Consider the following 72,089-nt stretch of genomic DNA (forward strand, 5'->3'; position numbering starts at 1 on the left):
ATCGATACAGGCTTTCAACATTAATTTCCTTAACTATAGGTACAGTAGCTATTAACCGAGTTAAATTTTCTTTAGCCATTTCCATGTTTAACTTTCTCAAATCGGACCTATTGTATAATACTCATTCGTCTTCATCAGACGACGACAAACTTTTAATAGAAACACTGGATCTTAACCCCCACCCTCCTGGGAAGCAGATGGCAAGATCGAAGGGATGGGTAAGTGAAAGCTGAACCCAAACGTGACCATGAAGGCATGTAACTGCTTAGTTAACGCTGTGGGAAATAAACCATTCATTGCCAATTCTTGCTTGAAGATCGTGGTGGTAAGATAGGTGGATGTTTTCAACCCCCTGCCGCACTAATGCCTGGTCAGGTAGTTGCGGAGTTCTTGCAAAAGAGGGATGAAGGTCACTGTGAAATTAGCTTTATTTTATCTACGTTCAAGCGGGAAGGGGAATCAGCAATTTATGCATAACCTCTTCACTTCTGTCTTTCGTGTCACTGCCGGTATCGGCCAATGAGAGTTATTTATTTCCGCCAAAAGCCGGCCCCTGTGGCAGAGTGGTTAGCACATCGTGCTACGACGTCAGGGGTCCCGGGCTCGAATGCCGCTCTGAGCATGGATGTTTGGGAGTGTCCATTCATCAATTTTATCACTCATCCCCATCTCCCCAAATTAGCCAAAAGTGGCACAAAAAGCGAAGTAAAATATAGCAAATCAATCAATAATTTCCACCGAGATTAGATTGGAAACATACAGCTTTGAATGACAGTACTAAGGAAGATAAGCTAATCCGGACTGGACCTACATTTTAAAGTGGGACACGAACCACTATGTGCCTCCACTGAGTATCGAACCCGGGATCTATTGATTACAAGGCGAGGGCGACACCATCGTAGAGCCCCCTCTAAAGATTTATGTACACCACTACTTACAATAATGCACATACAATATTTAAAGGAACTTTACTTTTCATCTAATAGACATACCATCATTCCTTTTGTTATTCAATAAATATTCAATTTTTTACTTCTTGACATTAATTTCCTTGCCAGGACTGTTGTTTTTACCCAAATTTTAGCAGTCTTAGCTACACGTAAGCTAGATGATGAATATTTGTTGTTTTATCTCTGATTTTATAGTGTCTTTTTACTATTTATGTAATAACAATACGTACTTTTTATTCAAGAAATGAAGAACAAAATAAGTATTAGCGTTGTCTTTCCTCCGTTTCTTAGTCTGTGGTTACATACAACAATACTTCATACGCATCGGAGAAATTAAGTACTAATTAATTAATTTACATATTATTACGAAGCGACCAATAATTATGTTAACATATGAAATAGAAACACTTTTATTATTATATTTCTGAGACACTTGGCTCGGACTGGCTCCCCAAATTATATTTCTAGATACGTGCCTAGTGATGTGATGTGGTGTGTTAGTATGACTCCGTAACTAGCCTTTTTATTTTATACTGGAATTATACAAGTATCGGTACGGTGGGTATCGGTCATGGTATCGGCTCAGCTCTAGTATTTACACATACAACATATTGTTTATGGCAATGTTGCCAACCTAAAATTTATTTGAAGTTGACGCCACTGCTTACTAATCTACTTCTTCACACATACCAAGCAGATATATACATGATTGTGTGTAGCTACATAGACAAGTCATATATTTTATACAGATGTTCCACCAACCTTCATGACGCAGTTAGTACATCGCACTACAACGCCAGGGGTCCCAGGTTCGAATCACGGGTTGGACATTCTTTGTGAGTGTCCCTTTATCAATTTTATCATATCATTACTCATCCTCATCTTCGCGATTAGCCAAAAGTGGCAGAAGAGCGAAGTAAAATAAACTAAATCAATGAATCGATCAAACTGAAAATTAGTATTCTAGACTTCAGTGGGCACAAAATAGTTCTAATAGAGAATCTGCTTTCACTATTAAACTTGGTATCAATAACTACAAACAAAATCAGTAAATAGGTGGGATTATATGTTGACAGCAAAAATGAGGAGAAGTTTGAGTTTTAAGCATAGATAGGCTAATCGGGACTGGATCTACAGTTAAAAGTGGGATCCAAACCACTCTTCGCCTCCACCGGCTATCGAACCCGTTACCCCTTGCTTACATAAAATGAGGAGAAGATTAAGAAGTCTATACATCTACAATCCCGCCGCCCTTATAGCCGGCACGGGTACCGCTTTCATGGCAGTGACCCTCTGTTGCCACGTTTACCTATGAAGGAACTTGCGGTCAAACAGCCAATTAGACCTACTGCTGCCCCCTTCTTTGGGCAACAAGCAGCAACCTTTCAAACACTCCTCCCCGAAGCAGCCAGCAGGGAAACAGGATTTTGTCAAAATAGCAGTTCCACGCTGTGATTGGGGACCTGTGCTTTGAATCATAGCAGACTGGTGGTCATTTTAAAACAAGTTATTTTATGGGCATCTTCGATCAGGGGGGGGGGGAGGGTTATATAATTTGGGCTCCTAGGCTATCCTTTGTTTTGGACCCTGCCGACACATTCTTATTATTATTATTTACAGTTCTGTTATGATACTTCACTTCAACTAATTGCAAGCTCTGTATTAATAACACTTGTAAACTTTAAAATATAGGCAGATCTGATTAAAAATTATTCATTAAACTTCGATAAAATAATACACTTGGATTTAACACGAGAACACTCACCTAAAACTGTTTCCATCTGGCTTTCATGGCAGCAAACTGATGAATGAGAGGCTCAAAGTCAGTTTCTTGCAGGACATCAGCATTCGCTGTGAAGGATTCCAAACTAGAAAGTCTGCTATCCGAGGCTGAATTTCTGAGGGCAGTTTTAATTCTTTTTAGAACACTGAACGACCGCTCTCCACTAGCATTTGACAAAAATTCTCTGATCAATGTCAAGATTTGGGAAAATCACTGTAAAATATTTTTCACGAACAAGTTTTGAATAGTCACCCGACAAATTCACTTCATATTTTGCTTCAGTCAAGTGTGAATCGTTTAAAAATTCTTGAAAGTGTACACATTCTCCATTTAGCTCATGTGCAACACCGTCTACATACCCAAATTTTTCAACATTTTTCTTATGTTTTGCGAAGAAAGGAGAGGTTATCGAAGAAACCAGAGTTTCAAGTTCGTGATATAGGACTGTTCTTCTTGTCAATTCTGTAACTACTTTGTCAACTATTACTAGAAATGTATTATTTTCATGTCCGATTTTTCATCAAATTCTACATAACTGTCAATCAGCTTCTATTTTTTGTGCAGCCCCCCTGCGCTTGCGTCCCCTAGGCTATAGTCTGGGATAGCCTAGTGGTAAATCCCCCATCTGCTACTTATAACATTACTGTCAGAGACTACTCCAACCCTTCTTTCTCCTCATTTTCGTACAAGGCTTCTCTACAATACAAAAAAATTGGTGATATTTCAATGGGTTTATTGTTAAAATGTAAAGTTCTTTGTTGCCAGAAAATATTTTTGTTGCCATACCAATCAAGGCACAGCCACATCTAAATCAGACTAAATATGGCTGGAAGAAACTAAAGATAGTGGGTGAATAACTATATCAATAGGATTTCACATGGAGCGGATCCCGGCCTGGCTTCGTTGATTCTTGTTACACGCTGGATAAATTTTATCATGTTGTAGGTAAGTCGAGATAAATAAAGATTATGCAGGTTCGATTCGTGGTGGAGACACATTAGCCGTGCTCTGAGAGCCAGACAACTGCAAGGTATGTCTTGAGAGGAAGATGCCAGTAGACAGATAGTCTAGGTCGAATCACACGGAACTGGATTTCCAGTGGGAATGCTCTAGTTGATGCTGGACTGGCTACCCATCTGCTAGTTTTTGCCTCACATGATAATTGTTACCGTACTCGTCGGTATACTTTTGTTCCCATATGACATTGCGCAGGGCATACAATCTAAAAAGATGGAAGAGCAATTTGAAGAACGTTGCAGGAGAATTACTGCTGTTATTAAAAATTAAAAGAGAAAAGTATGGACTAGAAATTGGCTCGAAAGAAAATGTGGTAATCAATGCGTACTGAACAAGCTTTTTAATGAACTCGGATTAATACATGAGATTCGCAGGATTCATTCATTAAAAAAAATAGTTCGTTGAACTAAATACATCAAACATTTAATATGCTTGTAATAATGAGGATTTTCATCGCTTTTGCATAAATACCTAAATATTAATGAACTGAACACGAATGCTCATAATCTCTGTTACTTTTTTCTTTTATCGAGAAGCGAACAAAACAACCAACACTCGGAAACCACAGACAAAAAACTTTCCTTTTGCAAACTCCCAGATTATCTTCACGTGGCCAAACTTCGCTCTGATTGGCTGATCCACAGAATCCAGTTGAGGAAAACCAGTTGCAATTAGAATATGGTCGATTCCTCAAAACCAGTCAAGCATTCCACCCAGGTAGCCAGTTCAGGACCAACTAGGGCATTCCTACTGGATATCCAGTTCCGCGTGATTCGGGCTTTAGCTGAACTGCCGAAGATAAAAGAAGTCAGGTGTCGTCTGCAGAGGTAACTAGTCAATGCAACAAGTATCACACAAGCTGAAGAAATGAAACAATGGAAAATAAATATATTTAGGAAAGACTGAACGGCACCCTAGGCTTCAGACTCCTAGCCTACCACTCCAGCTCACCGAACGCCACTGTTGCAGTGGTTGGGATCCCACATCACACTGAAGCTCCTCCAGTTTCGATAAGTCTCTCTGTGCATAAAAGTAAACAAGTAGTCTTTTCCAGTTTGGATTATCTCGGCTTAGATGATATTTTTTCCAACAATGTCCGCGAGTAAAGCAGTTCTGGGGCTCAACCTGAATATATAGGGGTCTGGACATGATGTTGACATACGAACACAGTGAGACAGTTAAGTGATCGGTTGGTTCGTATGAACTTTCTAGCCTGATCATTACCTGTGCGTAATTAGAGGTCGGTTAGTTCATTGAACTCTCCAGCCTAATTATTGCCTATTTTTGTGGGAGCAGGAAAAGGTTTATTATCCATTTTGCCTTGACTCATGTCACTCAACAGGTCGCTAGGTGCCGTGGCTTACCGCGAGCTGATGGCTTTCTGGAGATGAGGCCTTGCTCGAAAAAGGTTTATTATCCGTTGATATCACACTACCTTGAGGGCCTCTCCGATGGCGTAGTGGTAACATCGTCGCCTTATAATCAAGGGGTCCCGGGTTCAATACCAAGTGGAGGCACATAGTACATAGTTCGGATCCCACTTTAAACTGTAGGGCCAGTCACAATTAGCCTACTGTGCATTTGAAACTCAAATAAAACCTTTTTACCTTGGTAACACTGTTAAGCCTTGTTTCCATGTTAATAAAACATTCAAATGCTGACGAAGGAAAAATTTATTGCATGGAAATATACACTAAAAATGTAATGTTTCCACCCTCTAACAGGGTCTAATCTTGTCTGAAGAAGACCGTTTGAATGTTTTACTTTTTACCTTGTGTGTGAAGTACAGTTTGATCTTCAATTCTGGTGTAATAGCTGGTTTACATGGTCGAGTGAGCGGGAGAGTTACTGCGAAGAGATACTGGCCTGTCTGCTCGACTCGGCCCTTCTATGGCGAGTAGCTGTTTACACACTTTCTACTAGACTCCAGCAAAGTGGGATAGTAGCCGCAGCTGTTTCGTGCTCCATGGACAGCCACTCCAGTAGTCTCCCCAGTTGTTTACACGGGGAGAGTAGCTCGCTTGACCCTACTCGTTCCAGCCAGTAGCGTACGCAGGATTTCATCAAGGGGGGTGTTATTTCGAAAACTTTCTACAAATTCACATTACCATTGTTTTATTATACTTTAATAATAATAATAATAATAATAATAATAAATTAGTTAATAATTCTTATAATTAATTAATTAGTTTAATTATCACTAATAATTACTATTAATGCAGTTGCTATTTATGGAAGAAATAGAACAAAATTACATTTCTTTTGTTTCTTTGTTACAAAATAATTGTCTAGTCAACTGTTATTTGTATATGATAAGTGAGACATTTTAAGTGTGAAGAAAATCCATAAAAACAAGCAAATATATTAAATTCATTGAAATAATCGAAATATGAAACTCATGCAAGGAGCCGCGCTGGTCTAGTCTGACAACTGCGTGGGATATCCGGGTTCAATTCCCGGAATTGGTTGGAATTTATCCAGCCTTGTCTCCGCACCCAGCCTCATAGCAATGGGTACCTGAGAGCAACCTTGAGGGATGAAGGCTGCCGGAGCATGGTGCTGATCACATCACCTGCAAAATAGATCGAGAATCTTTGGGGCCCACAACACCACTACGTGCGCCTTCATGGCACGGTGCTATATGCACGGGGGAATTTACATTACCTTTACCTATGGAACTCGCCCAGGATGATGATGAAGAGCGAGAATACATGTTGGTAAATTCCACTGAGTCTATGTTTTCGTTGAGAAGTAAGTTTATAAACATTCCAACACATTTATCACTTCTAGGTGATTCACAAAGCACTTCTTCAACATTATTTAATGATGTGGATGTAGACTCGGCATCACTTGAGAGTTCACAAGGGGATGTGAAATCGGGAATAACGTTTGCAATAACGTTGGCACACTGCGACGAAGCAAGGAATTTTCACAATTCTCGCGAGAGTCACTGCGCGACTTTTTGCAAAAAAAATTGCAAAATTGAACTTTGCGGCCGCTTAGATTGTGTTTGGAATGTTCTGTTTTTCTTCATGCTGCATGGGAATAATAATTCAAATTATTATTATTATTATTATTATTACTGTCGCAGATCTTTGACTGTGATAAATTAGCCATTTTTAATTTTTTTCTACATCATTTTCCATAATATTTCAAAAGCTCAAGCGGGGGGTTTAAACCCGGTAACCCCCCCCCCCCTTGCGTACACCATTGGTTCCAGCTACTCTCCCGTCTACTCAACGAATGTAAACCAGGCTTTAGTGAAGTTCCGTAGGATATCACATTATGGGGAATCCCCCCTTTTTTTAACTAGCTTCTTTATAGAGAACACCAGAAACATGGAAATATTGTACTGTTCAAGAAAAAAATTCCTATCCACCACACTTAATTCTGGGATACTATGACCCGATGAAATTTTAAACGCGAGAGAAGACAATCATTGGATATGACTGCTCATTTGTAAACAGTCGTATGCCCAATAGTATTTGGAGGGATTACGCCCTATTTTCAGTCAGGGTCGAATTTTTCCTTCTTTCAATGTGCTTTTACACTCGCGTATGTAGAAAGGCTGGACTTTGGCGAGCATTGATCCACTTTTGGTAGTTATCAATTTGATAAACTAATAGTACAAAATTGTATTTTTATTTTATCCTTGTAGAGATGAGTGAAAAGCTGGCACTAATTGTTTCTTGTTTTTACACATTTCAAACCATTACTAAACCGGGATGCATACTTATTATATTTTGCTTAAAACTTTTATCCGCCTCGTTCAAGGGAAATATTTTCAAACTAGAAATTTGAGTCATGAAGTTCACATTGTGTGGCCTCTCACATAAAAATCTCATTTTTTATAGTTTTTAAAAGGGTCTCCCTTATCGCACAACACTTGAGCAACCTTGCGTTCTGGTGTCAGACGAGGAATGCCTACGCTGTTAGGTTAGGTCTGTTACATTTGGTTCTATTAACATACACTGCTAATTTATTATTTATGCTAAGAGAACTCAACCTAGCTAGCCTAACCTAACAACTTATGCATTTAGCCTACAATTAAAAGCATTCTCCCGTGACATCAGAACGCAAGGTTGCTGAAGTGTTGTGCGATAAGGGAGACTTTTTTTTTTTTAACAACTAGTTTTTACACTGTTCTTTTCTTCGGTCTTCTGGTCCTCATTGGCTGTGTTGTGCTATGGGTTATTTTTCTTTTTGGTTGTTCTACTGGAGTAATATAATAAACTTTATTTCTGTTATCGACTTTCATGATAATATTTTTTCGTTTTACAACGAAATTATGTAAATTTCAAGGATGGGTTGACTGAATTACATGACCCCCCCCCCCCCTTTGCACTCTACCAGTTCCCTTTGGTCAGGCCAAGGGCAGGAAGAAAAATACCAGAAAAATGGTGATTTGGAAACCTAATGCAAAAACATTATTTTCCTGTAAGCTATGGCCATGATCCACACTTTAAAAAATATGTAAATGAAGGATAGTGGATCTTTATATCAACTTCAGATTGTTTCCAAACAATAGCTTATGATCTTACATGTCACATTCTTACAGCATACCTAATCAATCTTCAAAATTAGGAATCAGCACCAGGAACTGGAATGTGCAGTAGGAAAATAGTCTCAGACTATAATAATGGAACTGAAAACTGTATTGTATCCCGTTATACTCCTCCTGGGTGCAACAATTGTCCGCCGTCTAGCAGCACTGCTCTATGCACTTATACACCTCATTGTAACCATTCTGCAACATCCGATTGTCTCCCTGAGTACATACTTCCTGGTACGTTCGACCCTTCGTTCTACTGGCAAGGCCTCTGTCCCTCCAGACAGCCATGCTACCCGTACTACTACCCTAATGAACGCTACGTAGACTACCCAGCCTGGCTCGTGTCACCCTTAAGTAACCCTCTCATCCCTTACTCTTGTCCTTACTGCTTCCTCGACGAGTACTTCAAGCTGGTCTGCAATCTGTACTTGGTGTCGCTTCTCTTCAACTGCTGCAGTGCGCACCAGAGCAACTTCGTTCAGTGCCAATATAATGCCTGCAATCTGTGTGGCCTCGTCCATTCTGCAGGAGTGCCAGGGTCTGAACAGAAGAGTATAGAGCAGAGGCCGTCAGCAGGTGAGGAATCTGGAGGAAGAAGATCGGCTAGTGAGATACGGCAAAGAGAGTCAGGCGGTGAAGAATCGTTGGGAAGGAGATCAGCTAGTGAGGAGCAGCGAAGATCATCAGGAGGTGATGAATCTTTGGGCAGAAGATTGTCAGGTAGTGAAGAGCAGAGAAGATCATCAGGATTTGATGAATCTTTGCGCAGGGGATTGTCCACGATGGAAGAAAACAGAAGAGCAGCAGAAGATAAAGAATCTTGTGGAAGAAGATCCTCAGGTAGTCACCAAGAACAAAAGAGGTCAGGAAGTGTGGAATCTAGGAGGTCATCAGCTAGTGAAGCACAGGAAAGGTAAGATTTTGTGTGTGTAAGGGGGGAGGTATTCTGTGTGTGTGTGTGTGTGTGTGTGTGTGTGTGTGTGTGTGTGTGTGTGTGTGTGTGTGTGTGTGTGTGTGTGTGTGTGTGTGTGTGTGTGTGTGTGTGTGCACGCAGGACTGACATGATTTAATATTCATACAATGTAATTCTCATTTTTAAAAACACCAAGCATTTTAGCTTGTTTTAGAACATATAGTTTTGTGGTTATGTATTTCATATACTTGTGAAATAATGCTTGATTGATTGAGTTGGTGTTTTAAGTCTACTTTATGCACAGTAAGGCTAATCGGGACTGGACCTACAGTTTAAAGTCGGATCCGAACCACTATAGGCCTCCACCAGGTATTGAACCTGGGACCCCTTGATATTCAACCCCTACCAATTAATCAGAAAGGCTTGGTTTATGGTTATTTTGGTGTTAAATATAGTTAGAAAAATGTACTTAGAACTATCTCAACAAATCAAAGATTCTGGATCATCTCCTCTATTTGTTTCTTCAGTATTATCTTAGAAAACCTGAGTATAATCATAAAATGTCTATTTTTATAATTGTGCTTTTATATCTCCTTCACCATCATGTTACTTGCAAATTAAAAAGTATTTTTTATGCAAATCACATGTTGAACCACAACATGCATAGCTAGTACGAGGGTCACTATTTATGTTTTGAGCCTAACAATGAAAAAACAGGAATTTGGCATTGAAAACTGATTTATTGTTTTTCGAAGTATTCTCCTTTATGGTCAATACACTTTTGCATTCGTTCGAACCATTTGTCAAAGCAGTTTTCCCAATCTTCTTGAGACACCTCCATAATATGGTTTTTGAACGCATCAACGGCATCTTCCGCCGACGAAAATCGTTGTCCACGCAATTTATTCTTGACATTCGGGAACAAGAAGAAGTCATTGGGTGCCAAATCAGGACTGTACGGTGGATGACCCATCAATTCGATTTTTTGACTGTTCATAAAGTCGGTTGTTAGACGAGATGTGTGACAGCTGGCATTGTCTTGATGAAGAATGATCCGACGGCGTTTGTTTGTTTTCCGTATTTGACCGAAGACTTCTGGCAAACAAATTGTTGTGTACCATTCAGAGTTGACCGTTCTATGTTCCTCTAAAGGCACAGTTGCCACATGACCAGTTTTCCCGAAAAAACAGGCGACCATTTGTTTCGATGTGCTTCGAGCGCGAACAACTTTTGTTGGATTGGGTTCATCTTGAAACGCCCATAGAGTCGACTGCTGTTTACGTTCCAGCTCATATGCATATATCCATGATTCGTCACCTGTTACAATCTTATATACGTCTTTTGAAGCACCACGATTGTATTTATTGAGCATTACCAATTGACGCGAGAGTTTTTTTGAGTTTTTGTCAAATTGTGTGGGATCCAACGAGAACATACCTTTCTCACAGCTAAATGATCAGGTAATATTTTATATATGCTGGTGGAACTAATGCCTATGGTTGCCTCAATCTCACAGTATGTCACATGACGATCTTGCAGTATTAGGTTTTGCACAGCATCAATGTTTTCTTGAACAACAACTGATTTTGGACGACCTTCGCGAATCTTGTCGGTGAGCGAATGGCGGCCACGATTACATTCGTTATACCAGCGTTTCACAGTGGCAAAGAATGGCGCTTCATCGCCAAATGTGGAAGTAAGTTGATCGATGCACTCTTGTCTTGATATTCCACGTCGAAAATCGTAAAAAATCATCGCACAAAAATGTTCACGAGTTAATTCCATTTTATTGTTGTCGCGCAATCTCCAAGGCAACATAAACAACACAAATGAAGCTATTGACAAAACATTTGAAGTACGTTATGGTCAATAATGCCAGACGATTCCGTGCAAAAGTCAAATCGTGCCTAACTTCAATCAGTGTTGCCAAGGCTCAAAATATAAATAGTGACCCTCATAAAATACCATGCAATTTAGAATTGGGGGGTACCATATTTCTGGAAGTAACTACATTGCTTCTAAATAGAAGTTCTATGGACAGAAATTTAACTAATTTGAATGCATTCTGGTCATTTTCATTATTATCTTCCTTTTGAATTACTGTAGCCTTTGGGCTGAAATTAAGTGCCCATAACTACACATGGATTCTTAAGTTCACAAGAATGCTATTGAAACTGACCATCCATAGCCAGTTGTCTCTCCAGAAATTTTGTAAGGTGTGGGTTACACCTTCTCTTGTTATATTTGCCATATTTTATTCGTTCAACTTTTTTTTTTAATCTGATCCAAATGGGGTGTTTATTAACTCTACAAATTTCTCCCCACACAACTGCTTATGACACTTCATGGGAATGGGGTTGAAAATATAATTAAATAATCATGTAAAAAGGTACTTCATATGTAGATAAATGGATAAAATAGGGCTAACTTAAGTGTGGACAAATTTCAAGAGCACATGAAAATTTGGAATAGATTAATTTCTGAAAGAGAAAGCAAGAGAGACTGAGAATAGCCTGCAGAAAGAAAAGCAAAGTAGTACGGAGAAGTGAAAAAAAAAATAAGAAGAAGTAGTATGATCCAAATTCAGAATCAGTGGGAAGAAGTAATATGATACAAGGAACTAGCTGGCTCAACTAGAATTAATACATGCAGGTAGATATTACCAGATATAAAGGGAGCATGATCTTGAAAGAAAAAAATATTGTTATAAACGGATGGTTGGGAAAAAATTAACAAGATTTTTATTATCATCATCAGGGCCATATCAAGGTTTGTTGAGGCCCCTGGGCAAAATGTTCTGTGGGGGCTCCTTATTTTTTTTATTACTTTTTACTAGGAGTTTTATTAGCTCAATATGTTAACCACCAATTTTCAGCAGTTGAAATGGTAGATCTGATTTTAGAATCAGTAGTCATTCACAATCAAACATATTGCAGATAGGTTTGCAGGGAGAATAGCGCAGTAAAATAAAGTTACAGGACAAAAATTGTAGCGGTATAGTAGCAGTAAAATTCTGCGTCTAAATGTCTACAGTACATTATGAAGAGTGAACACCGTAACTACAATATATAGTAAATACTAAGGAGGTTCAGACGGAAACAGAGAACTGATCAGTAGACTGTACTTACGTACATAATTTATTATAAATGATATTATTTACAATTAAGAGTAAATATGCATTTCATATGCACGGTCCATCTACAGGACAATTACCGACAGGTTCATTGTGGAAATTGTAGTAACTGCACTTTCTACAAGAAAATTCCCAAAGGCTTAACACTTATAGTAGACACACTTTTCTTGCCTTTTTTGCTGAAAATTCATCGAGAATTGATTGTTTGAATAAGTGTGCCTTATTTCCACACCACAGCCAAATCAATCCATGGTATAAAGTATACTGAGCTTCAGATATCTACAAACAGATCAACTGAGAGCTGTGCTACAATTGGATCAGAAGAGTGTAGACATACAACAATACTGAAGTTTTTTTTATTTTTAAAATACAACTTCTTATGTAATTTTTCACAAGCACAGCCAGTTGGTTAGAAGATTTTTTTGGTGGAGGCCCTTCACAGCTTTCTTTTGGTGGGGAACCCGGGGCAATTGCCCCAGTTGCCCATAGGTTAATCTGGCCCTGATCATCATCGATTAAAAGGCTGCATATTTACTTAGAGAATTAGCAAACCATAATAGCAAAGAAAACAATATTTAAATATCTAAATTGTGACACAACTATTTTACACCTCGAGCACAATGCAACATGAATTATGAAAATAGCAATTGATCAAGGACTAAGATCAAACCAGTGCTCGAAGTAGGAGGGAACGCAGGGAGATGCCATACTCACAGTTAAGATAAATTTCATAAAGCATACCCTCATCTAGAAAAATTTGCATAAGAATTCCTCTCCATGTTAATTCCTACAATTATCCTCCCTCTATCCCCAGACTTGGCTATGTATCCATCTAGCTAGGAATTTCCACTTCGAGCACCAGACCATTCATGTATCAATATGAACTCTCTCTTTATCATCGCACAACAAGCACTAGAACAAGAAAATAAATTGTATATGAATTTCATTGATTTTGAAATGTATTGGATGAAGTGCATGAAGATTATACCAGGTGTTCAAAAATTATTGGTCTATTTTGTAAGACTATATTTTCACCAGCACCATTTGAAAGAGGAATGAATATTTGAAGTTTCACACAGACCTTAATGCACTCAATGTACACCCACAATGTGGTACGACAGTATCCCGTTGGTACTTTCATTCTTGCCAAACCTTCTCAAGCATGTCTTGCAAGAAGTTTCCGTAATGATGCACCTTCGCAGTTCCGGCAGTGTGTGTGGAAATGCAGGAACGTAAACATTGACTTTTATGAAACTCCACAGGAAGAATGTATTCTCTTACCAATATTATTTCATTCTTAAAGGAAACAGTATGAAACTTGCAATACAAGGGACTCCTTTTAGTCAGAAGATATAGAATTTGCAAATGATACCTATTTTCAGCAAGAGCATGTGCAATAAAAAGGAAGCAAAACTGAAAGCAACAATCAAATTAAATGTAAACAAAAAATGTAAATGCCATAAGATGCAGCAATGTCATTAGACATAAAAAATCACTGCAAACAGAAACTAGGCAAAGATGGAGGATGAGACAGATATCAAAGCAAGGTTTGGTAATGCACAAATTGCTTTCAACTTTTAAAACAATTTGACTTTCAGGCAAGATTTCAATACAAACTAAGTTTACAATATTTAGCACAAATATTTAAAGTGTGTGCTTCATGGGTTAGATACATGGAGATACACGAAGATGGGAATAAAGGGGGGAAATACAGTTATTTGTAAATGAATATTTTTGAAGACCCACATTAAGAATTAGATGGACTGACAGAACGTGGAGTTGAAAGGTTGGCTGCACATATTTCACCTACCCAAATCTGTCTGAAGTTGACACTCTGGCATTGTACAAGAAACCTGTATCAGTCTTACTTTCCCCTATAATAATCAGTGGCGAAGCTTGACATTTTTACGTAGTCATCGCAAGACTTGCCAAACGTCAGGGTCAATCTTTCAATCCTGGAAGGGGAAGGTGGAGGGGGCATTCCTACATTGATAATGATTATAACAGTGTTCGTACATAACGTGTGAACTAAATCTATTCTTAAAAAAAAAAAAAAATGGAAATTTTTTTAACTTCTCTCTCCAAAATTTGGATTGCTTCCGAAATCCGGGTAGTAGAAAAAAAATTTTTGAATAGAGATTTTTAGATTTTCCGGAATCCTGATATTTTTGGCCATCCCTGGTGTGAAAGTAAGATTATGTTAGGGAAAAGGTTCTGTTTGAGTAAGTATGTCTATCACCTCGAGAACAAAAATCTTGATCAATCTTGTCATTTGTAAGCATAGTAAACACAAAACAGCAGGAAGTACTTCGTGTTTTGTAAACCAAGTACATTTTTCCCCCGAAAAATCGATATTTGAACCGCAGGATCCAAAAAAATTAAAAGAAGAAATACTATGAAGAAAATAGAATGGATCCAGAATTGCTTCTTTTTTTTTCCAGTTCTTTCTAGCACTAACCGTGGGGAAATTTATGCATTTGCTTACTTATATTTTTTCTATGCACCATTACTTTCATCATGTATTCTGTGTAAGTTGCATTGAGATGCTCTTCAATATGTTTTTTTTCTCTTCAAAAACAAGAGCGTTGCATGCTTTACAGTGCTGGACATCTGAGAAGTTTCATCTTGATGTCACAGAAACCCTGCAGTGTTTGTAAACAAGGAGGCTGAAAAAAAAGGCTCTCTCATGACCAGACCTTCAATAGCAGGGGAAAAGTGGTCGAAGGACCTTGGATTCGCAGACCTGCTGCGATGAGCTGGCCTGCCTGACACCATTGCACTCAACGGAAACGCAGCGGGATGGTTGGGCATGGGGGGAGGGGGTGTAGAACTAGGCTCTCCTTTCAATGCGCTAAACTTAGCGAATATCTTGCGTATTTCTAGCTGTTTAATGGTGTTACTTGACTAATTTCGCTCAAATATGCGAATATTCTGATTTATTTTTTCTTCTTCCCTAAAATATTTAAAAAGCAATATTTTTATTATTTTGCTTTGTCATCGCCACATCTCCCAATGACCGGACGCCTCGCCTCTGATAATAATTAATGTACTTAGACACAGCGGTGAAACTACACATAAGAAACAAGCTCACAGCTAAAAATGCTAAAATGCAGTAACAAAAGGACATTGTGACCCCCGCCCCCTTTCCTCCTAATGGCTGGATAACAACCCTTTGGATAAAGAAGGAAACGAGGATGGATTGGTCATACACTGAGAGAAGGCATACAAAGAACACTGTGCGAAAGTACTGTGGAATCTAGCATGAAAGCAACAAACAGACATTTCCAGGAAGAGACAAAAAAAAATCATGTATAAAGAAGTAGTGAAGTAACAGTTACTCTTTTTCCAATAAGTAGCCATAGTAGTAGCCCATAAGGAATAACTTCCTGAAGTGTTACTTAATTAAGATAAAGCAAAGTCTACATTTCAATTATTCCTTCCAGATCAATGGCTTCGGGAAAATCTTCTCGGAGGTCAAGCTTAACTGGAAGCAGAAGAGCAACGATCCAAGAGGAGATGGGAGAATAAAAGCTTCAACAGCATGAAAAAAGGCAGTAATTTTGCTGAAGTGACTTGCAACTTTGTAGCAGAATGTACATAGATAAAATTACTTAATTTCCAATACCTTGCTTCGAATTTACTCAACTATGATTAATAATGACTTTTCAGGTGGTATATAATAGCAGTGGCTGCCACTCAAGCTGTGTTTTTTAAGGGCAGGAGGAACAGTTTGTGTCTAGCCAGAAGCGAAGACCCCAAACCCCTCCTCCCCCAACAACCCTTCCCTGCGGCGAGCTGGGGAAAGAGAAGTCTGTGTGCTGGATGGTTGTAGGAGAAAACTTAGCATTACACTTATGGTTGTTCTTATCAAACTTCCGATGGCGTAGAAAAATGTAGGAACAGAAACAGAAGAGGCTCAGGGTTCCATTTCCAGTTAGGCAAGTCGAAATGTCCATTTGATTAGACGTTACCTCAAGTTGAAGTTGCCTCTCCATAAGGAAATATATGGGATCGTGTACAACGTAACCCATGGTGCAACAGCCCGTGAAGGCCAGGGCCTACCTACTGACTGCCGGCCTCACTCCCACCTGCCGAACTGCGAGATCAACCAACCAGTTACAGGGTGCCGTGTGGTGATGAACCCCCCGTCATTGTTGTAGGTTTCCATGACCGAGGTATCTTGTATATACTTAATCATAATATTTTTCACATATCGTATCTGGCTTAATAATAATTTTTAAAAAAAAACACTTCCACTCCCAACATGGGGAGAAATTCATACTCTCTTTTGCCTCTGTCGTTTCTTTCAGTAGCAGTTCATGATTGCTGTTTTAAGTCCACTTTATGCACAGTAAGGCTAATCGGGACTGGACCTACTGTTTAAAGTGGGATCCGAACCACTATGTGCCACCACCAGGTATTGAACCCGGGACCCCTTGATTACAAGGTGACGACGCTACCACTGTGCCATCGGGGAGGCTCCAGTAGCAGTTCACATTTTGATGTTATTGAAATAAATGTCCACCTCGTGCAAAAATTTTCCTCGAGACTTAACTTTAATCACTTAGCTGTTCTAATATCTTTCCTCCACCAGTTTCTACTTTGTTAATTAATTCAACTTTTCACATAATCTTAAACTTTGCAAATCAGTTACCCAATTTGTCAAGTTGTAGGTTATTCTGTTTTTTCTAGCTTGATTGTAAAAGGAAATATTCTGGAACATTGTGGACGGTGGTGGTCAGGATTTCTCTTTCAGGAAAGGAAGGCAAACTTCCAATTAAAATGTATTGGAAAATTATAAATGGAAAACTGTACTGATTTAAGTTCCTGCAATGTACTTATTTATCAATTGTGAGTCTACCGGATGTATAAAATACCACTTTTATAGATCAAATATGTTAAATCCACATGAAAATTTATGATTTTTGCGTTGTTTTTAATAGACTGTATGCCAAATGTGTTGAAATTCATGAAAAACATGAAAAATTACATACAATGATTCAGTTATGTTTTCTTTCTTAACATAAAAACAAGTGTCAATCTACAAAAGGCACTGGACTTTGCTTACCTTCACACTTTGGAGAAAGTCCTCGTCCTAAGTTATTCGCTTAGTGTGCTCCAGAGTCTGGAATCACGGTCTCCATGTATCCTGTAGTGCAGCTCATCGTTTCATGGTTCGTGACCTTATCTGCGAGAGCTGAGGTTCGTTTCTGTTGGGTCTCTAGTCACATGGGCATCACGGGTAACAAGGCAACGCTGCTGCCAAGTCTGTCAATGCAAACAGGAGTGTTCTTGTCCACCTTCTTTCGGGGACCTGCAGAATGTGTTTTGTTGCTCCCTACTTGACATGTGGCAGGAAGAGTGGGACGAGGTAACTGGGAACAAGCTTCACGCTATCAAATCCATCATTGTTGCATGACATTTCTTGTACCATCCCCCATTCTCATTCTGTGTGTTGTCCTGTGTCATGTCCTTATGTGTGCTGAGTGCCTCTTTACAGCCTCAGCTTTTAACCAAAGTCATAATATTTTAATATTCTAGTTACGACACGACATTACAGTTGTTTATTTTAGTTCTGTTAATCTAAGTCAGAATATTTTAGTCTTCCAACATTGCAGTTATGTTATTAGTTACATTAGATTTTGTTCAGGTAAGGGGCTGGACGGGTGCAAAATAGGCTAAGTGTTGATGCACCAAAAATTTTAAATTCAAAATTCAAAATTTACAGCCTCAGCTTTTAACCAGTCAGAAAATTTTAAGATTTTAGTTTTACTGCATTACAGTTATGGTACTTATGTATTTATTTATGGTAAGGGGCTGGACCGCGTATAGTGTGACGGGTGCAAAATAGCCTTAGTGTTGACACACCCAAAATTTTAAACTCAAATTTAAAAATTAATTTGCTGCATTGGCTGGACCCTCTAATGTATAGTGTATGTAATGTTATGTTGTCCTGCATACTGACCGTGCGGTCTAAGGCATCATGCTTTTCTCCTGATATTTCGATCCCACCATAGTGACGAAATTGGAGAGATACGAATGAGTAGCGTAACCCAGTCACGTAATCCTACTACTACGACTGTGGGTTCGTTGTGCTGAACGCACATCACCCCGTAATTGGTTGGCTGATCTCACACATCTGTTGAGGAATGTGGGAGTGAGGCCGGCAGTGGGTAGGTAGGACCTGGCCCTCATGGGCTGTTGCACCATGGTTTATTATTAATGTCATGCTATATACGAGGCATATTCATAAAGTAAGTCACGTTTGCAAATATTGCCGCTGTAGCGCTGCAGTCGCTACCGTGTGAGTTCTCGCTGACGTCCTTCATCCATTAGTAAGCCACAGGCTGTGGTGGGAGCAGGTCATGCTTTTCCTTCGTAGGTTTATGAAGGTTTGAAATGTTCAAGAAAATCAATCGGCCGCCGAACGTGAAACCGGTAGACATCCACCGTCAACTGTGAGAGGTCTTTATTTCTGATGTTTAAAGAAGGTCGTGAGACAGTTCACGATGAGCCAAGGAGCGGTCGGCCATCTGTTGTGACCGAGAATTTGGTGCGTGCGGTCGATGCGGAAATTCGTGAAAACAGATGCTTCACAATATCGTCGCTTTCCAATGAATTTCCACAAATTTCAAGAAAACAGTCCTCTACGAAATTGTGACAGTTCGCCTGGAATCAAAGATTGAGGTCAGTGTTTCGACGAGGATGATGATGTCGAAGCAGGAGTGCATGGATGGCTTTCATCGGGAACATTCTATGACGATGGGATACAAAAAGCAGTGCCACGCTATGACAAATGCTTGAAAAATGGTGGAAACTACGTAGAAAAATAGTTTAAGGTCTGTAGAATGCAATGCAATAAGAAAAGGTACAAAACTATTTTACTTTATTTCTTACACCCTTTCGGTACTTACTTTCCGAATACACCTCGTATTTGGCATTTTCTCATCAAATGTGCCGATGTTACTCTCCTCAGACAAGTTTTAATCATATCAACTGTTTATCATGCATGTTCGGAGATGATGATAGTGTTTTAACAAATGTTTTTAGCTTCTTGAATAGAGGGAGCCTCTTACACTTCTTCTTGGAAAATTTTTAGTTTATCCTCATCTTTTTAATGTGTGGTGTACGTATCCTGTACAGTCCCTTTGCAACTTTGCACTTTTGACCTGTCTCTAAGAACTCTATCAGCACTCCCAAATCTATAAAGAATGGCTGGTTTTGTCTCTGTAAACACATCATTTTAGGACAGTGTGATTTGGACAAATTTCAGGAGGGTTCTGGCCTCCAGTGAGCAGTACCTGGCTATGTCAATGCCTGTATGTTGGTAGTATCACACACATAAACATGCATATAAGGGACTATTTTAACTGCCACCTATATAAAATTTATTGATGCTGATAACTAGAGCTAAGATTTTCAGGGCTGCATCATTATTATTATTATTATTTGTGAAACAAAATATGTAGAAAATGTAGCAGAATACAGAACTTCGTGTTATCAAAACTAATTACATGAAAGTGCTCTGTTAGGGCAAATGTCTGCATATTTACATAACCACTTCAACATGTTTGAGCATATTTTTTAGTTGCATATTTTCCAATTTTCAAAGTATGAAGAATGAAGCATTTTAAATTTGTTTCTCTTGTGCCAGCCAAAGCAGAATTATTTTTTCCTTGGTACAATGCTTTGTTGGTTGATTTGCCTATCATGTACATTTGAAAATTTGCAGAGTATTCTGTCTCATAAATAGGGCCCGGCTTTTATGTAGCCAAAACATGTGAAATATGTACATAAATATATAGAAAAAATTGTTGAAATATGTAAAAAAATATGTAAGTATAAGAAAACATCCAATATACATATATATCATTTCCATATTGTTTTTTATGTTATTGACAGTAAAAAATGTAATTATACTATAATGTTTTCCTCAATATTATTATAGCCTATTTTAAAAAGTTATCTTGATATAACGAAATTTTAATGTTTTATATAGCATTGAAAAATTAAAATCTGATAAATTGGTAACACGAATTACAGTGGTTTAGAGTAGAATTGATTACCCAGTTTTGCCATATATTTTTCACCATAGAGATGCATTTAAATGTAGAAAAATATTCTCATTGAATAAACAAAACAGTGAAAAATAAAATGTGCATTTAGTGTAACAATTTCTTTGAACGTTTGTCCCATAATTATAGCTGTTTACCCACTGAAACCAGAAATATCGATAATAATGCACTTTATGTAAAAATATGTAATGTAAATAGGAAATATATAATCAGTGTCAAAATATGGGAACATACGTAACATGACAAAAGAAATATAAAGGCAGTGGAGATGAAATTTTTAAGGAGTATATTGGTGAAGACTAGAAGGGATAGAATAAGGCAGATCCGACAGACAGAGGGTGTGGTAAAGCTTCAGGACAGGATAGATCAGGCACAGATGAGATGGTTCGGACACATGAAGAGGATGGATGCAGAAAGACTACCAGTAAGAGCTTACAATGCACAAGGAGTGGGAATAATGCCAAGTGGGAGGCCAAGATGTCAGTGGAAAGAGCAGATAGGGGAGAATGTTAGGAGAAGAGGAGAAGATTGGAACACCGTAGAAAGAGAGGAATGGTGGAAGACCAGAAAACAATGGGGAGGCTTGACTTCTATGCCAACCCAGCCAGAGGCAGCAAACGGTGAAGGATGATGATGATGTAACATGAAATCCACATATATCATTCCAAACATTGAAATTTGACGACATCTGTAATTTTTGCTTGGCTACATAGAAGGGGAAAAAATATGTAATTGCATGAAAATCATAAAGTATGTGAAATATCTCTGCATAGGGTATTGATATGTATTAGAGTACAATAAATAGCCTACAAAGTTTACAGTCTGTCTGTAAGTCTACACAGGGCTGTGTCCAGCCAAAAAAACAAGGAAATTGCTTTTATCCTTCAGACTGTGAGTGTCTGCAAAAGTTGGAAACTACATTACAGTTCATTTATTTTACTTGTGCATGGAATAGATGACAGAAGTGTTACTAGAGAGGCATAGAGTAAGCAACACTGCAGTAGAGTGAGTAAGGTCAGGAAAAAAACATTGCCTTGAAGTAACTTCAGCAAATATTATGCTCCACTCTTGCAATAACTAACACAAATACAGTTGACATACAGGAAGCACCACTATTTGCAGTGGAAAAAGATTAAATTCCTACAATGAAAAAAAAAAAAAGGTACTTGTATTCAACTTTGATTGAAGTTTATGCAGGCAGAACTTTCCCATGTAAACTAATTACAAATTAAAAATGTTGCAAGTTCAATAGTATATATTTCTTGGAAACTCTGTCCGACCTTTGTGGCAGAGTGGTTAGCACAGTACCAGGAGTCACAGGTTCGAATCCCTGCCTGGGCATGGGTATTCTTTGTGAGTGTCCCTTCATCAGTTCTATCATCACTCATCCTCATCTTCGCATTTAGAAAACAAAATTCCACTTAAATTACCTTTTTCATTAGATTTCTATGACATATGCTAGCAGAGTTTCTTTTCTTGATCACGTTGGCACTACAAATCATACTAGTTGCTGGCCGCCACTGCCACATACCTCTCAGAAATAGTATTTACCCAGTTTATCATAAAAAAATACTGAACGATATTTTAAATAGCTGCTATTGTTGTAAAAATAGTATTAATTCAATGCAAAAGGTTAAAGATGGGGAAAACTTCTCATTTCATCATTAATCACAAGGGTGTGCATTTTTGCCTATTTGTCTTTTTTGTTCCTTTGTAATAAAACATAGGTTTTAATACATAGAAATTTCCAGCGAAAAATCAGGTGAGGCCAGGCTGGCTCGGTAGCTCAGTGGATAGAGCAATGGCACGGTATGCCAGACACCCAGATTCGAGTCCTGGTCAAGCCTTCATTTTTCGCTGAAAATTTCTACATAGTACATCTCCTATGTGTGCCTAATCTACAATAGGCTTCCATGTTTTAAGTTTATTTCATGGTGTTCCTAGTTCAAAACAGAATTTTTATAGTGCCTATAAATGCCTATTTTGAGGGTTAGTGCCTATTTTGTTTATTCATGCTAAAAGTGCCTATTCAGCAATTTTTGCTTGCTTCAGCTTTTTTATATGTCTTTTGCCTTCCCTACATTGATGAATGTAAGGCTTTGTAGATGTTTAAATGACCTTGGTAGCCTTTGTAGATGTTGAAATGTGGTATTTGCCAGATTTGAGAGTCTCAAGGCATGTCAGATCTTTGGAAATTCAGCAAACTGGACAACTTGTTGGTGACTCATACTTGGACAAAACGACGCCAATCCACCCCTTCTTTTTTCCACCTGAAAGCTTGTTCTCATTTACTTTGTTGCGTGTGTGTGAAATGAAGTAGATGGTTATCTGTGGAGATATCATGTCCATTGTTTAAAAAAGCAAAATGTCACAAAAATACAATCCACTCACTACTGCATTCACACGCTGCCTCTAAATGAATTCCAAGCACCAAGACCACTCAACGCGATCTAGACTAGAACTGGTCCTTGTGATTTCCGTAATTTTTAGAAGCACTCATAAACCATTCCCGGTCAGCCAACAATTTTCTACTCCCCACTGTATCTCTAGTTGTTTGAAGGTCAACGACCTCCTTTTCCACTCCTCTGCAACCATTCAATGATGTTCTTGTCCCTGCTCTATGCCACACTTTCCCTTTGCCTGTGATAATTTGGCTTCAAAATTCCCCGTTCCTGGGAAAATTACATGCTGGGAAAAATTGGTTTGCAACATTGACCCAGACTGTTGAGGAAGTTCAGAGGGTTTTTTCCTCCACCATATGTAACCCTGTTCCCTCTCCTGTAACAGTTTGGCTCCACAATTCCCCAATCCTGGGGAAATTACATGCTGGGAAAAATTCGTTTGCAACATTGATCGGATGATCTTTGTGGTAGACCTGTCACACTTGCCTGTCACCCCCGTGGAGTTGCCCGCCGGCGCTGGGCCAGCCACCTCGCAAATTCAAAGAAAGCGGGTAATGTTTCCAACTCCTAAGAAATCAGGTTAATCTTCTTAAAAGAAATGAACAATTTTATGCATATTTCCTGATAGATATTTTTTTTTTGTATTTTGGTCACTGAGTCTAGGCTTCGCAGATAGTCTAGATAGCCCCGAATATACGCCTCTGACCTTACCAAGTATGGAATGTTTATTTGCGGCAGAGTCTATATATAGATTGTTTATCTTAGCTTCATTTTGCGGAAAGTCTTTTTATAGTAATTTATTTTGGTATTATTTACGATGAAGGGAATTTGTGGTTTCATCTTTTTGGATGCACTTTCCTTCAAGGTCGCTGCAGGGAAGGGGTTAAGAAATGGATAGCTGAAGAAGCTTGTTTGCCACCAATGGAAAATTTGCTTTCTATTATTTAGCTTAACTTTTCTTCCACTTTTGGCTAATCGCGACAATTAGGATGAAATTTATGAAGGAACACTCACAAAGAACACCCATGCCGGGATTCGAATCAGGGACCCCTGGTGTGAAAGCCATGCTGTGCTAACCACTCCTCCTTGGAAGTTGGCCCCGCTGATATAAGAATAGAGTCAAGCTGCTTCTGACAAGATTTCCAGGGCCTCTGAAAATGTTTATCTACCCTTGCGTTATTCTGAAATAAGGATAACGGTGAAATATGCAAACTGTGACGAGCTGTCATCTTGCAATCCCTCAGTTCTGCATAGAACAATGCTAAGTTATGTGGAAAAAACTTAGTGTAGTAGCCTAGTGTTGAATATAGAGAAAGACACTAAGTCAAACGAAATTATATATTCTAAAATTTAATGCAATACACAAAGCAACAGCTCACATACTTCACTTGTGTCAAAAAATGCAAAAGCTTTAAGTTAACCAGGTTGTGTTATCCTAGCCTATCCTTCTTGCAAATGAAGATTTGATTCAAAATTGATTGTGTAAGATTTGCGTGCAATCAGCACAATGGACAAATTTTAATTCGAACTTGCTTTATTTGTTTTTTGTTAAAAGGGTGCAAATTGTTCTTTGATCACTTGTGAACAATTTGGCATGAAACTGGAGCAATTGTTCAAACTGGCACAATCGTTAGCACAAGCTCTTCATGTGAGAATTACTTTAACTGGCGATTCCCGGCAAATGTAAATTTCGATCACAATAGTGTTAATAGTTTGTGAATCATTAGCGCATTAAATTGTAATAACCAGTGGCATACCAAGGATTTTCGAAAGGTAGGGTTACGAGGGTCACTATTTATATTTTGAGCCTAACAATGAAAAAACAGGAATTTGGCATTGAAAACTGCTTTATTGTTTTTCGAAGTATTCTCCTTTATGGTCAATACACTTTTGCATTCGTTCGAACCATTTGTCAAAGCAGTTTTTCTAATCTTCTTGAAACACCTCCATAATATGGTTTTTGAACGCATCAACGGCATCTTCCGCCGATGAAAATCGTTGTCCACGCAATTTATTCTTGACATTTGGGAACAAGAAGAAGTCATTGGGTGCCAAATCAGGACTGTACGGCGGATGACCCATCAATTCGATTTTTTGACTGTTCATAAAGTCGGTTGTTAGACGAGATGTGTGACAGCTGGCATTGTCTTGATGAAGAATGATCCGACGGCGTTTGTTTGTTTTCCGTATTTGACCGAAGACCTCTGGCAAACAAATTGTTGTGTACCATTCAGAGTTGACCGTTCTACGTTCCTCTAAAGGCATAGTTGCCACATGACCAGTTTTCCCGAAAAAACAGGCGACCATTTGTTTCGATTGCTTCGAGCGCGAACAACTTTTGTTGGATTGGGTTCATCTTGAAACACCCATACAGTCGACTGCTGTTTACGTTCCGGCTCATATGCATATATCCATGATTCGTCACCTGTTACAATCTTATATACGTCTTTTGAAGCACCACGATTGTATTTATTGAGCATTCGTTTGCACCAATTGACGCGAGCATCTTTTTGAGTTTGTCAAATTGAGTGGGATCCAACGAGAACATACCTTTCTCACAGCTAAATGATCATGTAATATTTTATATATGCTGGTGGAACTAATGGCTATGGTTGCCTCAATCTCACAGTATGTCACATGACGATCTTGCAGTATTAGGTTTTGCACAGCATCAATGTTTTCTTGAACAACAACAGATTTTGGACAACCTTTGCGAATCTCGTCGGTGAGCGAATGAATGGCGGCCACGATTAAATTAGTTATACCAGCGTTTCACAGTGGCAAAGGATAGGACTTCATCGTCAAATGTGGAAGTAAGTTGATCGATGCGCTCTTGTCTTGATAATCCATGTCGAAAATCGTAAAATATAATCGCTCGAAAATGTTCACGAGTTAATTCCATTTTATTGTTGTCGCCCAATCTCCAAGGCAACATAAACAACACAAATCAAGCTGTTGACAAAACATTTGAAGTACGTTATGGTCAATAATGTCAGACGATTCCGTGCAAACGTCAAATTGCGCCTAACTTCAATCAGTGTTGCCAAGGCTCAAAATATAAATAGTGACCCTCGTACATGTACATTTTTAGTAACATAACCCGTGGCTCTACAGCCCTCGAAGGGCCTTGGACTATCTCCTGACTGCCAGTCTCCCTCCCACAATCCTACCTAGAGGTGTGGAGATCTTCAACCAGTAATGGGGTGACGTGGGGTCGGCACGTCAAACCCTCAGCCATTATAGATTTCCCAGACAATAGTCAGCCTTCATTTTACCATCTTTTCCGTTCTTTTTAGGAATACTAAGCCAGTGGGAGGTTATGACCTCCACCCCTTCCCTTGGGCTGTAACTGTGCATTGGAAGAAGAAATTGAAATATGCTCATATTCAATGCCTATTTAAATTTAAATGTCTTTTTCATTTTTGGGTGATTTTAAGTGCCTATTTTAGTGCCTTTTCTATGTTATAGTGCCTTTTAATTGCCTATTTTAATCATCTTTGGTGCCTTTTTGCCGACCTATTTGAGAGGTTTTTAGTGCCTATAAATCCGCACCCTATTAATTATATTAGATCCTTGAAGAAGAAAACGGAGTTGATGGGGACTGTATTTTTATGTATTGAAGAGATGTTAATTTAAATGTTGGTTCTTAATAACAGCTGGTAGCTCAGTGGCAGACTTTCAATCTCACCACAGAAGTTTCTTGGTTCAAGTCCTGACCTGGGCAAATACAGTTACTCACAATGTTGTTCATACGGGGCAAACGTATCGACAGAGTCGGATTTGCTAAAGAGCATTTAAATAAGGATTAGGAGTTTTGGAATAATGTGATCTTATCCGATTAAACCAAAATAAACCTCCATGTGTGTGGAGGAAGGCAAATACGCAGGACAATGCTGCCAATACAACGCCTATGGTAAAACATGGTGGAGGATCCGTTATGACCTGGGCCTGTATGTCTACTAAAAGAGCTGGGAAAATGCAAGTCATTGGCGGAATCATGGACAAACATGTCTGTAATAACATCCTGAAGAATAACGTAAAAAAAAAAAAATTACCCAGCAAATGGGGTTGCCACATGTGTTCACATTCCAGCAGGATGACGACAGCAAACACCGACTGGTTGATTTTGAATGTACCAAAGCAGTTGAAAACACTCAAAGTTCAGATCTGAATCCGATTAAGCATTTATGGACATTTTTGAAGAAATGTGTCCATAAACATGAGTGCAAGTGAAAAGAAGTTCTGAAGAGGGCATAGCTTTAGAGTGGGAAGGAATCAGCCCAGACATCTGCAAGACCTTGGTCGCTTCTATGCACAGAAGATGCCAAGCTGTTATTAAGGCCCAAGGTTATGCATCTGGCTATTAAACTTTCTCATTTTGTAACATTTTCATGTTTCTTTTTCTGTTTTCATTACAAGTAAAGGAACAGAAATGTGGCATAAAAGTAGCTTGCTTACACTAAAATTTTGTGTTTTTTGTTATTAATAAAGTTTATGGGGGAACAAACGGTTGTAAATAAATCACCATATGTGTTATAACTACATGTAGTGAGAATACCTAATGTACTAAGGCTTCTTATAACTTTTGCTATTGTTTTTCCTTCTCACAATTCATCTGTACGAGCAACATTGTGAGTAACTGTATTTGCCCATGTAAATTGGAATAGTATAAAGATTTAACCCATATATTCTGTCTCATGAAACACATATTTGTATAGTAACTATCTATAATATTGTTAAGTATAGGAGCAATTATAGGTAAATACCTCCTCCCCAAAAGTTTTTCTGTCTACTGCTACACCTGAAAAAAGTAGTTTTTATCATTTTTTAACATTTTGGCATATTTATTGCTAACAATAATAATAGTAGTGTGTGATCCAGAATGCGAAAAAAGTCGACAAAAATAGAAATTTTGACTTTTCGGTAATGGGATAAAACATTACCACTTTTGTAAACAACTAAATAGGGCATGAAACTGCCATAAAAAATTTTCTCTAAATTTATTATTTGTTCTTGTTTTCGGGTCTTAAAATGGCAGCTTGTGAAAATGGAATTTTCGGACTATATTTTATACTTATTTTTAAGACTTGTTGACAATATAATTATGCTAGGTAGACTCACAACTTCCAGTAATGAGAGAACACATATTTGAATTACAGTAAAATATAATGCTTTTATTTTTGACTTGAAAATACAAAAGTTATCATGAGTTAACATAGCTTTCGCCGCTATTTCTAAAGCAAAGGATACTTTACAGTATTGTGAAAATGGCACGGGAGAAAATTTTGCTACTTTTTCCTATTTTTTTACAAATTTAGCTTATTTGTGAACGTGTGCTACGTTGTTAATGGGTCAGCTGGCAACCCTGAATCAAAAGTGGTCACGTGCGTGCACGCTAGGGGAATAGGTTGTCTCCGATTTCGCTATCAGCTGATGCTTAATACATATAGAAGTAGTGCAATGTAACAGAAATTTATTCAAACGTCCCCAACAACCCCTAACACCTCCCAAAACCTTCATCAACACCCTCCCTAAAATTTTCCCCAAGGACTCGGCTGTGTATATATTACCCAGAAGCAAAATTACTTCGTAAATTCAAGTTATAATTACATTAAAGCATTTGATTAACAATATCTTTATTGGTTAAACTAATTGTATTAATTTTGAACATCTTTATTGTATTTCACAATTGATAAAAATAAGAGAAAAGATCATGTTTAAATACCAAGCTGAAACGCAGGAGCACACATGTGGGTGAAATTGACACAGGCGATGTTTCTACGGCCCTGTTAGGGAACTAACAAAGCCTCATAGCTGATTCAAGGCCATGACATTCGAAAGTGTTTACTGGGAACATACTGAAAAGGGGTGCCTCAGGCACACTCATTGGTAAAGATGAAAGAAATATTTCAAAATGTTTTGGGTTATTTATACCCATTCACGTGTCCTTGCAGGTTAATGGTGAAGGTGTGTCATAGAAATCCTGAAAAACCTGATGAAGACAGAAATTATTTTATATATTAATTTTCATTCATGTTTCATTTGTGTTAGATTCTATAAATTTGAAAAATATCATTTAAGATTGTGTTAAGACCTTTAGTGTTGATGTGTCGCGGTGCTGCAGGAAAGTATTTTAAGGATATGAAAACTGTTGCCAAAAAGAAGATAATTTTATCTAAAGATAATTTCAGTTGACTTTTTAAAAAATATGTTGTTTGTAGTTGCTTTTTCTTCACTCTATGCAATCTCAAAACCAGATTATCAGTTTTGAAGAAAGTAGCGACAGAAATAATAGGTGATAAACTGAAGAGCTTCGCTGGGAAAATACGTCTAAGGAACTCGTATTCACAGCTAAAGTGCATTTAAGGAAATATATTGGAACTAGTAAATAAATATTATTTAATGCCTTAAAATATATTAATTTATCTTGAAAGTGATTTGATAGGAAGTCTGTTTTCCTCGCTTTGAACATTTATTGTGCATAAATTCATTTTAACAATACTTCTCACATTTTTACTATTATTATTATTTTCTTACTATCATTATAATCCTTATTTTTATTATTTTTGTTATTATTTAATCTATTTCTGGAAATGGATTTCGGTTTCCTAGTGTATTGTTTAATTTTACTGTGGTTTCAAGTGTGTATTGAAATAGGTCAAAATTATACTTTTTTGTATATAAATCAAAATAATCATCAAAATTATCAATCTCATGTGAATTCTGTGGAACAAAAGTGTGAATTATTCCTTAAAATTGCTAATCTTACACATTTGTATTGATTTAGGGGTCAAATAGAGAGCTCCTGATTTTTGCCGATTTTTTTGCATTCCGGATCACTGTGCACTGATGGAAAGACATGTGTACATAAGTTACTTTTAAAAAGTTACTGTCCAACAAATAAACTGTCTCCTAATGAGGTTTTATTATTTTTATACAGGGTGAACCAGAAGTGATAGCACAAACTGAAACGGTGAAGAGTACATAATAGTAACAGCAAAAAAGTCTCTGTAAACATGAGGTTTCAAATGAGCAGTTTGTGAAATAATTGCGCATGCATGGTTATGATCCAACACTGACTTGATTGTACACATCGTATGCTTTTCACGTGTGAGGTGTCATAGTTCTACTTAGTAAACAAATAACAGAATTCAAAGGTTCACCTCGCTTGACATTACTGTTGCTGTTATTACCACGGTTTATTGTACTATACACTATGTTAGATGTTCGGCAGTGTCCAGTTTTAAGCAAAGAAACCTCAGAGTGCGCAAGGAGACAAGCATACGATGTGTAAACAATGAAGTCAATGGCAGTTCGTAAACATACAGTCGCAATTATCTCACAAACAATTCATTTGCAATCCCACATTTACTGAGACTTTTCTGCTTCTACTATCGTGTACTTTTCTCCTTTTTAGTTTCCGCTATCATTTCTGGTACACCCTGTATGCATGGTTAGTTTTGGCATTTAGGTTTTCATCTTTGGATCCTAGATTCAACGATTTCTCATAATGAAAAATGCTTTATTTATCATCTTATGACTTCTTTGTAATGTTTATTGAAAGTTATATTAAATATAAGGTATAAAAATTACATACCATTTTTTTTTGTGCATCTGTAAAATTGATTTCTTAAATTTCAAGCAGTTTTCTTACATGGTGACAAGTAGTAGATGAAACTTCATGTAGGTAATACTTAAACTGCATTTTTGCATCCATCATGAATAGTACATATCAGTTTGTAGATATGTATCATAAAAATGTGTCATGTTTGCATAAAATCACGTGTGTATTCTTTTATGCCTTCTGAGACTATACCTTGTGGAGAATTTTTGATCACACATTAAGCACTTGAATGTTTTTTCCTCACTATGTATATTCATATGATCCAGCATGACGAATTTTTCCAGAAAATTCTTTCCACATACTGAACACAGAAAACATTTCTCTCCACTGTGGATTTTCATGTGCCGTTTCAAGGTCCTTGACTGAGTAAATTTCTTCTTGCACACTGAACACTCAAATGCCTTAACCACACTATGAGTATTCATGTGCTCGTTTAAATGATTCTTCTTCGTAAAACACATCCCACAGATAGCACAACCAAAAGGCTTCACTCCTGTGTGATGCATCATGTGGACTCTCAGCTGATCTTTAAGCACAAAGCTGTCCCCACAGTCCAAACAATGGAAAGGTTTCTCCCCACTGTGGAGTTTCGAGTGTTGGTTCAGGCTCTGAGAGTACGCAAATCTTTTGCTGCACACTGGACACTCAAATTCCTTCACTCCACTGTGCACCTTCTTGTGAACTGTTAGATGAGCTCTTTGACGGAATCCTTTTCCGCATTCCAGGCACACGAAAGGTTTTACTCCATTGTGGATTCTCATATGAAGACCTAAATTAGACTTGTGACCGAAACTTTTCCCGCATTCTGTGCAAACGTATCTCTCTCTGTTACGGATATTCGCGTTTACTCTCAGGTGCACTTCTTGATAGAAATTTTTACCACTCTCCGCATGTTTCTCGACATCTTGAATTTCCTTACAACTGTCCAAGGCACCTGGTTCAAAGCACAGTTGTGGATTTTCTGTGCACCTACAACAAGAAATAAGCATGAGAAAGTATACATATCTGTTACAGTTGAGTTCTATGTAAATTAACATTTGTATCAGGGTGTCTATTCTAGTTGTTTTTCTTAAGTTCACTTCATGAACAAATATGCAAATTGGGACTGGACCTACAGTTTAAAGTGATATCCAAATCACTATGTGCCTCCACCGGCATGGGCATCGGGAGGGGTGGGTCAAATGGGTCACTTGACACCCTGGAAATTGGCATCGTTCATTTAAAGATACAAGAAAGATGGAAGTTTGTTACTCTTATTGTTAAAAACAGAAATAAAATTCATTTACTTAGTATTCAAACAGAATAATCAAAGTAAAAATGCATTGGTTCGAAAACATTGAGTGAAAAATACAGGACTACCATTTCATCCAAAGAACAAATGGTTCCACAGTTTTCACATATTTTTGGTGCACAAAAAATAAAAAAGGTAAAGTGCTCCCCTGTGCATAGCACCACGCCATGAAGGCATATAGGGGGTGTGGGGGTAACGCTACCCTTATTTTTACTTTGGGGGGGAGCAAATCTTATCTTGTCAGATTCCAATCACTGAAACTGAATTTTACCATTACAGCAAGATAATATACTTTTTTGTATTTTTCTTATTTTACATCGCTATTTGGACTTTTTAGGCTAATCATGACAAATGGACAAATGCTTGGACAATGAAGGAGAGAGATGGATGTAAGATGCAGGTAGTGGAGATGAAATTCTCAAGGTATACAGTACAGAGAAGACTATAATCATGAGCCTGTGGGGTCTGATTGATAATTATACCATTATTAATTTCCACAGTCCCAGGGCGGGCCTCAGCTACTGGGCGGGTCGCAGGTGGCGGATAGCGAATGGCCATCAGATATGATGGTTAGCTGCGAATAAGGCATAGCCAAATAAGTAGTCCCGGACCGAGGCGGCAGTGTTACCAGGGTGTGGAGGGAGTGATCTGTGGCAGGATCACACCCATTAAAACTCAGAAATGACCAAAGACAGCATTGTGACATGTCGAAGAAGTGCCGCCATTAAATAAGCACAGCCCCTGCTGCCTTGCAGGGAGGGGAGGGATCCCCAAAGGCTAAGGGAAGGATACCCTGACAGAAAACCTAGGGGCAGGAAGGGCTCCGAAGGCAAAGCAACACCAACCTACCTAGGGGAGTAAACCTTAAATAAATCCTGGTCCTCCAGGTTGGGGGTTGGGTGTAGGGTTAACTTCCCTACCCCGTCAAAAGAACTTGTTACGGATACCACAAGATTGCCTCGGAGGAGATCGGATAATTTGTTGACGACCTGGCGAAAGAAAAGGCTAACGAGAAGGAAAAGTGATATAATGCTCGCAACCTGGAATGTAAGAACATTGAAGAGACCAGGAAAGCTGAGAGAAATAAGAGAAGAAATAGAAAAGTATGGAGTGAAAGTGGTAGCATTACAAGAAACATGCTGGAAGGGACAAGGAATGATAACGTCTGGAAAACATATACTGATGTATAGTGGAGGAGAAACTGGTAATAATGGTACAGGTTTCCTAATCCAAAAGTCTATCAAATCAAGTATTATTAACTTTACAGCAATTAATGATAGGATGTGCTCAGTCAGAGTTAGAGCAAAATTCTTCAATATCGCAATATTTTGTGTGTATGCCCCCACAGAAGAAGCAGAGGAGGAGGAGAAAGATGCTTTTTACTCAAAATTAGAAGAAGGAATAAATCATGTACAAAGGCACGATGTAAAAATCATACTAGGGGACTTAAACACCAAAATAGGAAGAGAAGAGATGTACAGAAGCATAATTGGGAAAGAAAGCCTGCATGAAGTAAGCAATGATAACGGAATGAGATTGATAGACTTTGCAAGCAGTAAGGATATCGTAATGAAAAGTACTTGTCTCCCATGAAAAGACATAAAAAAGGAGACCTGGGTGTCTCCAAACGGCCGCACGAAAAACCAAATAGATCATGTTATAATAGACAGGAGACATGCCACAGATATTATGGAGATCAGTAGTTGTAGAGGTGCTGATGGAGACAGAGACCACCATCTAGTGAGAATCAAGTATAGACAGAAAATTGATGTGAAAAGATCAAAAAAGGAAAGTAAGAACATGAAACATATGTAGAGGAACTCAGGAATGCCAGAGTAAGAGAGGAATACCAAGAAAAATTCATGGAGGTACTAGAAACAAAAAAAGGAGATATGGGAGAAAGGAGAACTAGAATGTAGGTGAGAAATATTAAAAACAGTAATAGGTAATGTAGCAGAGGATACATTGGGAAAGAAACAAAACAAGAAGAGAGAACAGTGGTTTGATGATGAATGCTCAATACTAACAGGAGAGAAACGATGCCAGGAAAAGGATACTTCAACAGAGAACAAGACAAGTAGTGGGAGAATATAGGGAAAAGAGGAGAGAAGCAGATAAGACATGTAGAGCCAAGAAAAGACAGTTTGAGAGAAAGAGAATAGAAGAGTTAGATGAAATGAAAGATAGAAATGATATACGAAAGTTTTATGAGAGAACAAGAGATCTGAAGAAAGGATACCAACCCAGACCAGTTTTCTACAAGGATAAAGAAGGAAACCTCATTGGAGACAAAAGAAAGATGATGGAAAGATGGCAGGAGTATTTCTGTGAATTACTTAACGGAACCAATGAGGATGATAAAGAAGAGGGAAAAAGCGATGAAGAAGAGGAAGAGGAGGAAGGGATAATACCAACTTTAGAAGAAGTAAAAAATGCAATAAAGTCTCTAAAGAATAATAAAGTGCCAGGAGAAGATGGCATAGAATCGGAACTGTTGAAATATGGTGGAGAGGGAGTGAAGAAGGCCATATATGAAGTGATACAAGAAGTTTGGATAAAAGAAGAAATGCCCAGACACTGGACAATAGGAATAATATGCCCGATACATAAGAAAGGGGATAAAGCTAAGTGTGAAAACTACCATAGGATAATACTACTGGATGGAATTTATGAAGTATTTGGTAAAATTTTAGCAACACGATTGGAAGATTGGATGGAAAGAATAATGGGAGATTACCAAGCAGGATTTAGAAAAAATCGCTCCACGATGGACCAGATATTTTTACTGCGCCAAGTGCTGGAGAAGTTCTATGAGTACAACAAAGAACTTCGATTTTAAACAAGCATACAATAGCCTGGAAAGAAATAAGATCTACAGTATAATGGAAGAGTTTGGAATCCCAAGGAAATTGATAAGACTGACAAAAATGACAATGAAAACAACGGAATGTAAAGTCAGAGTTGAACAGGAAATGACAAACATGTTTAAAGTAGAGAAAGGACTGAGAAGGGGAGATTTACTTTCTACAATACTATTAATTTAGCATTGGAAAAAGTAATCCGACAACTGCCAATCAACCCTGGAGGAACAATGTTAAATAGACTAACACAAATAGTAGCGTATGCAGATGATGTAGCTTTAATAGCAAGGAATAAGCAAGCTATGGAAGAGTGTTATCAAGTGTTGGAAGAGAAAGCTCAAAAACTAGGACTGGAAGTGAACACAAATAAAACCAAATATATGAAGATGGAAGCAGAAGAGAACCTTACATAAGAATAAATGGAAAAGAATATGAAAGAGTGGAAGCCTTTAAATATTTGGGCTCAATAATAACAGCAGATAACAAGACAGCTACAGAAATACAGGAAAGGATAACAAGTGGAAATCAATGCTATTTTTCTTTGCAAAATATGTTTAAATCTAAGAACGTTAGTAGGAACACAAAAATTAAAATATATACAACAATATTAAGACCCATAGTAATGTATGGTTCAGAAAGTTGGGTGATGTTGGTAAGAGAGGAAGATTGGTTATTCAGAGGATGGAAGAAGCACGGGTTGTGAAGAAAATATTCAATGGAAAACCGGAAGGGAGAAGGAGAAGAGGTAGGCTAAGGAAAAGATGGATAGAGGACGTGGAAGAGGATCTAAGAAGATTAGGAGTTAAAGGATGGAGAAGAAAAGCAGAGGATCGAGATGAATGGAGAGAGGTAGTCAGGAAGGCCAAAGACCTACATGGACCAGTAAGTAAGTAAGTAATTTCCACAGTTTTTAATTATATTAAACTTCATGTTGGAACAGCCCTTTGAGGGGAAAGGATGGTTTTTCACAGGGTGATGCATAGTTAGTGCATTTAATTCCTATCACTGCTGCTTACCAGCTTGTTTACTACTTTACCGAGGTACATTTTCCCTTTTCAAGCAGCTCCCCAGCTGTCCTCATGATCCTATGTAGATACATAATTCCTATCAAAAGAATATGCTGCAATTTCCCTACGCTATAGTGTGTGGCTGGAAAGTCTCTTTACACTGTACTTTACCAAGTTGTATGAATTGCATTTGTCGCGAATATTGCACTGTACTTTACTCGGTTACATTAATGCATTTGTCACGCATATTAAATGGGCCTCTTCAAGCTGTGACTGCCATCACCGACTAACATGCTGCTTCTGGTGGCAGAAAAAACACATGCAAGTTGGATGGTGGACACAAGTGCTTCCACTGTGGACAAGCGACAAGCGTTCGGAGACTTGTGTGTGGGTCCAGGAACGTCGAGTACTCATAAAAACAAAGGACATCATGAATGATAAGTGTGTGATTTACCGCAGTTCACGCAATTGGAATATCTTTTTCTGTGCGAAAGAAAATCCTTACTTTGTTTTAGGAAATCTAGCACAATCCACCTCATATTATGGTCAGGGCAGGGCTGACTGCGGAACCCTGCTTGGTCCTTATTTTTTCGATGGCTCTGTTAATCAGAACAATTATCTGAGAATGGTCAATGAGTGTTGCTTCCACAGTTGATGGCAAAAGGAATCGCCGACACCGTTCGGTTTCAACATGACGACCAACCAGCGCATTTCGCTTTGATCATCCACAGACACCTGGATGAAATTTTCTCAACTCGCTGGATCGAACATGGGTAAACAGAATCTCTGGCTCCATTGGTTTGGCCTGCAAGAAGCCCTGATATGAGCACTCTGGGGTCTTGTGAAAGAAGAGGTGCGGAAACTCCGACAATGAGCAGCTGAAAGATGCAGTTTCTGCAGCATTTCATAATATAACCCGTGATATGCTGTTGTGGATGAACAATCAGGCATGGAGGCACATAAGGCTATGCTACAAACATGGAGGAACCCACACAAATGTTTTGGATCCATAGGAGGCAAGCTGTGTACGTACTAACCACACAAATTCAGTGTAAAGGGACTTTCCAGACACCCTGTATACCTCTATGACAAATTAATTGTAACATATTATCACTAGCAGAAAGTGAAGCAGCTCGTAATTTGTTACTTTTTATAAATAACTTCCCCACCTCTGGATCTTACTTTGTGAGTACAGATAGATTTTATGGAAATTATCTGCATTACTTTCATACTTAGACATGCTCTGAGAGGCCTAACCACAATTGATTATTGGCTTTTGATTTAACTGAACTATATTGTAACTTGAAGATACAAATTCATCGTGACCAGGGCTAGGATTCATATGTAAAAATGCATAATTTTAGTTAGACAAATTACCACTGAAATTTTGTATTATCTTTATGAATAGTAATGTTCATAGTGATTTAAGATTAATTTTGTTGTCAATATTTTTTCATATTTCTACTGTTAATACATACTTTTACATATTTAAGGAAAACATACTTAATTTTACATATTTCAACAGGTTTATTTCATATATTGTTCATATTTCATCATTTCGGAATTGTTCAAAAGAAATAAATTATGTGGCTCCATGAGCATTTCAACTCTCGGCTCCAGAACATGTTTTTGTAGTAATTGTATAAAGGAGGCTGCCATTTTTGCTGCGTAATGCAATGCATATTGTTTTCTTTGTTAAAATGGCCATACTTTGATGGGTGGCAAGATCATAGATAAAGAAAAAGCCGTGCAGCTTTCATCTGTTGGCAGTATATGTACTAGTTATTGTTGCGGAAGCTGGCATAGTTTGTAAATGTACAACAAAGGCAGCCGACTGTCTCCCATCACAGCGAGGCAATAATGTTGCTAAAGGAGGAGTGTTCTCAAACCAGTGGTAGTGCCAGTCGTGGCTCTGATTGATTGGCTTTATTTTACTTTGCTTTTGTGCCACTTTTGGCTAATTGCGAAGATGGGGATGAGTGATGATATATGATATGATGAAATTGAAGAATAGAAACTCGCAAACATCCATGCCCAGGCCGGGATTCGAACCTGGGAACCTGGCATTATAGTGTGACTTGCCAACCACTCTGCCACGGGAGCTGGCTACCTGTTGTTGCTTTCCAATACCAGTGTACAAGGGATTATTGGGAGTGAACAGTTAAAATGCTACCAGATCGTAAACCAACCTCTGTGAAGTTAAAATCGTATGTAAGTGATTTTCAGAACTTCTTCACAGTCATTTACACACACAAATAAGAAAATTTGCATTGTTTTGGGTCATTTTACGTATATGTTGGTCCATATTTTGCAAATTTTTAGGTCATGTGTCAGAAACTTTAGAGATTTATTCGTGACATCAAAACATAACAAAAAGTTCATATGAACATGGGTACGCAAATCCTTCGTTAGGGAGGTATGAAAGGAATTCCCTGTAGTGATTCCTGGTTGTGTAATGTACCTCAAATGTGCATTTGTACTCACTTTCTTGTGTACAGTTGGGCATGGCATTTGTTTTTGTTTTTTTTTGTCTGTCGTTTGTTCTGTTTTACAGTAACTTCCATCACATCACAACGATGTATTCAGTGTCTGAAATGACGGATATGCACTACATGTACGGCCTAGCAGATGGGAATGCAGATGCAGCACGTCAACGTTATGCTGAACGTTACCCTGGGAGGCAGTTACCTTGTGCACGAACGTTTGTACGACTACACCAACGCTTGCGATAGACAGGCACATTTGAGAAGAGAGTTGCAGATGGTGAGAGACCACGCGATGAACGAACGCCTGAGCTTGAAGAACGGGTTCTTCGGACTGTGGATGAAACTCCATCAACCAGTACAAGGAGAATTGCAAGAAGGGAACGCATTAATCACATGACGATCTGGAACATTCTGCATGAAAATCTTCTGTACCCGTATCACCTTCAACAGGTGCAAGGATTAAATGAGGCAGACTTTCGGCCACGAATAATTTTCTGTCAACGCATGTTAGGGCAGTGTGCCGTGTTTCTGCAGTTCTTAGCATGTACCTTATTCACTGATGAGGCTGGCTTTTCACGTGATGGGAGCTTCAATTATCATAACAATCGCATCTGGGCTTATGAAAACCCTCATGCAGTGCGACAAGACAAACATCAACAGAGGTTCAGCCTCAACGTGTGGGGTGGAATCATTCATGATCATCTCATTGGCCCCTACTTCTTTCCGAAACGTCTGACTGGACAAACATATCTACAGTTTCTCAGACATGAGTTGCTGCATTTACTTGATGATGAACCTCTAGAAGTCATCCAACGAATGTGGTTTATGCACGAGGGGCTCCACCGCATTTTGCACGGATAATCGCCAGTTTCTCGATAACCAGTTTCCGAACAACTGGATTGGTCACGGGGGATCGATTGCATGGCCTGCCCGATCGCCAGATTTAAACCCAATGGATTTCTCCTTTGGGGACATTTAAAATCCTTGGATTCAACTCCCATACCCAATGTCGATGTTCTGAGGGAGCGTATCCAACATGGATTTGACCAAATACGGAGTTTTCCACAACGTACGGCAAAGTATGGAACGCAGGCTCAGGGGATGCATGGAAGCAGGAGGTGGTCACTTCGAGCAATTTTTGTAAATGGCAATGTGTTTGGTATCATTTTTGTGCCATGAATATTAAATCCTTTCATACATGTAAATGTGTTTGGTCAATGTCTCATTTTTGTGCCATGAATATTATTTCCTTTCAAGATTTGGAACCCCTGCCCTCGCACACTATAACAACATTACAAAAATTGGTTTCAGAGAATAAAAGATGTGGTATCGAATTAATACAATAAAAGGAAGTAGTCACTTATCTGCAAAACCAGTTTTCTCAGGAGTCCCCCATTTTTCTTAGGGGTGTCTCTTAATTTTGGTAACCACTACTACCACCATTCTCTTAGGAACTTGTAGCAAAATAAGTTCCAAAGATAATGGTGGGAGTGGTCACCAAAATGAACAGAAGAAGAATAAAAAAAAAGTTTTGCAAATAAGTGAGTGCACTATTTTAGTGCATTACTATAAAAATGTAGCTTACAATAATTTTGATACTAAATCATCCATTACAACGGTGAGTCTGGCTTCTGTGTGCTGGATGATTTTGGAAGGTGTAAAAGAGGATGCAAGGACAGTGTATGAAACTTTGAGAGAGTGTGAAATAATGTTTGAAGTTTGCACAACATGATTCTTAATTTTAAATCATGGGAAGTGGTAATTGAGATAATTTTAACTGCCGGAATGCATATTCAGTAGGGATAGCAAAATAAGAAATTACCAAATTGTAAAATCATAATTTTCAGTAGCGCCACCTTTTGAAAAACATTGGATGGGCCGGACTCAGAGATCTCTTGTATAAATTTATACAACACACACATGATTCACAATAATGATATGAGCATGTACAATGTAAATAAGAACATGTCAAGTATCAAATTGGAGACATAACAAATTATTATGAACAGTAATTAAGTTGTAAGAATTCTTCAAGTGTATAATTATAATATGGTTCGCTTTGTGAAATGTGGGGGACTTCATTTCTAAAATATGATAACAATATTAGGTGGGATTGGTTGAAACTAAGTTAAGGAGTACATTTCGCAGCTGAACAGTCCAAATATCAAAAATGATATTCGAGACTTGGTTTTCTATGATGGGCACGTGGTACTCTACCAAGTTCTACCTAGGCCCATATAAGTTGGCACCTCTAATAATTCACAATGACATGGTCCTTCTTGGACATCGTTAACTCATGTTGAACAGGAATTAATAAATAAGCTCGCAAAGAAATATCCACTAAGGCAGAAACATAACAACCTGGGTTCGGCGACCAAATTTTCATCTGCTGCATCAACTGGCTCTTCCTTTAACCATATTTCCTCTTCAAATTCATTACACGATGTCCGGAATTCTTTTTCCTCCAACATTCTTCTTCAACTGCAGGGGCCTTCAAAACCTCTTTTCTTACTTTCATTTACAACACGCTCGTCTTCTTTAACCATATGGAAATTAGTCTGGAAAAGAAGCCAGTATTAATTTTCTAAAGTTAAATGCCAGGGGGGCAAAACTACACTCTGACCTCCATGTGCAATCTGGCAACTAATGTATACAGTGGTGTGTCCAAAACTTACAAAAGGAGGGGCATTATGTCTTCTTTGCTTAGTAGTCAGTCCTATATTCTTGGGGGGAGACCGAGGTATAATTTAGATACCAAATTGAAAATTGTAGTTGTATTTTGCAACTGCTAATTTTCAACTGTTAAATGCACTTTTTACATTATTTGAACATGAGAGATTCAGTTAATAAAAAATGCTACTCTTCATCAGAGTTGGGGAGTAGCACAATGGAAGACACATACTACATTTTTGGCTAATTGCTCTAGTAGGACTTTACCGAAATCAATGGTAAGGTGCAACTTTTCAAAAGAAACAACTATGAATTTACTTTTATTACTTTGCTAAATTTGGGACTTGCCATGTTATCTACTAGAACAAAGTCTTGCATTTTGCAAATCAAGAATGCAGGCACATAGGCAAGGGAAGGGCTCAGGGGACTGAAGCCCCCCTCCCAAAATTCTACAACTATCTAATTTACATAGTATACAGTGATAATTAATTTTACTTCCTTAGCAGGATTAAACATATTGTATAATAAGTTGTAATATACCGAGAAATTCATCTTCAGGATTTCTACCTCCCCACACAACTATTTCACCTTTACATGGCAGCTGCTGATAAGAAGTCAACCCCAGACCTGCAAGAATGGAATTTTTTACTTTTCTAAGACAGAACTAACATCATGACTACATATGCTGTTTTGCATACAGACACATATGTATGTGTGTGTTCAGAGCATAGAGTTTGCATAGAGTATTCATGTGAAATTTCTTACGACTAACTTCCCCAATGGTTTAGTGGTATTGTTGGCACCTTGTAATCAAGGGGTCCAGAGTTCGATACCCATTTGAGGCACAAGGTGTTTCGGATATCACTTTAAATTGTAGGTCCAGTCCCAAATAGTCTGTCTGTACATAAAGTGGGCTTAAAACTAACTTTGAATAACAAAAATAATGGTGTATTACTTTTCAAAGAAAAGTAAAGGAATTTGTAAAATGTTCCCAATTGTATTCGTCAGCTAACTTTGAGCCAACTTTCGTGGCAGAGTGGTTAGCACAGCATGCTTTGACGGCAGAGGTCATGCATTTGAATTCCAACCTGAGCATGGGTGATCTTCGTGATTTTCCTTCATAAATTTCATCATATCAGAACTCATCGTCACGATTAGACAAAAGTGGCAAAAAAGTTAAAGTAAACAACAAAATTCAAATTGGCTAGCTTTGAAGTTTCAGATACAAAGTCTCAAAATTTCACATGTTATATGGTGTCATGGTGTCTACCATTTTGTAAAAGAAACACACATGGAAACAGGTCTATGCAAATTTTTCATCAACTGGGTTTGGCAAAAATAATATTCACTTCAGATTTAAAGGAAATAGTGGCAAAACTAACTTAGCCAGACAGAAGAAGTTAGGGTGGAGTGAAAAAAATTAAAGTTGAAGCCTTTAAATGAAATAGCATGTAAAAATTGTCATGACATTGCCTAACATCATTTAAAGAGAAGAAATTTCCAGAAATGAAAAAAAAATGTCTGTGTGGGAACTGTAAGCAATGCCAGAGGTAACTTTCTGGGCTACTTTTTATTCCACCAGTTTCAGTGCTGAGTTTAAATGTCAAATTTGCTGTGTATTGACATGATAATTTCATAATTAGTGTAAATAATATGCAATATTAATATTCTATATCTTGCACTTAGAGTTTAACGTGACATATTTTTACTGCATGCAAATTTTTTCAGAAAAATATTATGTAAAATAAAAATGTTACTAACAGCTACCAGTTACAAGCATGATAACTATTATTTTAGTTATTTCTTTTATAAACAAATATTTCAATGATCGATTGCACCAGAATTAAACAACAAAATGTATGTACTGGTGGTCTAGACAAAGTATAGTGGAACCACAAGCAAAAAAACCTGCGCAGACCTGCGACTCCTGTGCACCGTACTCCCGTGTGGAGGGGAGGAGTAGGGTGGGCCATGCTTCCCTATGGCCAGAGTTGAACGGATGAAGGGGGAGTGCGTGTAGACTTTTCGCCGAAGGTTCTTTTCCTTGCGGTCGCTCTACAGATGGCTGTAGTACCAGATTTTTCCCGGGGGGGGGGGGGCAAACAATGCACATTTTCCCCCATAATAGTCTTGTCCCTTCAAAAAAACATTGCTTCAGTTTAAATTTATCATGTTCATGCAATGATTAACACATATTATTGTGGCTGAAATGAAATTATGTGTGTGAAATACATAATTTTTGGTCGACTTTCATTTTCCAGTGGGAGGCCGTGGGGCCCTTCCGGACATCCATGCCTTCTACTAAGTAGTGAATAGATTAATCTAGAAACATTACTATGCGACTCTGAAAATAACAATATTTCATTTTGAACCTTTTTATGACAGAATTTATTACTAGAAGCTTTTTAGCTCATCACCACCATGTAATATAAAATTGTGCATTATAGCCTTGTACGTACATACAAGGGTCGTTCAAGGTTGACTGGGACTTTTATTTCTGCAGAGGAAATAGGTAGCAGAAGAAACACCAAACTATGTCAGTTTTTCAAAGTATTCTCTGTGCGCGCCGAGGCACCGTTGCCATCGTTCTGGCAGCTCCCGAATTCCTTTGGCGTAGAAAGAACTTGGTTGTTGTCGTAGCCACTGGAGGACATCGCTCCGCAGTGCTTCCATGAATTTCTTCCCTCCCAGATGGTCTTTAAGGGGTGCAAACAAATGTTAATCACTGGGGGCTAAATCTGGACTGTAGGGGGGATGGGGCAGAACTTCCCAGCGCATGTCAACCAGAGTTGTTGTCACATTGGCCGTGTGAGGGCGGGCATTGTCATGGAGAAGAATGACATTTCCAGACAACATCCCAGGTCTTTTCTTGCGAATGGACTTTCGTACAGCACCACTCAACAATGTGGAGTAATACTGGGCATTAATCGTGCTCCCTTTGTCCAGAAAATCCACATGGATAAAGCCCTTCATGTCCCAGAAGACACTTGCCATGATCTTTCCAGCGGACGGCTGCGTTTTGCTTTTCTTGGGGGGCGGGGAACCTTTATGCCGCCACTCCATGCTGCGTCTTTTGGTCTCTGGGGTTGAATTGTGGAACCATGTTTCATCACACGTGATGATGGATTGCAACAATTCATCACCTTCTGCTCGAAAGCGATTCAGAAGCTGTTCACAGACCATCCTGCGTGTCCACTTCTGATCAAATGTCAGCTGGTGGGGAACCCACCTTGCACAGATTTTGCGGAAGCGTAAGTGGTCGTGAATGATTGTCTCAACACTCCCGACACTGATATTCACCTTGGCAGCAATATCCCGCACTGTTACTCGCCGGTTCTCAAGAATCATTTCCTCAACACGTGCGATATTCACTGGTGTGACTGCAGTCGGGCGAATGTGTCCATGCGCTTCATTTGTCACCAGCTCCCGTCCTTCGCGAAACTGCTCACACCATTCGTACACTCTTGTCCGCGACATCGTTTGTTCACCATACTGTGCTTGCAATCGTCTGAAAATCTCAGCTGGTTTCACTTTCTCCTGCACGAGAAATTTGATTACACACTGCTGCTCCACAGCCACAGACACACTGCTTGCCGCCATGTTCGCTGCAACTGCTGCACATGCGCGAAATACGTCATGCCGGGCGCTAGTTACTCGCGAAGGAATACATTACGTCACCCGCACGTTTCATCATAACGACCCTTGTACAATCACTTGTACTGAAGAAACCTTTAACGTAATGCTTATTTTTCTGCACATTATACAATCAGTAACGAAGGCTCAAGCAGTGATTTCCCTTGTTTGAAATGAGGGGTAATCGCACATCAATTAGGCAGGTGTTGACCCTTGACCTTATGGTGTGATTTGATTGATTGAGATGGTGTTTTAAGTCCACTTTATACACAGTAAGGCTAATCGGGATTGGACCTACAGTTTAAAGTGGCATCCGAACTACTATGTGCCTCCACCATCTTGACCTCTTGGGTATGACCATTTTGGTAAGTAGGTGTGAGTGCTATTTTTGTGAAACTCCCTACACCGTGTTCAGCAAAAATCCAATCTGTCTAATTCTTACTGATCTGAAAACCTAGCTTATTTCCAAAACATGTCTTTTTAAAGGCATTTATCTCAGAAACAAATCATGCTAGGAAGGTGTAACCAGTATTACAGTCAATAACATATTATTGAGTGATAGCGTCATGGCCTTATAATGAAGGAGTATTGGGTCTGATACCCAGTGGAGGAACATAGCGGTTCAGATCACACTTTATACTGTAGATCCATTCCTGATTAGCCTATCTGTGCACAAAGCAGTCTTCAAATGAACTTCGTGCAGAAACTTAGTCCTGCCCAACTGTTTCTTTTTCTCAATCTGAAACAAAGTATAAATTATACTACAGAGTGTCCGAAAAGTCACGCAAACCCGGTGTTTACGACCGTATAACGGAATAGCGAAACGGAATGAGAAGAAACGCTTTCTGCCAAGAGAATGCCCTGTATATTGGGAAAATTTAGAGATACAAACATATGTAAGAACATGCATGTTTTAATAACAAATAAGCAAAGTGTTGCCAAAGGTGGAAAAAAAATATTTGCAAATCGTGTATATTGATGCACAGAACTCATTGAGGTAAATTATTGCAACATTTCACAATACCAACGAACAATTTGGATGGCCATCTAATGCATTTGACAGAAAAAGAACTTTGACGAAGTTTCAAAAACATTGCAGAAGGGAATAAATGGGCTGTTCCAAAAATCGATGTTTTCACAATATTACAAGGGACACTGGCAACACTGTTGGTGTCACGTGTCACTAACAGACGTGTTTCACCTCAGGCTATCACACTATGGCACTTTTAACGACAAAGGAGAAAGTTGGTTATTCTCGAACATATGCAATAAATTACATACACCTTGCAACCCTGAAATGTGGGTATCACTACAAATTAAAGCAAATGTTCGAAGTGTCCACCATTTTCTTGGATACATAAGTTGGTTTGCTTGATCATGTTCTCAGATACCTTCCTGAGGGTTGCAACACCGATATTATTAATTTCCTGTGTAATGTTTCGTTTCAGCTCCTCCAATGTTCTGGGTCCCGTTTGGTATACTTTCCCCTTTAATTAACCCAACAGAAAAAAATCTCCAGATGTTAAATCGGGCGAGCGACTGGGCCATAAATCCTTGGATATTAGACGATCACCAAAAAATTCTCTCAGCATACGAAGAGATTCATTAGATGTATGGCAAGTTGCTCCATCTTGTTGTAGCCAAGCATCACGTTCGTCTTCTTCCAGGAGAGCAACGAATTGCATTATGAGATCCCCGTACACAGCAGTATCCACTGTTGTCTCAAAGAATAACGGTCCCACAATACGACGTCGCGATATTCCACACCATACACCGATTTTCGGAGAGTGCAAGGGTAGTTCATGCAACTGATGTGGGTTTTCTGTCGACCAATGCCTGGAATTTTGGCTGTTGACATATCTATCTAATTGAAACCACATTTCAGGGTTGCAAGGTGTATGTAATTTATTGCATATGTTCGAGAATAACCAACTTTCTCCTTTGTCGTTAAAAGTGCCGTAGTGTGATAGCCTGATGTGAAACACGTCTGTTAGTGACACGTGACACCAACAGTGTTGCCAGTGTCCCTCGTAATATTGTGAAAACATCGATTTTTGGAACAGCCCATTTATTCCCTTCTGCAATGTTTTTGAAACTTCGTCAAAGTTCTTTTTCTGTCAAATGCATTAGATGGCCATCCAAATTGTTCGTTGGTATTGTGAAATGTTGCAATAATTTACCTCAATGAGTTCTGTGCATCAATATACACAATTTGCAAATATTTTTTTTCCGCCTTTGGCAACACTTTGCTTATTTGTTATTAAAACATGCATGTTCTTACATATGTTTGTATCTCTAAATTTTCCCGATATACAGGGCATTCTCTTGGCAGAAATCGTTTCTTCTCATTCCGTTTCGCTATTCCGTTATACGGTCGTAAACACCGGGTTGTGTGACTTTTCGGACACTCTGTATAACAAAATTGTGTAGTGCTTTAGGTTCTGATTGTACAATTCCAATGCTAAGAGTCTACAATAGATACTTTTCCTCAGGAATACGTGTCATACATTGTTGGAAAGCTTATTGTATAAGGAATTCAAAAACGTCAGTTCTGAAGCGAGGAAAAGCAACCTGGAGGAGGAAATAGAGAAAAACTGTTGTTGTCCAAATATGCGGAATTGAACATACGAAGGGAATGTTTTGATGAATAGTGCTAATTGAACCTAACCTAACCTCGTAGGCATACCTCGTCCCCGTGAATGGTTCGTTGGGCTATCGTGAACAGAAACCGGAAAGAAGGCCAGTCACATATTGTTTATCGCGCAGGTCCGCAACCATTGAATACAGCAGCTTCCCTAGTAGCATTGTCGTATGTTTCATCATATGCAAAACTGTACATTAGGCTAAAAATAGTTGGCAAATCCAAACGAGTCGTTTCAAACCAAGTTCCAGAACTTCTCTACCCATACCATGGCCCGATTTTTGACATCGAAACCTTCCTACAGCTCCATAATTTACTTTCAGAGTCATCTCGCACCTATGTATATTACAAATCTTGTCCTTCTTCAACAATCAGTTTTCTTCGCACCATGTCAAACACTTGTCTAGTCCCGAAAGTAATTGCCAAGCACTTCCTGTTCGAGAAGCCATCCAACCAGACGTATGCCATTCTGATCATACACACGCACAACGAACACAAGAAACCAATCACCACCCCGAATGCAAACTAGCGAAGCACACACATTCACAACGCGGACACAAAGACAATCCTACAGTGTTGTTAACCAACCCCCCATTGATTACCACCAAAAGGCAAAAAAGGATGTCAAGTAGATTCTAGGCTTCCAATACCACCATGATACATAATTATGTATTTTCTAAATTTATTTGCACATACTGAACAGGTGTTCTGATTACTTACTTAGTTATTTTGTGCAGAACTTTTTTTCCAACCTGCTCATATATCATAATATGAATAGGTCATGCAGGTGAGGTGTAGAGCTCGTAGCATTATAAATATGGTCTTACATACTTATGGTGTTACTACTTATACATTTCAAGTAGGTTACAATTATTAAGTTTGATTATCATTATATTCCAGACAAAAGCTTGTTGTAACCTAACATGCAGCGGCAGGCCCAAGGGGGTTATAACCCCCTCCCCTTTGGCCCAGTATTTCTTTAAAAAAAAGAACGTCAAAGGCAGGAAATGATGGCAAAATGAGGACTGACCCCTCCTTTTCGAAAATCCTGGACATGCCACTGCTAACAATGTACAATTACATTATAAATTTGATCATCTCCAATTAAACTACCCCGCCTGACCTAATTCTATACGAATTAGAATACTTATTGAAGTTTCAACCATTCCTGATCATACTCCAAACTGCTACTAGTAACACTATTAAATTTAACACTACTATCCAAATAAAAGAAAACCATCATCGAGAAATATATTACACAAGCAAACTTTGAAAATGTGCTTTTCCCTCTACATACCTGCAGGGTAGAAAAGGATGTTCGTGAACATGTCAGTAAACCTGTGACATTAAATTTGTCATATTCCGGAGCACTTCCACCATTTTTTAAACAACATATTGTTGCGTTGACACAGAAAGCCAAAAAAACATGAGGAAATTCTAACAGCACTAAATCTAACATTCACTAAATTTAAAAAAATGTAACATTTCTAGCAGCAATGATGTTATGTCGTGTACCACATAAAACCCTCTATTACTTCTCTGCAACACGTTTCCACAAGTAAAAGACAACAAAAATGTTCATATCAAACACAGTCTTCATAAACAATACAAAGGTTTTACTATCTTCTGGGTGTACAAATGGTCAACAGTACCCTTTCTGCATCTTTAAAATGCATAAATCAGTTTCCTTGAACTTATCTCACTTTCACATTGATTTCCAGTATTCTCAACACTTTCCTCACCCTACTGTGCAACTTTGTAACACAAATTTGAACAGAAATTAACTTGATAAAGCATTAAATACATGGAACTATGGTGAGGCATATTTTTTGCTCATTTTAAGAAATCTTGGACTGTACATTATATCATCAAAGAAAACTTTATCTTTTCTATTTGCAAGGTCTGGTAAACTAAAAATGAACCCTAAATGAAACTAATTAGCACGCTTAAAAGCTTTAATAAGTACTAGTTACCGGATAAATTATGATTTGTACAGAGCAGGTGTTTTTTTGGGTTCCGGTTGAGTCAGATATTCATGCATGCTCGAGAAGTGATTGGATATTGAAAACATTTAGGGACGTTATTTTAATGCTGAGCTCTAAACCTGACCTGCCTAACCTAATAAGAAAAGCATTGTGTGATGAAATGCCCCTTCGCACCCAATACACGTGAAAATAGATGGTAGCAGCAGTCTGTATCTAAGATGACACTAATCGAATGGCTGCTTGCAAACAATGAATCATGCAGGAGTATAAGGGAGAAATCACCCCTCCCCCTCTCCAAAAATCGCTGTGAGTAATCACTAAGACTCTGTATCTGTAGTATGTGTTAACAGACATAGCTAATTAGAAATCAAATATTGTAAAGAAAAAGGCCAAAGTTTCTTTTGTTTTATTGCGGTTTCATCATGCTACAAATGCAATTTTTACATTGTTCGATTTCGATTTACTTCTGTTAACACATAGTGCGGAGTATTAGCGATTACTTAAGATTTTGTTCAATATATGCTTTCGTAGTTAGGTTAGGTAGGCCAGGTTTGGTTCTCTCAGCATTAAAATAAAGGGTAAATATGCGATATCGGCCGGATGGATTTCTTCAAATTTACAGGAGAAAGTACTTACTGAAATGAGTTTCTTTAGCATTCTGGACGTTCTTGGAGGTATTTTCTTTCACGGAAAGTAAAACCTTCGTAGTTTAATGCTGCCGAACAAGAATTAATCACTTTTTACTAAGAAATTGGCATTGCTTGCCACATTATGCCGTTGTTTCCATAGTGTGCATGCAGATGGCGAGAGTATTGAAAGTCATGCGATCTCTGCAGTGTTTCCAAACGTGCTTTCTTTTTACGAAAATTTCTATTTTTAACTATGTTTGCCGCGCTTTCTTTTTTTGATGAATTTAGAGGTGAAATGAGTGCTAATGGAACCTAACCTAACAGGCCTAACCTAACTTTGTGTGAATGGTTTGTGGGGCTATCCGTGGATGGTTTTTGGGGCTAACGTCAATGGTTTGTGGGGCTACCCATGGATGAATTTTGGGGCTAACGTCAATGGTTTGTGGGGCTACCCGTGGATGGTTTTTGGGGCTAACGTGCATGGTTTGTGGAGGTAAACATGAAAAAAAAAATCGAAATAGTACCTAATTTTCAGTCATGAAGGTTTGAAACACTGCTTGTGCACTGAAAATCGACAAAACACAAGCTGGCACGTCATGACGCGCGATGATCCATTACGAGTGCACGCCATATTGTCTATTACAGAAGCTGACCAAGTAAGACAAATAATCAATCGTAATATGAAAAGTTGACAGTATTTTATGGAAAAAGGCATAACTTCACCTTAAAGAATGTTCCGCAAGGCAAGATAGGTAAGTACCAGTGGTAAAATTAAGGAAATAAATGAGTGAAAGGTGTCCGGGCGTTATCGCATATTTACCAAATAAAGTCCCTAAATGCATTCTACTAAAGTTTCGGCAGAAAATGCACTGTCAATAGGAAGCACGCATGCTTGCATAAGGTAATTTTCAAGTTGTCTTTTTCAACTTAAATAACTTTTTTTGAAATCTAAACAGTTCTCATTACTTTAAGGAAGGGTCAAATTTCGTGTGATAATGATTGCCAAAATTCTACGATACTTAGTCTTCCTGCTAGGAGAATTTGAAAAGAAATGGTAAATATTCAATCTAGCACAAACAGATTTCTTCATTTTTACAGGAGAAAGTACTTACCAAATTGAGTTTCTCTAGATTGTTTATTACTAATTTTGTATAGGTGAAACACCCAGAAATCATTTATTTCATACTATTCTGCATTGCGGAACATTTCTTTAAGTGTAATAATGAATTTCTAACGAAAATACTGTCCATTTCTTACATTTCCGAGTACTTACTGTTCTTCGTTATTTCGATTCTGTAACACACAATATGGCGATAGCGTACTGGTTCATCGCACGTTGAGCCAGTGTTTAATCGATTTGGAGTGTGTATGCAGTGTTGCAGCCTTGTTCACCGAAAAATATCTACTTTCATGCCCGGATTTGAAATTATGCTAATACCTCACAAACCATTGATGTTAGCCCCACAAACCACTTCCCGTAAGGTTAGGTTAGGTTAGGTTAGGCAAGCATAGTTTAAAAAAAAATTAAAAATACTAGACACATCATGTTATAGTGAAAACACTGCGAGGTTTGAAACACTTACTGGGGGTTACATCATGTAACACACGGAACATTGTGCTCACGTACAGAAAGCAAATGGCGGCAGCAGCAATAACGTGTTGGAGAGATATTTTCGCAGATAAACACATGATTTTGCATTAAAATGGATCAAAACTACATTCCCGAACTTCAACAACGCTAGCTAAAGAAAATGATTTTCGTAAGTACTTTCTTATGTAAAAAGTAAGAAATTCGTTTTCACTATACGAAAGTGTTACCAATTGTTTAAAGTTTGTGGATGTATTTTTTTTTTTTCATCATGCAATGTTTTTGACCGAAAATTCATGTATGTAGTATCTTTCCGAGGCAAAATTTCCGTTGATGTTATTAGCTTCCTTTACATGAACCGAATGTTGCACCTGTCAGTGTTTCCAACCATGCCGTTGTTTTGCAAGAAGATGAAAAACTAAATATGACCCCAAATTGTAACGGTTTGCCTAACCTAACTTAACCTAACCTTCCATGAATGGTTTGTGGGGTATTTTTCGGTTAAGTCCCCAAATTTTAACTGTTTACCTAACATAACCGAACCTAACCTAACCTTACCGTGAATGGTTTCTTTGACTATGCGTGATAGTTTTTGGGGCTATCCGTGAATGGTTTGTGGGGCATTTTTCGGTTAAGAAGGTTGGAAACACTGCATCTCCACTCATGATCCACGACGTGTCAAACTGTGCCCGTCATATTGTGTCTTACGGGGAAAAAAGGAAGAACAATAAATACTCGTAATATGAAAAATTGAAGTTATTTGCTTGACAAGAGCAAAATAACACCTTTAAGGATCGAATCTTTCGCAATGCATAATCGGTAAGTACGAATGTAAAAAATGACGAAATAAACGAGTCAAAGGTGTTTGTGCGAGATCGAACATTTAATAAAAAAAAATCATAAAACTATCGGAACCGTTACCAAGAAAAATGCCTGTATACCTTAATAAATTCAGAATTAAACATACGGAACTTGGGCCTAACGTTTTTCGCGACTTGCAACAAATTGTGATTTTCGCATAACGAATAGATTTTTCTCCATCTAAGAAAAATTGCTTTATGAAGGGTACACTGGGTCACCAGACCAACTTTTCGATCAACATGACCAATATATAACCTTACACATCTATCGATACAAATATATGCTTTTCTTTATTAAAACATCTGTTAGACAGTGTCAATTATAGCAAACTTTACTAATTAGTGTTTGGAAGGACATAATGCACAAAACGAATTTCTTACCAGTTCTTCATTTCCTATAGCATTAGGAAAAAAGTATTGCAAATGTAAATGATTTCATGCTGTATTCTGTATTGCAAAGAAACAACACAAGGTTGTTCTCGTATTGTGCGATAAGGGAAGCCTTCCTTCCTTCTTCTTTGTGTGGCACACACCGCCTAAGAGCGGTCTCCTGCCAGGGGTCCTATTTGTTTGTTATGAGAAAGTTTGTTTACATTCCAAATGTCTGTTTGTTTATGTTACAATGTTGTTCTTTCGTGCAAAGCTGTACAGTATCCACATGACATCAGACCGCGGCTCGTAGAGTAGAGTCGAAAGGGACATCGGAAATGGAATACCCACACGGTGTAACTGTTTGTATAGTGTATTGCGATGTTGTTGTCGAATTGGGCATTGTAAGAACAAATGTGTGATTGATTGGATAGCTTCTCCACACGGACAGGAGGTTGCAGGCACGATATATGAATTGGGATGTATAACGACGTGACCTGTACGCATTCGCATGGTAAACACTAAAACTGCACGGGGTAGGTTAAAGTGTTGAAACCAAGGACGTTTATTGCCGACTTGTGCATGCCATCTATATGTAGTGGTATTGAGGAGTTGCTGGGTACACCAATCGTTCCATTGTTGTTCTATTTTGATTTTTACCCGTGGGAGGAGGTCAGTGTACGGCAGGCGCATCGGGGTAACAGTTTCTTTCGTTCGTGCTTGTTTGGCCAGTACATCAACGCGATCTTGATATTTATTGAGGTCACTGTGGGCACGAATATATGTGAAGGTCGCTGACAGACCCTGCTGTTGAAGTTCTAACATGATTCGGAGAATAAGATAAGGAAATACCGTTAATTTATATGCTGCCCGACCTGTTCGTGCTAACGTTTGAAGTACGCTCAATGCGTCCGTAAGAATTAACGAATGATCGATTCGGAACTGCAGGGCGAATTGTAATGCTTTATAGATAGCATAACATTCCGCCGAGAATATCGACATATCGGATGGGAGGGAAAATTGTCGGGTGATGTTATGAGATGGTACGTAAAAAGCACATCCCACACCGTCTGCAGACTTCGATCCGTCAGTATAAATAAAGGTTGATGTGGGCCACAAGTCTCTATAATTTTCATGTCGGCCATGATCTGCATAGTGTATCTCTACTCGGGGTTCTGTTGGAATATTCAGTTGATATACAAGCGGGTCCGGATGGGTAAAAGTTTGTTGGTAAGCGTCAGGGTCAATATTATAACATTGTAAAAAAAAAAAACGTTTAGTGGGGGGAGGGGGGGTCGGGAGGCCAAACCATTGTCGTTGAATCGCAAATATTTTATTAAACGGATGAGCGTGTCGCGCCCACGATTTAAACAAATATTGCACAGTGAGTTTGATACGTCTGTGTGCCAAAGAAGATTCATTGCTTTCTAAATATACACTAACATTGGGACTAGACGGCATGAGTCCTAGACAGGTACGTAAGGCTCGTCGTTGTAAGACGTCGATAGACGTAAGAAGTTTTGGATTGGCTCCACCATAAGCTGGTGCTGCATAATCAAATAATGCTCGAAAACAATTTTTATAAAATAATAGCATTGTATGGGGGTGTCCTCCCCACTTGGTCGTGGAAATACAGCGGAGTAAATTAACAATTTTTAGACCCTTTTCCTTGAGATACTGTAGATGCCTTGTCCAATTCAGTTTCCTATCAAAATATACACCCAGGTATTTGACATTGTCGACTACTGGAATGTGCTGTATTTCTGTGATATTGTTAGGGTAACTGCTCATTTTTCTCGAGTTAAAAATTATGATTTTGGATTTCGGAATGGAAATAGTGAGTCCTAAGGTATCTAAGTGATCTGTAAGAAGTGAAACTGTTTTCTTTAGAGCGAGTAAGCCTTGCGTGGCGTCAGGGGTGCATTTATAGCAGCACAAATCGTCGGCATATTGTAACAATTTAAAGCCGTGCATATTTAGGTGATGTATTTGGTGGGTATAGATATTAAAGAGTAGGGGGCTAAGGGGCGAACCCTGAGGTATTCCCGTGCGAGCTATACGGGGGCCTTCCAACCTATCTTCAAACCAGAATTGTAAAGTCCGTTCGTGATATAAATTCCAGATGATGGTCCCTACTATGGGGTGTATGTTTAGTTGTACCATCATTTTATATAAGATCGGGATATGAACTGCATCATAAGCATGTTCTATGTCAGTGAAGAGGCCAAAGCAATAATCATGAGTAATCTGGCTATTTTGGATTTCAACTGTTAAGGTAGCTATGGCATCTTGGCTTCCATGTTGCATGCGGAAACCCATTTGTGTTGGCGAAAAGAATGTATTCTTTTCCAACGCCCAATTAAGTCGATGTTGAAATGTTCGTTCGAAAAGTTTGGCAACTACTGGTATTAATACTATGGGTCGGTATGACTTTGCCTCCGCGGGAGGTTTGTGAGGTTTTAATATGGGGAGAACTATGTGGTGACGCCACTCGATAGGGATTCGTCCTGTGCGATAGACGGTATTGAATATGTGAGCAAGTATTTGTATACCTTGCTGTGGCAGATGTTTTAACATGTCATAGGTGAGACCGTCATATCCCGGGGAAGTGTTCGGCACGATTTCTAAGATTTGTTGTATTTCGGTAGCAGTAACTGCCGGGAAATCGGCAGTGAAATCAAAATTCTGTGCAAAGGGTTTAGCCGCTCGTGCGCATACAGAGGGTGGCGTGAGTATGTTCATAAATTCTGCTTCCCACTTTCTATCGAGATTTTTCCGTTGTGGGTGGGCCGGGTTCCTAATAGAATGAAATTTATTCCATATGGAGCTGAGGCTATCTGTGCAATCTAGGGAATTACAAAATGATTGCCACGCTTCTCTTTTCGCGTTTAAATATATTTTCTTCGCCTGAGCTTGTAGTCGCCTAAGTTCGATTTTCTTCCCCGGCGAGGGGTTTCGTTCGTATCGTTTTAATTGGTTTTTTTTTTGTCTTTTTATTAAATCACAGTCTCGGGTCCACCAACTAAGGGCTGGAAATTTTATTGGGCTACGATATTGGCTTCGATGGGCACTATTGTCTATTGCCATGGTAATCATACTGAGGAAACGTTGATATGTTATTTTTCCATCAGTGTGGGGAGTTGTTTGATCATAAATGCTTTTAAATTGTGTTGTAAAAGCGTCCCATTTAATGGAAGCTTTGGTCCAACGTTTCACCGGGACCGACTCCCTATTTCCACGCAACAAGTATGTGGAAAACGATCTACGGGCTATAATTAAAATGGGGGAATGATCACTGCCACGGAGATCTTGTTCCTTTACCCAATGAAACCTATTGTACAATCGGGAGGAAGTAATTGTGAGGTCAATGCAAGAGGGGCGGTTGCTATTTAATGGGTAATGAGTAGGGCTGCCATCGTTTAAAAGTATAAACCGGTTGTGTGTGATCCATGCATCTAGATTTTTTCCCAAACGGTCTGCGTACGGATGTCCCCAAGAGGGGTGATGGCCATTAAAATCTCCGAGGATGAGGTAAGGGCCCGGAGCAAGGGTTATGATCTCTTGTAACTCGTGAAAACTGATTTTCTGTGAGTTGTTGGAGGAGGGAATGTATAAGGAAATTATAACTATATTTTGGTCATTAATGTTGACTCTGAGAGCCACGAGCTCTAATTGGAAGGTCTGAACGAGGGAAAGGGTATGTGGAATTGGTATTTCGGTATGGGAAAGGGTTTCATGCACATAGATAACCGTACCACGCTGATGCGTAGGGTTGCCGTACCTGTGATAATGAGCAAGTCTATACTTCTCGTGCTGCGTTCCCTTAACCTCCTGCAAGCAAAGAATAAGCGGGTGGTGTTCTGCAATTAGATCTAATAATTCGAGTTTCCGTGCGGAGAAGCTATTTACATTCCATTGTAAGATGGTACCCATTTCCGATATTACCTTAAGCGTTGTCTTCGAGTAACGTCAAAAGTTTGTCTGTCAGAAATTGAATGTGTTGGATGAGGCGAATGCGATGAGCGTTGTCCCGTATGTGTCGAACCGTTTCCCACATGCTGGGAATCATTTCTAAAAGAGCCTGGTACACCTCACTGTGTTCGGTAGGGCGGTCAGGAATGTGCGATTGCGGATGATTATTCCTCTTGTTCGGGTGCACAGATGATGGACGATGGAAATTCTTAGAATGGGAAGGAGTGTTATTTATCGGGTAGGCGTTGTTTCCTATGGGTTGGGATTTCGCCTCCTCTGGGTCAGTAAGGGTCGATGAACTAGCCGCGGACTCTATGACGACGTCATCGTCTTCCCATCGCGGACGGCGATGTGTTTCTTTCCTCGGAGATGGGCGAATTTTGTATTTCTTAGTGTTTCGTGATTGAGGAGTAGTCTTAAAGGATGGCACCTTAAAGCGATACGAATCCAATGATGTTTGAGAATCCTTATTTTCAGGAAAGTCTCTGTCAGATTGATTTCGTAGCGGGGAAAACATATTGGCATATGTCCGATTTGAGGAGTGCCATGTGTGATTAGGAAAGAAAGGTTTTGTGCGGGAGGTCTGCAAGTCAGGGAATGCCGCTTTTGTCACTCGGGGTCGATAAACATCATCGCGAGTGGGGGTGGGGATGAAGATGCCTTGCAGCTTTAGTTTCGCCTCCCGATATGATAAATTGTTTTCAGCCATGCTGGTTTGGACAGCTGATTCCAAACGCCAGCTCGCACAGTTGCGGTCTAAGGCTGAATGTGGTAGCTTGCAATTGATGCAACACAAAGTACTGTCACAGTCCTCTGGGTGGGAGTCCAATCCACACTTAGCACACTTAGATTTTGATTTACAAACTAAATGTAAATGGCCGTATCGGAAACATTTGGAGCATTGTTGGACTGATCGTATACGCGGTCGAACCTCGAATATTTCACTGTTAATGAGAACTTTCTCCGGCAAACTATTACCGCGAAATGTGATGCAAAAGAGTTTAGTGGGAACTAACTGGAAAGATCCATCCTCTTTCCACAGTTTTTTGTTCATGCGTTTGGCCGAAAGGGCCGGGATAGGACACTCGAAACCATCGAGTACGTCCTGTTCTGACACGTCATGAGCTATGCCGAATATGAGACCTTCCCGTTGAATTAACGATAATGGAATTCTCGTTTTGACTCCCATATCATGATGCATTGCACTACGCGTAAGAAACTCATTAGCAGCTTTAGCGGTGGGGAAAGTCACCCGGACGCGATTACGACCGCATTGTTCCACTAACTGTACTCGGACTGCTTTCTTACGGAGATAGTTACCAACACTTCCAGCGGCAAGAAATTTCTCGTTAGTGTCTATACCGTCAAATAGGACTATGTAGGGACCCGGCATATCCGTGCCATACCAATATGTAGGTGGAATCTGGGGGGACACATTAATTGTATCACTTCTGGAGATTTTATCGGGGTGAACATCGTCCACTTCTTCGCGAGAACGTTTATTAGAACCTTTCTCAGCGTCCATGTCAGATTGGGAGTCCGGAGTATGATTCCCGGCCATGGTATAACGGGCCTATTTCACGGTCCCGTAAATTTAATTCGATACACAAGCACAAGATCACTTCACAACACTATCACTAGTTCACAAATAATTTCCCGTACAGGAAAAGGATACAGAGACAGCTCGAACAGGTATACGGTGGTAGTTACTCAGGACCTCTTTTACTACAGGCCTTGATCCTATCACTTCCTATCGCGAACTCCCCGATAAGGGAAGCAATCTGATTAGCTTCGATAATATCAGTGTTGCCACAAGTAAAACGCCGGAATCACCAAATCTCCACATGAAGTACGCTAACCGCTAAAACGTCACTCTCAGCGACAGCACCAGCAGTGGCGCAGGAACGAGGGGGGGTACAGGGGTTCATTGTACCCCCCTAAATCCGTAAATCGAGTTGTACCCCCCTTTGGTAATTTGACAGCAGACGCAAGGTGCTACTGTTAAAGGAACCTATTTTAAATTCGCCCAATAAAAAATTGAATATTTTTTATAACTTATAAGCATTATCTTCCTTACCACAGAAATTCAAACCATTGTAAACTGATTCTACTACATTGTGCTTGCTACTACTTAGTTAGTTCATTGACCTGTGTTCTTGAAAACATCTTTAAGGAGATGAAAATTGTTTAAAATGTGTGTGGAACGATGGAATCATATTTGCTCTCAGAAAATCACGCTGCAGACGAATGCTCCTTTGCTTAAGGGGGGTACACTTTTCTAAAGAAGTGGTCAAGTCGATTCGAAGATAAGACACAAATCTTCATCTGAAGAGTGTATGACTGACCCCATTTTCTTTTGAATATTTAAAATGGAATTTTCCGAAACGAAATACTTACCCAAACGAGACGAGACACGACAGACCAACTTGGGGGGTACAATGTACTACTACTGTATCTCACCCATATTTTTCATAACTTTGTAAGAGGGTGTTCTGAAAACTAGCTATACTTAAATCTATATACTGAATTAAGATATTTTTTTTATAAAATAGAGTCCCTAGGCTATCTCAGCATGAAATGGATCTAGAATGTGTTTTAATAACTTCAGAGTGGAAACCGAAACAAAAATAAACACAAACAAGAACGAGAAGGACCTCACCACACATGAGACTAGATGAGGCTGGGACAATTCTAGACTCATCGCATCGGGATATCATTCCTAGATGAAATGATTTTTTTCCTAGACATTTAAACAGGGTGCAATCTGCGATTTTATCAGAAGGGGGAACTTATTTTTACCTATGTATTAGGTATACTAATAATATAATTGCACATTAATTGCTTAAAATCTGATTTCGGTATCGAATGGAACACAAACACAACGCCCTTTTAAGTTAAACCCTAAAGTCAAACTGTAAGCAAATTTCATTAGTCAGATGAATGCACAAGATAAATGAGACACTGCAGGTTCTATTGGTAACTTTTAGATTGGATTGACAAGGTCATTGAGTGAGATGTGAATGTTTGATTGATATATTTGGTTTATTTTACTTCGCATTTCTGCCACTTTTGGCTAATCGCGAAGATGAGGATGAGTGATGATATGATGGAATTGATGGACACTCAAAAATAACATCCATGCCCAGGCCGGGATTCGAACCCGGGACCCCTGGCGTCATAGCGCGCTATGCTAACCCTTCCGCCACGGAGGCCGGCGAGGAGGGAATGTGTTTTGGATTTTCATTGTAGATTCAAAAATCTTTAACTGTGACGTGCATGCTTTTGTTTACATTAAAGTTTACCTTTTCACATAAACTAGAAATTGACATGTCACCCTAAAACACAGGCATGTATCTGCATTTAATACTACTCCATACGAAAAGAAGTCTTGGCCGGCTCTTCATTTTGTCCACCAAAGATTTATTGATTGATTGAAAAAAAAACTTTTGAGCGTATGGCTTTCCTTGCTTTCTCCGAGATCTGAAGGATTTCGGTTTTGTATATGTAATGATAATACTTTCAGTGCTTAAAGAGTGTCATTAAGTACAGCTAAATATATAACAAATAAATGTTTTGGCAAATTTTTCACAAATATTTCAAAGTTAGACTTCTTACAAGTTGATCGGGAACCATCTCAACTCAGTTTTTTTTTTTTTTTAAATACAACGCCCTATAGATGTTTGAGAAAATACGAAATGCATGGCTTCTAAAGGGCATTGGATGTGGTACACTTCTGGCATAAATTGTTTAATGATATTTTTATGCGTAGTTATGGGACTTTAATATTAGAATGAACTGAACTGAAGTGGAACTCTATAAGTATGATATATTCAATAATGTGGTTTCTTTATCCAGTGGGTGGGAGATGATTATTCCTAGTTGGGGTGGCTAAAGATCCTCCTCACCCCATTTAATCTCAACCTGCATTAAAATGAATATATGTATCTTTGTTCGCAATTTTCACATTTCAAACTCCTGATTTTCCGTTCCGTTAAATCCAATGAAGTCCAGAACAAGGTCCAGAGCTTTATGTGTTTCACAATTGTTGTCAGGTTTTAAAATCTATTCAAAAAAATTACATAAATTCTAATAAAAACAAAGGATAATATATTTATGCAAATTTTGCATTAAATAAGAGGACATTCGTGTGTGTTGTTCTAAAATAGAATGTTTCCATGGCTTCACATTATGTCTAGGTATCAAGGATGTATATGGTGGGTGTCCAAGGGATCCGGACCCACACCCCGAAAGTCTTACCAAGCAGTAAAAGTAAATAATCAAAATATAATTGTTTAGCATTAGATATATAATCGATGATTATTTCCGCTGAACTTATTGGAAGGCAAGGAAATTGGCTCATACGGCTTTGAAGGGTTCAAAATATTTATGCACAGTACTAATGATAATATCCATAAAATATTTATCAGTAACTTTACTTTTCGTTAATTCAATCTAACTTATTTTTTGTTATTCAATAAATATTCAATTATTTTTCTATTTGACATTAAATCCTTGCCAGGGCAGTTGTTTTTATGCAAATCTTGGCGATCTTAATTACACGAAAGCTAGATAATAAGTACGTGCAGGTCTGTATATCTATTCTTTTACTATATTTTACATATTCATGTAATAATAACAATGCAACATTAATTAATTTACATATTTAATTAATATTTTAATTTAATTAAATATAATTATTCTAATTATTATTATGTATTATTATTATTATTGCGACACTTTGTTGGACCCCCCGAAATGTGTTTTCACGTTCAGAAGACACAATGGCCTCTTATGGACAATGCTTTTCTTATGGGAAATACGAGCGCGCTGTTGTGAAATTTCTCGATTTACAAATTTAGCTTACGTAAAATCGGTACCTGCAGTTTTGCAGGAAATTTTGTAGAGAATACGATGGTGAGCACAAAAAACTGGTAACTTGTTTACATATTTTTAGATAAATTAAAAACGCAAATTTTCTGTGAAAACAAAATTTTTACATTGTTTTCATTCCTAACGTTTAAACATGCCGTAGAATTGAAGCATTCATTATGAAAAAAATTCACACTGTTTTTTAATTGTCATATGTGACGGTGGTACTCAGAATTTATCAATACTTTAAAGCATATTCGCATTAAAAAATATTCAAGTAAAGTATGTGGAGATTTTTTATATTCGTGCAGTAGAAAATGTCGTCGCTGGCAATTTTTTGTTCTGTAATTCCAAGTAAAAACTTCCAGCGACAAAGTTGTGAAGAAAATAATGAAATTATTTTTTATAACCACTCAAAGGTTCTCAGAAATATTACTTCCATGCATTTGGAGTTTCTTTTTAACCCGAACCGCGCGCGAAGTAAGGGGACGTTGTCTGGCCATCTTGAGCCGACACACCGCAGCATTTCGGCTAATCACCACCAAGCATTTTTAAACATTGAAACCATATCTTCTAAACATTCTGTTTCTGCCTGTTCTGCTTTACGCTTTGTGTCATCTTCTGCGGCTTTGTGCTTTGCTTCTGCTTCTTGTTGCTTACACTCTGCATCTTTCGCTGTAGCATTTTCTAAGTCTTTTTGAGCTTGTTCTACTGCTTTTTTAGCATTTTCTAGCTCTTGTTTTTGTTTATTTTCTAGTTCTTCTTTTCGTGTTGTTGCCTTTTTATCAGTATCATTGTCCCAATCATCATCATCAGAATCTTCGTCAGAACTATCCGCATGCCTCTGTTGAGCAATTTTATGCTTGAATTGAATATGTTCTAATGTTTTTTCAGCTTTTTTTAACCGATTTTGAGCCTCTAGTATTTCCTTAGAAATTAGTGGACTAGATTCTGCATTATCGTGTTTATTTTCTTTCTTCTTGTTTAAGTCCTCTAAAGTTGTTTCTATTTTTTCTACTGCCTTTTTAGCATTTGTAACCATTTCATATACGTAGTTTTGAACAATTTGTTTTTTTTGTTTTGTAACTACGCCTTCTCTTAATCTTTCAGATAATATTTGAAGTTCTTCTTGTTTTGTTCTAAATTCTGATAAGTCTGTCTTTGATGTAAATTTCCCGAATTTATTTTGTTTGCTCTTTAATGTCTTAATCTCCGCCTCTAGTGTAGTTAGTTCTGTTATTTCTTCCGGTGATAAATAATTCTGCCAATTCTCATCCATATCATTTTGATATTCTTTAGGTATTATTTTAAATGCTTGGACTGAATGTTCTATTAGCTCTTTTCCTTTTTCTCTTGCTAAGGTTAGTTGATCTTCAGCTCCTTTTAAATATCCTTGGCATGATGTTGCATTTTTTATTGTATTGTCTTTTAGGAGACTGCTCATTTCACTAAATTTTCTTGTTGCAGCGTTAACTGCTTGCTCTAATTTCTGCTTTGCTTTTGTTATTCTGTCAACATCGTTATTATTCTCATCCTGTGTATTTTCTTTATTATTCTCATCCTGTGTGTTTTGATTATCATTTTGGTTATCTGGATTATTCATATTTTTTAATCTATCCCACACATTCTCACTTCCTGTTGTTGATGCTGTTTCTTTTTCTCGCTTACTCTGTTCTATCTGTTTATCTATTGTTTCTTGGGTTGTAGATTTCCTTTGTGCAAGTGCCTTCTTTAGTCCCTCTAATAAAGGATCACCTTCTGTGTTTTCTTTGAATTTTTTATTTTCGTCTTGTTTTCGCTCTCTGTCTATTTTTGTTATAAGAGCTTTTCGTATCCTTGTGTTATGAGTCAATACATCTACGATCAATCCTCGTTGTTCTGGAGTAGTGTTTTCTAAACCTTTTTCTAAAGTTTTATTTACAGTTTCATTACTTTCATTGCCATCAATATATACTATAGCTTTAGTTAAATTCTTTATTAAATCTGTTTCTTTATATTTTTGTAATATTCTAGTTAAATCTTGTTCAGTTATCGTACCATCATCTTGGAGAAAAATTTTCTCTAAAATTTCAATTCTTAAATTCTTCTAACTTATTCTCTAATATTAAATCAAAATTATTAACTATTCTATCTATAGCTTGCAACGCTGTTTCATACTCCGGTTTAGAGAAGTTATTAAGTACGTAATCTGCTACATCCTGATTATTTTGTTATTTTATTTCCATTCAGTAAAAATATTAAATTCATTCAGTTTGTTATAATAGAATTGCAATTACTTTAATTTAATAATTGACAATTATTTCCAATGCTGCTGTTGTGAGCAACATTAGTGCTGTCGCAAATACACGTTCTTTTTGTTTACATTACTGTCGACATTAATACTGAAATGAAGATCACCTTTCAGTTTCCAACGTACACATAAATTCATAGACAATAATGAATTTATATATATATATATATATATATATATATATATATGTAACACATTACCATATCTCAATGTTATTCTATGAAATAATTACAGAGAAAGGCGAATGAATATTAAATGTGCTGTGTATTAAATTAAATCTAATGGGAAAATGACATGCTAATGAACTGTAATGTTCACAGTATAATATTAATATTAATAATTACATATAATTATCATTTTATATAAAATATGTAACACCTACATTGTGAAGGAAGCTCATCATTTCCCGGCGACATGAGCTAGCGCTGTATTGGCAACACTGTACGGTTTCTCCATAAGCGCCGTTGTGTCTTCTGAACGTGAAAACGACTTTAGATATAGTAGTAGTAGGAGTGTGTATGTGTGTGTGTGTGTGTGTGTGTGTGTGTGTGTATGGGAGGCTGAATTTTGTACCCCCTCCCAAATGAAAAACGTTCCTGCGCTACTGGACATAGGGGTGTCCAAATTGTAATGAATGAAATTTAGGGAGTGCGATATTGAAAATAAAAAAAAACATGAAACACAAGCATGTAACCTTCAGCCACTTAATCAAATTTCAAACACTAGTAGGCATATACTCGTATGATTATATGCCAATCAATCTGAAGAATACTAGTGACTGTCGTGGTTTTAGCTTCGTTTTAGCATAACGCCATCTTTGGAAATTTCAAAGGTACAGTTTGTTTAAGGCAAGCCAACGACATTCATGGACGTCCTGAGGTTTTTTTTCCAGGGAGAAGCAAGCAAAGTACTTCTCCAGGGGGAGGGGTGTTGCCCCTCAAAAAAAACACTCCTTTAGTTTGAAGTTATCATGTTGTTGCAACGCTTTTATAATAATTAAAATTAATATAAATTACTCTGAAATGATAATATATTATATTAGGTTGACATCCATTTAGCAGAGGAGGCCGTGTGCCTCCTTCCTGACGTCCCTGATGACATAAAGTTTACGAAAAGTATTTTTATTTGCATAAAATTTTAAATTGTTAGCGGTAATTGACCCTTGCAGGTACACTTGGCCGTCAACGTTTTGCCCCTTTGCCCCCTAGAACTCATTTCCGTCCAAGGTTGGGAAGGCAATGCCCCCCTATGGTTGCACCACTGCATATATTACGTCTTACACTCCAAGGAAATTGTCATAGAGTGTAAAAACACAGACATACGTCGCAGTCGTATTGAACTCTGTAGTGAAATGTAAAATAAAATCATCCTTACCTTTAAAAACACACGTTTTGAACCTTTGCTATAAAACCAAACTGTACAAAATTCAGTTATTAATCGAATATTAAATACGTTACACAGGTAACAACTGTAAGTGTTCAATTTGTGTACGTTTGGTATAAAGAATCGCTATGTAACCTGAAGAAGTTCTGAAATTTTTAAAAAAAATAACAATAAATACGAAATCATGTAGGACTTTCATGCGATTACTAATTGAATGGCTAGGGTGTAAAACATGTTAAGTGACATATTTATCATTTCCGAGTACATTAAGAAAAAACTTTATTAGAAGGTATACTGTAGATAAATAGTTTTCGTGTTGTGTTTGCCAATTTCAGAAGGCTTCACTGTCTGAGTCCAGTGCAAATTGTATGACATGGTTTTGTAGCTCGAAAATAACCAAAATGCTGCGAGGTCAGGACAAAACGCAAGGTGCACAGCAACTTCGTCTTTGTTAAAATCTATTTTGTGCCACACTATCCTCGACAACGAACTGAACATTTCGCTAATTTTAGCCCCGTCTAGTTCGCTACACTTTTTGACCCTCGATGCAGTGCAGGTGTAGTCAGTATCCAGTGCAAGGAAAGGAATTTTAACCAACTAGACGGAAAGCGGTGTTCAAGTTCAGAAGATTCAACAAATGCCTGTCTGCTGCTTTAAACGGTCATTTGATTAGCTAGCACGCACCACGTGATCATACACCACACATACACCGGTCCGGAAAGTAGTGCAGACACCAAATACACTAAGCCAAGCGTCAGGTTAACCTTGCAGCAGGTTTTATGTATCAATCCGCGCGGGAACTGAGCACAGAATCTTCCGTGCCAGTCTTGCCTCAACCGCCGAGCTGCTTACATCGGAGACACTGAGAAAATCCACAGTATTGCCAACCGCACAACACATCAAAACCCGCATGCATGTCAAGCGGAATATATTTGTGTTTCTTTTTGTCTCCTGAAACATAACATTTTAGAAGTACTTTCGGCGCATAAATTATTTTAAAAAATGTGTCATTACTTAATATAAATGCGAAATATCTTCGAAACATGAGAGTATTTTTCCCAGGGGGGCAAACAAGTCACATTTCCCCCAAAAGAGTGTAGTTCCCTAATAACATTGCTTAAATTTGAATTTATTGTGTTAATGCAATAATTAACACATATTATTGTGGCTAAAATGAAATTATATGTGTGAAATACATAATTTTTGGTTGACTTTCATTTTCCAGGGAGGGAACGGTCCCCTTGCCCCCCCTTCCGGACGCCCATGAGCATGTGTGTATATTTCGAGCACGCAAAAATAAAAATAAACAAAGATATAAGTAAACAACGACAGGCCCTCTTGAATTTCATGACAAATTATTGTTTTTTGTTTATAAAAAAATACGTTTATGAAAACCTTTGTTACTGTAAGACACACGCACTTCAAGTTATACCAGCAAAAAAAAAAAGTATGATTTGTTATTGTGGATATATACAATCAGGTGCATTGTCTGCTGCTATTATTCTGGTTACAATTTATGAATCACTTCACTAAACCAGGATTCAAATCTTGGTCTGTCCATTTCTTGCTAATCATCCATCCCTTTCCTTGCACGGAACAGTAAATATATGCGCCTTCAACAAAGACGTCATTGCCGTCAGTGGGTGAAACAATAAGCCTCCCCCTTCCCCTCTCCCTTTCTCGTCGGTTTCTTCAGCCCTGGCGGTGGTTTTGCATGGTGATATATATAAAAAAAATCAATATAACGTCCACGCCCCTCCCAGAGTTAAAGCACGTCTGGTCCAAATAATAAACATGTTTCTTCTCACGGGGATATCTTTTAATACTGGGGACATTCTTTTGTAGTCAAACAACAAACAATCGTTTCCTCTTCCTAAACTCAAACCGCAAATCATTCAACACCCGGGATACAGTTCGTGCGCCCATTGACGGCAAATCACCTCACGCCTTGTTTTACTTTGATCTTGTTTCGGTAAGGAGGATTATGCATTTTAAACAACTTGCTTGATTTGAAGAGCTTTTCCCTTCGGATGAAGCCCACAATAACACTCGCTGAACAGGAGACCTTGCTTAATTCAGCCATTCTCGCCGCTGTATAGCACGATTATTAATCACAATAAACATAGGGTTAAAATAGTGGGATGTGCAACACTGGTATCACGGATTCCACGCGCTCTGGAACGTATTCAGTCTTGCTCGACTCGCACTTGGGCTTCAGGGATTCCTCAGCTCAATACAAACTCCAGTTGGCGAATCTGCGGATCCAAGTTCGTCTGCACAGTGATTGCAACCGATCAAGTCCACACCTGCTAATGGATGTATTATTTTGTCTGTATTTTACAAATTAAATAACTGTTTTCTTGCAAGTATGCAGTTGTGTCGGAATAGAACCCGTCTCAGTGGAACTATATTCTTGCGCGCACGTTTGGATCTACATATGCTAAAACCTGCTGCAAGGTTAACCTGACGCTTGGCTTACTTGACTCGAAATCAACGAACTAGACGACTCGGTGTTGCACCGTGCAACCAACTAGACGCTTCGGTGCAAAGAGAGTCAAGACGGTCAAAAAGTGCAGTGTGTCTCTTCCTAACAGTCTTCGAAAATGTCTAAAAGGGTAAGTTTATTAGACATGTTACGTAGAACAAATAAAACGTCTTATCAAGAAAACTACCTGTCACTATATGACTCGCATTAAAAGGAATTCCGAGCACGGCCTGGTGATATCTTAAAAGCAACTGGAATTTTTGTTGCAGTGCGACTTGGAGAAAAGAGGAGAATCACGTAGGCGGAAAATTAAACCGTTTATCAACAATGCTACAAAAAATCATGTAACTCCTGCACCGTGATCGAATAAAAATCAAATCTGTCCAATTTTTACTGATATGTTTTTTCGAAGGCGTTTACCTCAGGAACAAATTACCTACACAGGGCCGGATTATGACGAAATTGGGCCTGATGCTGCATACCGTCGATTTTTTTCTGTACAACTAATTTTCAAGGTGAAAAATTTACTACCTGTGTCTATGCGTCCGAAATTGGGGCTCCAAATTTCATTCTAAGATTTATTTTCACTTTAATATAGCAAAAGAAAACTGTTCAGATATTTGGAAAATTTTTCTTCTGTTTACATCTGGGCCTAATGCTGCAGCATCAATAGCACCCACCTTAATCCAGCCCTGGAAGGCAAAACCAGTCTTATTTTGAACACAGTCAGTAAAACATGTTATTGTACAATGATTTCTGGCCAACTGAGGTCTCCCGAATGGTCTAGTGAAAGTCATCGCCTTGTAATCAAGGGTTCCGGTTCGATATCCGATGGAGGTGGTGGTTGGGATCCCACTTTAAACTCTATAGCCTGACAAGTTAAGTCCCGATATGCGCAGATCGCTGCGGAGCACTTCCTATTACGTCATCCTCCCCACCACTCTTCTACTCACTGGTCTGGCGTTGAGAGTACGAGTGGTGCCAACTCAGCAAAATTAAGCTAAAACAAATATGACAAACGATTTTCACTGTTTAGCGTGACGGTGCATGCAGGCTCCTATTATATCTGTGGTTCATATGATTTAATCCGGCCTTTGAAAATGTGTGCGGTGCGCCGATCGTAAACTGTAGTATTACGCACGTGCGTTAAGGTTTATAACGAAGAGAAACTACAGGGCGAATGACTACATTTTCTGAATGCGACATCGAGCAGTGGCCTTTTTTTTTTTACCGAGTGGGGTGGTGGTTTGTTTGTTTATCGTACAACAATCACTACGAGAAGGCAATCTGATAACACGCTTGCCTGTGTTCTTTTCTAAAGCATTGAAATGTTCATGCTTTTTACTCTTGGCTTCAAGATTCTTACTTTGAAAGAGATAGATGGACTTATGGACGAGCGTGTAGATGAACTGATAATTAGACTTGGTGAAGCCGATTCAGACACGGACAGAGATTCAACGTTAAGACACAGACTCGGATGAGTGGGAGAGTGAAACTGAAGAAGGAAAACTGGAAAGCATTTAGAAGGTGAGCTCAGTTCTATCGTTTATATATTTTTCGTTTTTCTATCGTTTTATTTCATACATTTCTTATGCTGGTAAGAAATATCCCTAATATAACTTAATTCATTTAAGGTTTAGAGGGAAACTATCAAAATATATTTAGAATTTAGCGTAATCAATAGGTAGCATTGGTGAGGGGATACTGATGCCTTTCACATTCAAATTTCGTTGAAAATTCTCCGACAATTCCGCTCTCTCCAGGTTGCAACACTGCGAACCAAAGTCGCCACAGACAATGGAGTGGGGAAATGTGATGTGAGGTGCGCAAACAATGGATTGCAGCGTCTTGTTTTTAGACTTGGCAAGTTAGATTAGCCTATCTGAGCACATAGTGGACTTCAACTTATTGAACCCGTCCCCACGATGGCGAGATCGTGAATCAACCACTTGACGATTTGCCCTAAAATACCTTTTCGGGGGCCATAAATATGTATGATTTTACGTTTAAAAATTATTTCAGGCCATTTCTGGAATGAATACGTGAATTTTATAGTGCACTGTTTTTTGAGTGTCTAATCCTGGAAAGTGATAAAAACAAATCTGCCCATGTTTCATAATTTTTATGGCCTATTTTGTATTCTTCGGTGCTTGCCTATTTGAGAGAACGACGTGACCACGGAAAGTGTAAATAATGCAGGACACTGAAAAGTATCGTATTGAAAATGGAACAAATTATTATTTAATATTTTGTTAACAATTCAGTCAGTAATTAAGTTGTAAGTAAGAATTATTAAAATGTATAATGATGAAACGTTTTGTTTTCTTAAGCTCGAGAACTTTATTTCTAAAATAAAATATAATAACAGGCAAATTATTGGGGGCTCGAGCCCCACAGACCCATATAAGTTGGCGCCACTGAACCTACGTACACTCACCCCTCTACACAGTACTGCGTCAATTCGCTTTATCTTCGGGATTAGCCAAAACTGGCAGAAAAGTGAAGTAAAGTACGCAGCATTTTTTGTCCTATGTTGGTTGAACTGCATCTTGGACAAAAATGCTGTATAAGTAAGGCGTGTGTGCGCCTCAGAGTTATTTCCCCTGTTAACGTTATCGTGAAAAAGATTAAATTGCTTTGTACACCACACCCACATCCTTTCCACCCCCACGCTGTGCAAGGTTTGTCCACAATCCTCCTCTTTATCCTCGAACACCAGGAGAACATGCGACGCGAGGCGGTGCGATGCGGCTCAAGTGTTGCTTTCGCTTGGGTTTTTCACTCTCCGCTGCTCTTTTGTTTCGTTGGCTTTCTGCTTCCTTCCCTCCAGTTTACTCTCTCCTGCCATAAATCATCGTGGAGATCCACCTTCTCGGCTGACGAAACACCGGGAGCACATAACGACGACAGCGGTTAGCTGCAAAAAACTGAATGCAGCTCGAAACACCTGCGAAGCAGTGTTGCTAATGCTTGAGTTTCAAAACTCGCTAAAAAAGTCTTAACATTTCTGATGTTTATTTTTGTTATATTTACTTTCTGTCTCATTTGTGGGTGTGACCATTTTAAACCTTCGTTTTAAGAGTTAATAAGGTGGTTCTAAATTTATCCCTTCGGGTTTTCCCGAGTTCTTCACTGCTCTCCTCTTCATAGAATATTTTATGTGTGTGGAAGGGGGTGAGGGTTGAGCGACTTTCATGGATTAGGTCTCTCATAAAACTGTAAGTGCATTCCCAACTAACATATGTGAGTTAAAACGATATTAAAATATGTAATTGTTAATTTTCCTGGAACTTATTCACCCCGAAAAGAAAAACGAATATAACTCAAGGGAACTTTTAGAGATTCGAAACTCTGGGATCGACCCCTGAACACCTTGATAACCATTACGATATCGGGAAGGAATTTTGACTTCCTTTGTTTGTTGGCTCCTTCATTTACACCAAGAACTAGACAGGCATTTACAAATCAAGACGAGACCTAGACACTTCCAAGTTTCTTCTCGTCTCGTAAAGGCAGTCGGCTGAATTATTTCACCGAACATCAAACGAGAAACTTCCATAGAAGTCCGTTACTAATATGAATCTTACGTATGTGTAAAAATAATGTGCAGTTTAACTGAAATCTTGCGATAAATCTAGAACATATTGCTTCACTTTCGCAGGAATTTTTTAACTCCCCAAACCAGCTCATTATTTTTTTCACTGTTCTGGCAACATTGTCGACAGAATCTGGTTCAATGTGTAACGTAGCTAAGTTGTTCAGTAACTGAAAATGTTTTATTATTGTCTTTATTTTCGTGTAATTATTTAGTTTTAGATAACACACACACTTAAATTGTCGAACTAGGTGTTTCGATTCCTTAATGGCTAATTGTGTTAAACGTCGGCTAGCTTCTTGAACATGTTTCACAACGTTTTGTGTGCGTACATAAGAATCCACAGGTGCTTCTGCAAGCAGCTTCGATGACAGCTAGGTAAGCATTCACTTCATTTCTAATGTAATTGATTGCTCTTTCTGTTCCGAACGACACTGAAACTCATTACGTAATCATTTCCTTATGAAGGTGGTGTACTTAACAGTCTTTTTCCAACACCTAAATTTAAAACAAACTGAAACTGCGTTTACCCTGTAACCACAACATGCTCCGTGGGTAGTAATCACAACCTTCGTATATCCACAATTTATTGGTTTTTACGAACCAAATAATGCGGAGAATTTCAGAATAATGTAGATTTGGCACAAAATGTTATACAGTATTTGTCTCATAGTTTCTTATGTAATATCCCAATCGAGAAAACTAATAGGCACAATGTTAACGTATTGGTATTTCACTTCTGAAAGCTTTATGTTGAGACGTTACTCGTCAGACATAATCGACCGTTGCATCAAAGCGTTCACTGAACTCTCTCCGGTGGTGTACATGTATTGTAAGGGAAATGCCGTACCAAACCTTCAGAAACTGGTACATTTTCAGTGTACTGCTATCAATCAAGTGTCAAGAAGTTCAAATGTGCAAGAAAATAGAGATTAGGTCATTATAATGCTGATAGTTACCAGCAATTTTTAACTGCCATTAGCAGACGGATATACGAAATATCCTATGATCCAAAATTATGCAGAC

General features: G+C 38.4%; 2 protein-coding genes across 3 annotated transcripts; one reads left to right on the forward strand and one right to left on the reverse strand.

Annotated features, from left to right (window-relative positions):
* The first annotated feature begins 3,522 nt into the window (after window positions 1–3,522).
* LOC145990331 (uncharacterized) lies at window positions 3,523–15,970 on the forward strand. The gene is made up of 3 exons (XM_083126024.1): window positions 3,523–3,678; window positions 8,309–9,215; window positions 15,792–15,970. Exons 2-3 carry the CDS (start codon window positions 8,356–8,358, stop codon window positions 15,874–15,876), a joined length of 945 nt encoding a protein of 314 aa, XP_082982150.1. The 5' UTR covers window positions 3,523–3,678; window positions 8,309–8,355; the 3' UTR covers window positions 15,877–15,970.
* Window positions 15,971–30,361: 14,391 nt separating this feature from the next.
* On the reverse strand, window positions 30,362–52,547 carry LOC145990332 (uncharacterized). Of its 2 annotated transcripts, none has more exons than XM_083126025.1 (3): window positions 52,482–52,547; window positions 40,456–40,652; window positions 30,362–31,418 (listed from the first exon to the last, which is right to left on the reverse strand). In XM_083126025.1, the coding sequence occupies exons 2-3, from the start codon at window positions 40,563–40,565 to the stop codon at window positions 30,605–30,607; spliced, it is 924 nt and encodes a 307-aa protein (XP_082982151.1). In that variant the 5' UTR covers window positions 40,566–40,652; window positions 52,482–52,547; the 3' UTR covers window positions 30,362–30,604. The 2 variants fall into 2 exon arrangements, with proteins under 2 accessions (XP_082982151.1, XP_082982152.1); XM_083126026.1 differs by lacking the exon at window positions 52,482–52,547 and adding an exon at window positions 50,765–50,849.
* Between the last annotated feature and the right edge of the window lie 19,542 nt (window positions 52,548–72,089).

The sequence above is a fragment of the Lepisma saccharinum genome, chromosome 7 (assembly GCF_977018435.1).
Source record: "Lepisma saccharinum chromosome 7, izLepSacc3.1, whole genome shotgun sequence".
Classification (NCBI taxonomy): domain Eukaryota; kingdom Metazoa; phylum Arthropoda; class Insecta; order Zygentoma; family Lepismatidae; genus Lepisma; species Lepisma saccharinum.

What these genes read in the sequence shown, in the direction of transcription:
- LOC145990331 (XM_083126024.1), top strand. Translation starts at nt 8,356, where the DNA reads ATGTGCAGTAGGAAAATAGTCTCAGACTATAATAATGGAACTGAAAAC. An exon ending in GCTAGTGAAGCACAGGAAAG is followed by an intron (nt 9,216 to 15,791) that starts GTAAGATTTTGT and finishes TATTCCTTCCAG; the next exon opens with ATCAATGGCTTCGGGAAAAT.
- LOC145990332 (XM_083126025.1), bottom strand. Translation starts at nt 40,565, where the DNA reads ATGTTGGAGGAAAAAGAATTCCGGACATCGTGTAATGAATTTGAAGAG. An exon ending in AATTTGGTCGCCGAACCCAG is followed by an intron (nt 31,419 to 40,455) that starts GTTGTTATGTTT and finishes TTCTTGTTGTAG; the next exon opens with GTGCACAGAAAATCCACAAC.